Below are 71,785 nucleotides of genomic sequence, written 5' to 3'. Positions count from 1 at the left end.
AATTAATTTTCAGATTTCACATGGAAGTTAATTAGTTGTTTTCATGTTTATTTCATGTTTGTATTATTGTTTAGGTAAATATTTGTTAGTTTAATGTTTGTTAGATTCAAATTGAAATTTAATTGATTATTTCTTCAATTTGTTTCATGTTGTTATGTATTTTCCAGAAATTATTAATGTTGTTTGAGTCGTTTAATCCGTCATGTTTGTTGTTGTTTTTTTTTTTAAAAAAAAATAGGTTCATTCATGTTCATACTTTGTTTGTTTGATCTTGAATTCGAAATTTGTATAGTTTGATTTCTTGTTTATCATTTATAATTATTTCTTGAATTTGTCTCATAATTTTGTTTAAGTTTAATATAAGAAATTGTTGGTTGTAATGTTGTTAGAGTTGATTTTAAGTTCAATATGATTGAATTTAGAAATCTTCATACTTTGTTTGTTGTTGTTGTTGAATCCGAAAATAGGATTGTTTGTTGCTAAAATATTGTTCAATCAAATTTTAGTTATTCTTGGTTGTTCAATTTGTGTTCATATGATTTGTTGTTGAAATGTTGTTAAAATCATGTTCATGTGATATTGTTGTTATGATGTTCATCCGTGTTCATATTGTTGTTTGAACATTGTTAGAAATTGATCATATTGTCTATATTTTGGTTAAGTTTGATTAATTGATGTGTTATAGCTGATGGGTAGTTTGGTAAATTTGTAATACGTTCAGGGGTAGTTTGGTAATTTCAGTAAGGTCGGAAGGGGTAGTTTAGGAATTGTACATTTTGTAATTGTTTATTTGAAGCATGGGGGACAAAATGAAATGGGGTGGGTTGTGATATGATTATTTAATATAAAGGGGGGACAAGATTTAAATTAAAGGGGAATCTTGCATTATTTTAAATAAAGCATGGGGGACAAAATATAATGGGGTGGTGTGATATATTTATTTAATGTAATGGGGATGAGTGGGAAGATAATGGGTTTGGTAGAGAAAGGGATTGATTTTAATTGATTAAAGGGTGGAGATTATATATATAGAGGTCTGAAAAATCAGATAGAGAGGAGAGAAAAAAAAGAGAGATTAGAGAAAAAAAGGAGCTGAACATTTATTCCGAAAAAAAAACATTGAAACTCTGAAGAAAAGAAAAACATAAAAAGAAAAATAAATAAATAAAAAGTTGAAAATTAGAAGAGAAAGTAGTACACACCTGATAAATATTCTGGTATACAGGTGTAGAAATTAAGGGTTGAAGATTAACTAGCCTTTCAAAAATCTGAAAATTTCCCTTGGTTTCTGTCCGTTATTTTCGGCATTCCTGGATTTTATTTTGAATTTTTCAAAGCTGTCACTGGGATTTTCGTTGACTGGTTATTGCTGGTTATTGTTGCTGTTGCTGTGTTACGTATTACGTTGCTGACTTTCTTCTTCTTATATTGACAATATCAGGTACACAACTGTAATTTTGGCATTTTGTAAGCTGAAATGAAGAATGGAGTGTTAAATTTTTAATTTAGTTTAATTTAATTTTTTGTATTGTATTTAGGTTATTCATGTATTATTATTCTGTAAATCACTGTCATTTGGCATAACTAGGCATATTATAGCGACATATTAAATAACGCCTTAACCAGATTATTAGGAAATATATTTAAGCTTGATTATTAATTAAAACTGTTTAATAACAAAAAATAGAAGAAATAACGTAAAAATGGCGTTATTGAATCAGTTTGGCAAAAATTAACTAAGTTCCTTATTCATAAGGTTTTTCGTCAACGATAAGTTAATCAGAATCATGTAGTCAATTTCATTTATAACATGAATTAGTTTGCGAACAAGTATTAGGACATGATGTGAATTAAAACAAAGTTAGAAATATGGTTTAGTAATCAAGTTTTTATTTTACTTTCTTTCAATTTTCAGTATTTGTAAATAATTAGTTTCAATAAGCTTAAGTCTTACTAACAATTTAAATTTTAATTCAACTATGGGATAATTAGTTTTTATTTTATTTTTTTATTTTATTTTTCGATAATTCCATGTTGTATTTATGATTATAATTTTTATTACTTTCTGTTAATATTTGTTTTTCTCTTCTATTTAATATGTTATTTTCAAGAATGTAGATATTGATTTTATATTTATAGACAAACTTAGTAATAATAAAAAGGTAGTCATTAAAGGATATTCTTAAAATAAGGAAGGATTTCGCTAAAAATAAATAGATGTAAATAATACAAATTTACAGGATTCTCCAATCTCATTTATTTATTTAATTATTTTAAAAAAAATTACTTAGAATTTGGGATGGATTGTTTAGTGAATTTCACTTCCTTCCCCAAAGATAATGACGCGCTAGACTCTTTAGGCGCGATTTAATTAATTTTACCTTCTTAAACTCGGATGCGCATTTCATGCGACCCAAATCTAAATCCTAAAACATTGAATAAAATATGTTCCGGATTGCGGGTGCATTTCATGTGACGTAATCCAAAGACATGTTTTAAACGATGTTCACAATTTTTTATTTTTTTTAAAAATAATAATTATAATAATAAAGCGGTAAAAGATAAAATTTGCACATGGTTCATAATTGTATTAAAATCAGATAAATAAACCGAATATAACAGTTGAGCGACCGTGCTAGAACCACGGAATTCGGGAATGCCTAACACCTTCTCCCGGGTTAACAGAATTCCTTATCCGGATTTCTGGTACGCAGATTGTAATATGGAGTCATTCTTTTCCTCGATCCGGGATTAAAATTGGTGACTTGGGACACCCTAAATCTCCCAAGTGGCGACTCTGAAATAAATAAATAAATCCCGTTTTGATTGTCATTTAATTGGAAAAACTCCCTACGCCCTTCGCGGGGTTGGAAAAAGGAGGTGTGACAGCTCTGACGACTCTGCTGGGGACTTCTAGGACCCAGAATCTCTGGTTCAGGGTTTAGAATTCGAGCTTGGAATAATTGTTGTATTTGGCTTCGTTTGATTTTGTTACATGATCTGTGCTTAATGTGCTAATTAACTGCTTTTACCGCTTTGATCTTATGTGAACTGTATATAAGCTGTGCCGAAACCCATCTCCTCTCTGAGTCTTCTAAATCATGAAGAAGGGTGCACTTCGTGTGACTTCTTTTCTGTATAGTGTCTAAATTCCCAATTTAGAACGAGGTTGGATAAGTTGCAAAGCCGGTGAAACTTCTGTATTCCCGGTACGCTGCCTCCCCCTCGGCTCGAGCTGTCCGCTCGGGTAAGCCAGGTCTAGAACAAACACTCAAGTTCTGAACCTAGAATAACTCAGCTTCATGCCGGATCCCTAATAGGAACGCTTATTTGCATCATGTGCATTTTGACTTAGGGGACTCAACACAGGGGTTGAGTCCGTCTAGGGCTAGCAACCTGAAAAAAAACCATCCTGATGCATCTTATTTGTTTTATGTGCATTTATTTGCTCGGTCTTGCATGTTGACCGGCTTCTGAGTCTCGGGAGTGTAAATAATAATAATAATAATAATTTAAAATAAATTAAAATAAAAATAGCAAGTGGAAAGTTAGATGATTAATTTAGAAAAATCAGTGTCCAAGTACTGTCGAAATGCTGCCGAATTTTTTTTTAAAAGAAAAAACATATATATTTTTACTTTTAGAATTGTTTGTTTGCCTAGAAAGCAGAAAGTGTGTAGGAATAAGTCTTTTATTTTAATTTGCTTTATTTTCAAAAAAAAAATGAAAAAGGAAAACAGTTTTTTTGCTATAAAAGAAAAAGGAAAAAATTTGTTTGTTTTCAAAAATTAGTTAATTTATAGCCTGAACTACGCAGGTCTGATTCTCACCGGATGTGAGATCAGAGGCAAACCTCTTTGGTTTCGGCTCACCGTATTCAAAAAAAAATCCAAAAATATTTAACATTACTCACTTCTTTAGAAAGTTTTTCTTTTAGACCTCAATTTTTTTTAAAAAAAAAAGTATATTTCCTTTTAATCTCAAAATCCCAATTATTTATTTAAAAGATATTCAAAATAAAATTCAAAAATATTTTTTTCTGTAGTATTTCTTTCATAAATTTAGAATATTAGTTCAAAAATATTTCCTTTCTCCTTAAAAGTTTTTTCAAAAAAAAAAAAATTTAAAATCCAAAAAATATTTCTTTAGAATATAGATAGTTTTTAAGTCAAATAAAAGTTTTTCCTTCTTTAATCACTATAATAAATGTGCAGGATTAGCACAAGTCAAAATGAATCATTCTCAGTGTGTAGCGAGGTCCCTTTGCAACTCCACATGTGGTGGAATGATATGGGAAAGGATAGTATAAAGATAGTGGAAAGAGTTTTGGGAGGTTTTGTCGATCTGTTGAAAATCAAGCCAAGGACAGATATCATCGAGGCTCTAATACCATTCTGGGACCCAACCCGCAACGTGTTCCGTTTTGCTGACTTTGAACTTTCACCTACACTAGAGGAAGTCGCCGGATATGCGGGGTTGAATGGGAAACTAAGAGGGCAGTATTTACTTTCACCAAGACCAGTATCTCCGCACGCGTTCTTGGATTTGCTAAGCATTAGTCGGAAGGTGCAGAATGATGATTTGTCGAAGGGATGTTGTACTCTCCAATTCTTGTATCAACGGTACGGAATTCCTCAGGGTTTGGAAGAACCAAACCTCGGATTAATTCACACTGGGAACAGAATCAAGTGGGAAGCAAGACGTACTTTGGCATTTATCACAGCATTTCTGGGAGTTGTGGTCTGTCCCCGCAAAGATAAAAAAATAGAGATAGGCCTTGTAGGGATGGCCGATGTTGCAATCAAAAGAACCGACAGTACTGTGGTTCCTTTGATTTTGTCCAAAATCTACCGAGCTTTAACTATATGCCGAGAAGGAGGCAAGTTCTTTCAGGGATGCAATCTGTTACTCCAGCTGTGGATGCAAGAACACCTCCATCACCGAGTGGGATACATGAACCATGGGTTGACTGAGAGAAACTGCATTAGCGGCTTTGAGAAACGAATGACAGGCGTCATATTTCCCGAAGGCGTCGAAGCATGGCTTGCACAATTGAGGTCAACAACAGCCGACCAAGTTGAATGGGCATTTGGGTGGTTGAATGATACTGAGGTAATATACATGGCGGCCGAGGAATGTCATGTTCTTTTGATGGGACTTCGTAGCATCCAACCATATGCTCCTCATCGGGTACTGCGCCAACTAGGAAGATTTCAGGTAATTCCCACTGATGAGGATCTAAGCAAGCACGCCATTGAGTTGAGTCCAGGAGTCGTGTTCCCCGAAGGAAAAATTAGAAAGCTGTGGCACGAATGTAGATTCCTTGAACCCAAGACTATGGTTCGAGAGCTGGCTAAGGGTGAGGTAGACCCAAAATACGATGTTTGGTTCGGGAAAAGGTTCCAGATTCGTCAGAGGCCTGCCAAAAGAGCTCACGTCCAACAATTTACGGATGATTCGCAGGAACAGTGGGGCTGGTTAGTGAGAGAGGAAGGCTACCGGGTTGAAATCGGGAAGCTGAAACGACAAATTGAAAGGCTTATGTTTGAAAACAACGTTCAAGTAGCCTCAGAGCAGGGTGAGAAGAACAAATTAGCCAAAGAAAACCAGGCACTGAAAGCCCGAATTCGCCAAGTCGGTAAGAGTGATAGCTACCGACAGAAACGTCGCTCTGATGAAAGGTTGATAGCGGAATTGAGAAATCAAGTCAGCCAAAGCCGAGAAGACTTGGAGAGATCCCAGGCTTGTATAACAAGAATGCGGGTCAGGTGGGCCACAGTTACAACATCACGGAGAGAGCACCTATGGCAAGTAAAAAGGGACTACGAAATGAGTGTTGCGACATTGAGAGAGATAAACTCCATTCTCAATAATCGGGTCCTCAAACAAGCCCAGGATGCTAGAACAGATAGAGAACGCTGCTATGAGTCGATAGCCCGGATGGAAGAACAAATGGAGAGGTTCCAAGAGCAGCTCATTGACAATACTCGAATATTGGGACTAAAGAATCAACGGATAGAACAGCTGTGCATAGAGAGGGATAGAATCAGGGGTAGGATCAATGATATAGGGCGCTATATCACCACGAAGTGCCTAACATGTGAAGAGATGCCTCGTGATATCCTTTTTGCCTCAGTCATGGGTTATGTCCATCAGATCATGGAGGAACTAAAAAGCTTGCAAAGAAGCCTGGCCCCCAAGCCCGCGGAAAGGCCGAATGATGCCTCGCGGGCACCAAAATTCAAAGCTTTAATGTATCCCTAGTTCAATCTTGCACTTGTTTGTTTTTCGAGTCTGTTGTCTACCCATATGTTTTTTTTCTTCAAACATTCTCAAAATATATATATATATATATATATATATATATATATATATATATAAAGTCTGTATTTTTTTGTTTTTTTTGTGATGGCTTGTAATAGCATTATTTTGAGTAATAAAAAAAAATTGGTCTTATGGCACGAACTACGCTTGGTCTGATTCGTGCGGGGTCACGATACGTAGGCAATCTCTATAGGATTCGACCGTAATTATAAAAAAAAGAAGAAGAATATATATTTGTCAGAGCAAAAATAAGCCGGGATGATGCATGCGGTCAGAGCAAAAGCATGTTAGAAATGATTAACTGCCTAGGAGCATTGCATCCCCCTAACGTGCAATTACAATATCTGTTAAGACTCTAACACTGACAAGTTTGTTGTTTTTCCAATCAATATCAGTTAGTTGTTAGAGCGTACTGGCACCGTACCATTATCAAACAAGATCAAAAGGTCCTATACCAGAAAGCATGACTGGGTCAGACAACAGCGTTGAGTCAGAAAAAACGGCCAATCAGATGCTGAAGGAAGCCCTGGAGAAAATGGAAAAAATGAGGCTAGAAATGAATGAAATGCAGATAGCCTTAGCTAGAGCCCAGAAGGGGCAAGAACTACCCGTTACTCCTACCCTCCAACCAGTACACACGCCGGAATACCCCTCTCCCGGTCCTTCAACAAGTTTCCCAAGCCATCACTATTATCAGGGAAGAGAGGCTTATGATTCCCAAGCTCCACCACCCACTCAAAACCCTCCTCCACCAAATGTTCCCGTCTTTGTGGCACCTCCCCCAGCCCCATTGCACAGATCATCTAGTGAGCCACTGTTTCAGGCTCACGATACACAATATTACCCCCCTGAACTCACATTCAAAGCACCCGAGCCACATACCTATAATCCCCACTTTGAGGTCCCGGCGGAGATTGAAAAGCCGGCTAAGAGCCCAGAGCAGGACGAGGTGATGCGGAAATTTAAAAGCCTGGAGCAATCCTTCAGGAACATACACGGGTTAGGTAACCAGGTCAGCGTGGCTTACAAGGATCTATGCCCTTTCCCTGACGTTCAATTACCAGCAGGGTTCAAGATGCCCAAGTTCGATTTATACGAAGGGCATGGTGATCCTATGGCACATCTACGGGGTTTTTGTAGCAAAATGAGGGGAGCAGGGGGCAAAGATGAGCTATTAATAGCTTACTTTGGCCAGAGTTTGAGCGGGTCGGCATTAGAGTGGTATACAAGACAAGATCCGAGCAGGTGGTACACCTGGGATGACTTGGCACAGGCTTTCGCAGGACATTTCCAATACAACCTTGAGATAGTCCCAGACCGTCTCACATTGCTAAAGCTCGAGAAGAAACCCGGAGAGAGCTTCCGGGAATTTGGGTTCCGATGGAGAGAACAGGCAGCCAGAGTTGATCCCCCAATGAGAGAAGGAGAAATGGTGGATTACTTCTTACAAACTCTCGAGCCAACTTACTTTGGTCACTTGGTGACGTCAGTTGGCAAATCATTTAATGAAGTGGTGAAAATGGGAGGTATGATAGAAGAGGGACTTAAGTCCAATAAGATCCTGAGTTATTCGGCAATTAAGGCAACAACTCAGGCCATTCAGAGCGGCACGGGAGGTGCGCTAGGGAAGAAAAGGAGAGAGGAGGTCACGACATTAGAGGCCGACAATTGGTCCAGATCTAGAGGTCCTTCCCCTCATTACCAACCCAGACCCCATCGTCTAAACTACCCACACATTCCAAATTACCCTCCACAACCCTACTACCAACCACAAGAACAACATTTCACCGTCCATCAAGCCCAGACATACACCCAACCTCCGGTTCGCCCACAATGGCGCGCGCCGGTTCCCCACAATACATACCCACCTCCACATAACACATACCCACCACCACAAAACACCTATCCACCACCAAGAGCCTACAGGAACCCTCCAGGGATGGGTTTCAGGGGAAATCCGGCCGCCAGAAATGAAAGATTGCAGAGGCAAAGAACTTTTACTGAGTTGGGGGAAACTTATATTGCCTTGTTCCACAAATTGAGGCAGTTGGGTTTATTAAATCCTGTTGAGCCTAGATTACCAAATCCCTTACCCCAAAATATGGATCACTCGGTAAGATGTGAATATTGTTCGGGAGCTCCCGGACATGATACCGAGAAATGTTGGAGGCTGAAACATGCAATACAAGATCTTATTGATACCAACAAGATCGAGGTACAGGCACCGGAGGCACCCAACATTAACCAGAACCCATTGCCAAAGCACCCTGAAGCCCACATGATCGAGCTTGTGCACGAAGGAGGGGAGCCGAAGAAACCCTCACAGACAGTGATGATGATCCGTGCCACTCCGAAAGAAAAATCGATCAATGAGGAAGCAGGGGTACAAGTTGAAGGGGGAAGATGTCAAGCCAGTGGTGATATTGGGGAAGAATCCATCTGCCGCTACAAGGAAACCAGAACCAGCCAAGTTGGTAATAACGGGAGCATCATCTGCACCCGTGGTTGTTGTGAAGGGGGTCTGCAGGGAACCGGTCATCATAAAACCAGTAGTCCAAACACCAGTGATTGATAGCAAGGCTGTGCCTTGGAAGTATGAGAAGGCAGTGGTGATGTACAAGGGACAACAAGTGGAGGAGAATAGTTGTGAGGCGCAGGGACTGACTCGATCAGGACGGTGTTTTGCTCCGGCGGGAGTTGAGAAGACCCAATCCAGCTGCAACAAAGAAACCTGTGTCAGAAGAAGAAGCTGAGGATTTCTTAAAGAAGATGAAAGTGCAGGATTACTCCGTGGTCGAACAGTTGAAGAAAACACCGGCCCAGATCTCACTGCTATCATTATTAATCCATTCGGATGAACATCGTCGGGCCCTGATGAAGATACTGAATGAAGCTCATGTGCCCAATGAGATTTCTGTAAATCACCTGGAAACGATTGCCAACAAAATTTTCGAGGTGAACAGGGTAACATTTTCAGATGATGATCTGCCAGTGGAGGGCACGGAGCATAATAAAGCTCTCTACCTAACTGTCAAATGTGAAGATTCGGCAGTTACTCGGGCATTGGTGGATAACGGCTCAAGTGCCAATATTTGTCCATTATCCACCCTGAACCAATTGAAGATCGACCACGGAAGAATCCACAAGAATAGCATTTGCGTCCGAGGATTTGACGGAAATGGAACAGCCACCGTGGGGGATATTGTACTTGAGTTGACCATCGGTCCAGTCCAGTTTACCATGGAATTCCAGGTATTAGATGCTACGGTATCTTATAACCTTCTGTTGGGACGACCGTGGATCCATGCAGCCAAAGCAGTGCCATCCACCTTGCATCAGATGGTCAAGTTCGAGTGGGATAGACAAGAGGTCGTGTTGCACGGCGAGGACACTGCGTGCACCGTAGGAGGCGCCATTGTACCCTTCATAGAGACCAATGATGACAAAGGTCCCTGGGTCTACCAGATTTTTGATGCAGTGTCGGCAAACAAGATCCCCGAGGGTGAAATCATTCAGCATCCTAGGATAGCTTCCGCAACGGTTATGATGGTTTCAGAAATGCTGGGTAATGGGTTTATGCCAGGAAAAGGCTTGGGAGCTGAACTTCAGGGAATTGTTCAACCTGTTTCCTTGCCCAAGAATTTGGAGACCTTTGGGTTGGGGTTCAAACCGACTGCGGCAGATGTAAAACGAGCGCGGAAAATGAAGAAGAAAGTTTGGTTTCTTCCCAAACCTGTGCCACGTCTCTCAAGATCTTTTGTTAGAGCAAGCGCCAAGGGGTCACCGGTCCCGAAAGTTCTCGGGCCATTGATTGGGATTGACGGGGATCTGAATTAGAGCTTCGAAAGATTGTTCACTGATGTCAATATGGTAGAAGTCGGAGAGGGTTCCAGCGGAACAGACATACAGTTTATGGGGCCTGAGGCCAAAACCAACAATTGGACGGTTACTCCTCTTCCTACTCGGGGAGAGTCCTGGTAGTAGGCTTTGATTTTTGCTTTCTTATTTTTCGGATTATTCAGGGTGTAATCCAAATCTTATTTTGTCTTGTAAAAGTGTGAACCCTGTTACCCCGCATTTTAATAAAATTCTTTTCTTGTCTCATTTTAATTTTGTTTTATTCTTTTCTCTTTCTGAACAGTTCTCTTTTTACTGGTTCTAATGACATGGCATGCACGACGGATCTTCGACCTAGTCTAATAAATCAATCTGACTCTGATTTAATGATACAAGAGATCGATTATGACGATGAGTCTGAATATGATGAGGATAAAGCCTTCGAAGAAATAAACCGAGAACTATGCCAATTTGAAGAGAAACCCAAGCCTAATCTGAATGACACCGAGGCTGTAAATCTAGGGGATGCGGATAATGTCCGAGAAACCAAAATCAGCATCCACATTGAGCCTGGCATCAGGGAAGAATTAATCAAAGCACTCATTGAGTTTAAAGATATTTTTGCATGGTCGTATGACGACATGCCGGGTTTAAGCACCAAGCTAGTGGTTCACAAATTGCCCATTGACCCGGCATGCCTTCCCGTCAAGCAGAAACTGAGGAAGTTCAAGACAGATATGAGTGTGAAGATTAAAGAAGAAGTAACCAAGCAGCTGCAAGCAAAGGTTATTCGGGTCTCTCGATATCCTGATTGGTTGGCTAATGTGGTGCCAGTACCAAAGAAAGATGGGAAGATCAGGGTATGCGTCGACTACCGTAATCTGAACAGGGCAAGCCCAAAGGATAACTTTCCATTGCCCAATATCCATATCTTGATCGACAATTGCGCCGGGCGAGAAATCGGCTCCTTTGTGGATTGCTACGCTGGGTATCATCAGATTTTGATGGATGAAGAAGATGCAGAGAAAACAGCTTTCATTACGCCATGGGGGACTTATTGTTATCGGGTAATGCCATTCGGTTTGAAGAACGCTGGGGCAACGTACATGAGAGCAATGACTACTGTGTTCCATGATATGATACATAAAGAGATCGAAGTGTACGTAGATGATGTGATCATCAAATCCAAGCGTCAGGAAGACCACGTAGCAGACCTTAGGAAGTTTTTCCAAAGACTTCGAAGGTACGACATTAAGCTCAACCCAGCCAAATGTGCATTTGGTGTTCCATCTGGAAAGCTGTTAGGATTTATCGTCAGTCGGCGAGGCATTGAGTTGGATCCGTCAAAGATCAAATCCATCCAGGAATTGCCGCCACCGAGGAACAAAACAGAAGTAATGAGTCTGTTGGGAAGGTTGAACTATATCAGCAGATTCATCGCTCAGCTCACAACAACTTGTGAACCCATCTTTCGATTGCTGAGGAAAGATGTCGCGATAGAATGGACGGCAGAATGTCAGGAGGCATTTGACCAGATCAAAGGTTATTTATCCAATCCACCTGTATTGGTTCCACCTGAGTCGGGGAGACCATTAATCCTTTATCTAACGGTCCTGGATCATTCGTTTGGTTGCGTGTTGGGTCAACACGACATCACAGGAAGAAAAGAGCAAGCCATCTATTATCTCAGCAAGAAGTTTACAGTCTATGAGAATAAGTACACCCAACTTGAGAAGACATGTTGTGCTCTAACTTGGGTAGCACAGAAGTTTAAGCATTATCTGTCGTCACATACTACTTACCTTATTTCACGTCTGGATCCATTAAAGTATATTTTCCAGAAGCCTATGCCCACAGGAAGATTGGCAAAATGGCAGATATTACTCACAGAGTTCGACATTGTCTATGTGACGAGGACGGCCATGAAAGCTCAAGCATTGGCCGATCACTTGGCTGAGAATCCTATTGATGAAGAATACGAGCCTTTGAGGACGTATTTTCCTGATGAAGAAGTGATACATATAGAGGAGTTAGAACTGAATGAGGAACCAGGGTGGAAGCTTTTCTTTGACGGGGCTGCTAATGCAAAAGGAGTTGGAGTAGGAGCAGTACTTATTTCAGAAACAGGACATCACTATCCTGTTACAGCTCAGCTACGTTTCTATTGTACCAACAACATGGCTGAATATGAGGCATGTATTTTGGGCCTACGATTGGCTGCAGACATGGATGTTCAGGACGTCTTGGTCTTGGGAGACTCGGACCTCCTAGTACATCAGATCCAGGGTGAATGGGAAACACGGGATTTGAAGCTTATACCATATCGACAATGTTTGCACGATCTGAGCAAGCGATTTCGATCAGTGGAGTTCAGACACATCCCGAGAGTTCACAATGAGGTTGCCGATGCTTTGGCCACTTTAGCATCGATGTTGCACCATCCAGACAAAATCCATGTTGACCCATTGTATATTCAGGTTCGTGATCAGCATGCCTACTGCAACATAATAGAAGAAGAAATGGATGGCGAGCCATGGTTTTATGATATCAAGGAATACCTCAGGATGGGGATATACCCGGAGCAGGCAACCGGAGATCAAAAGAGAGCCATTCGACGACTGGCAAATGGATTTTTCCTCAGTGGAGGAATGTTGTACAAAAGAACCCCAGATCTGGGATTGCTGAGATGTATTGATGCAGGTCAAGCCACGATAGTGATGACAGAGGTACATGCTGGAGTCTGTGGGCCCCATATGAGCGGATATGTGTTGGCAAAGAAGATTCTGCGAGCGGGATATTATTGGCTCACTATGGAGCATGATTGTATCAGTTTCGTACGAAAATGCCATCAGTGTCAGATACACGGAGATCTGATTCATTCTCCACCAACGGAATTGCACACAATGTCCGCACCATGGCCATTTGTGGCATGGGGCATGGATGTCATTGGGCCTATCGAGCCGGCAGCTTCGAACGGTCACAGGTTCATTCTGGTAGCCATCGATTATTTCACTAAGTGGGTTGAAGCCAAAACTTTCAAGTCTGTAACCAAGAAGGCAGTGGTGGATTTCGTCCATTCCCATATCATTTGTAGATTTGGGATCCCAAAAATAATAATCACGGACAATGGTGCTAATCTTAACAGTAACTTGATGAGAGAAGTATGTGAACAGTTTAAGATTACACACCGTAATTCCACCCCGTATCGGCCCAAGGCGAATGGAGCAGTTGAGGCAGCCAACAAAAATATAAAGAAGATATTGAGGAAAATGATTGAAGGATCCAGACAATGGCATGAAAAGCTACCATTTGCGTTGTTAGGATACCGCACTACTGTTCGTACTTCAATAGGTGCGACTCCTTATTTGTTGGTATACGGAACTGAAGCAGTAATACCAGCAGAAGTTGAAATTCCTTCCCTTCGAATTATCGCTGAGGCCGGGATTGACGATGATGAATGGGTCAAAGCCCGACTAGAGCAGCTGAGTTTAATGGATGAAAAAAGATTGGCAGCAGTATGTCATGGCCAGTTATATCAGAAGAGAATGGCAAGAGCATACAATAAGAAGGTGCGCCCCAGGAAATTTGAAGTAGGGCAACAAGTATTGAAACGGATCCTCCCACATCAGATTGAGGCAAAAGGCAAGTTCGCCCCGAATTGGCAAGGGCCGTATATTGTGACCAGAGTATTATCCAACGGCGCTTTACGTCTGACAGATGTTGAAGGAAGATGCGTCGACATGGCTATCAATTCTGATGCAGTCAAAAGATATTATGTGTAATTTCTTTTGTTGTTTATTTGTTTGTTTGTACTTAGTGCTTATCGGATAATGAAATGACGGAGGCAATTCTTTCTTCTATCCAAACACTTTTAACCTTTGCTTTACCCCTTTGAGCCATACTTATCTTTTTATACCCCTCTCTTGGAATCATTAATGAAAAAATGTATGAAAAAAAAAACTTTTTGAAGGTCGCAAGAAAACAAAGGAGTCAGTGAACTACGTTCGACCTGATTCCTCAAAGAGGATACGTAGGCGCCTCACGGTTCGGTCATAAAAAAAAAAGGAAAAAAAAATCAAAAGAAAAATCCCCAAGTAAGAAAACTGGGGCAGAAATTATGTTTCTAAATTTTGAAAAAAAAAAGAGTTTGATTCCAAGAGTTGTAATACTTTACCCATCAAAGTTATTTTGAATTTTATATCCTTTTCTTCTAAAACCTATATTGATATCCAAAAAAGACCTCCCGATCAGTATCCGAGAGGTGTTAAGATAGGCAAATGAAAACCAAGAATAAAACGTCGGTCCCTGACTGAATGAGGATCATGAATTGAAAGAATTGATAGCCAAAAGAATTCCCGGCAGAGAAAAATCTTATCGGCAACACTCCAATCCCAAGCTGAGAAAATAAGATGAGAGAGTCTTATCGGCGAAAACCTTCACAGGCGCCATAAGGCGACGTAAGCTGAGAAATACAAAATGAGAGAGTCTTATCGGTGAAAACCTTCACAGGCACCATAAGGCGACGGGAGTTGTGAGAAATGAGAGAGCCTTGTTAGTGAAAACCCCGCGAAGGGCACTATAAGGCGACAAGATAGATTGACGGAAAAGATCCGTATTTTGCGAAGAATTGGGCACCTATTTATCCCCAGCAAGTGAAGACATCAGAAAGTTTGATCGACACAAATAGACTGGGTTGATTAATCCGGAATGCACAACATGATCATTGGAATCGGTTGTATCACCCAGATAAGTTCATTTTTTTTCCATCATTTGTTCAGAAAGATTTTCTCATTTTTCTATCTTTTCATTTCTTTGTTTAAAAGAATTTTTCTAGAAATTTATGTTTTAAGAAAGGTCTTTCAGAGCTTACTACCAGTTGCCAAAATGGTACAACATAAAATGTGAAAAGGGCAATCCAGAGACAAGGCAATAAGACAAAAGACGTTGATTGCCAGGCCGGATAATACTGTCTTAAAATGGCAAGGAAAGTACGGGGAAGAGCCGAAAAAAAAACATGTTGAGGAAATTGTAAGCCAAGTTCCAAGACGATCCCCAGAGTACTCCGACCGAATATCGACCAAGCTCCGAGGTGGTCGGACAACACAGAAGGGGAAGGGAAGAAAGGAAAATCCCTCTTCGGCAAAATAACCTCCAGAAATTTTTGAGATACAAAATGGTGAAGGGATAAATGGAAAAACCATCCCCAGCAGAATGTTATCCCCAGCAAATAACATCATCCCCAACAAGTTTTGAGAACGCCGAACAGGAATAAGGGAAAGGGAACAATCATCCCCATCAGGAGTGACATGACCACTCGCCATATTTCAAAAAAAAAAAAACTAACTAAATTTTCTTTGATTTGAACAGGAAAATAAAGTGTTGATGATGGCCTAAAGATACGCCATAAGAAAGATCGCCAGAATTGGGGCAGAAAATTTTCTGCCACAAGTGGAAATTTTCTCGGAGAATCGAGGAAACAAATTCAAATTATTCTTTACCAATTAGGCGCCCACCAGTATAATGCGGGAATACATTTTATGTTTTCATTTCATGTTCTAGGTCACCCACCAGTATAATGCGGGTATACATTTATGTTTTCATTTCATGTCCTAGGTCGCCCACCAGTATAATGCGGGTATGCATTTATCTTTTCATTTCATGCTCTAGGTCGCCCACCAGTATAATGCGGGTATGCATTTATCTTTTCATTTCATGTTCTAGGTCGCCCACCAGTATAATGCGGGTATACATTTATGTTTTCATTTCATGCTCTAGGTCACCCACCAGTATAATGCGGGTATACATTTATGTTTTCATTTCATGTCCTAGGTCGCCCACCAGTATAATGCGGGTATGCATTTATCTTTTCATTTCATGCTCTAGGTCGCCCACCAGTATAATGCGGGTATGCATTTATCTTTTCATTTCATGTTCTAGGTCGCCCACCAGTATAATGCGGGTATACATTTATGTTTTCATTTCATGTTCTAGGTCGCCCACCAGTATAATGCGGGTATGCATTTATGTTTTCATTTCATGTTCTAGGTCACCCACCAGTATAATGCGGGTATACATTTATGTTTTCATTTCATGTTCTAGGTCGCCCACCAGTATAATGCGGGTATGCATTTATGTTTTCATTTCATGCTCTAGGTCGCCCACCAGTATAATGCGGGTATGCATTTATGTTTTCATTTCATGTTCTAGGTCGCCCACCAGTATAATTCGGGTATGCATTTATGTTTTCATTTCATGCTCTAGGTCGCCCACCAGTATAATGCGGGTATGCATTTATGTTTTCATTTCATGTTCTAGGTCGCCCACCAGTATAATGAGGGAATACATTTCTATCTTTTCATTTCTGTTCTAGGTCGCCCACCAGTATAATGCGGGCCTACATTTCAGTTTTTCATTTCTAGGTCGCCCACCAGTATAATGCGGGTATGCATTTATCTTTTCATTTCATGTTCTATGTCGCCCACCAGTATAATGCGGGTATGCATTTATGTTTTCATTTCATGCTCTAGGTCGCCCACCAGTATAATGCGGGTATGCATTTATGTTTTCATTTCATGTTCTAGGTCGCCCACCAGTATAATGCGGGAATACATTTCTGTCTTTTCATTTCTGTTCTAGGTCGCCCACCAGTATAATGCGGGCATACATTTCAGTTTTTCATTTCCAGGTCGCCCACCAGTATAATGCGGGTATACATTTTCATTTCATGTCCAGGCGCCCACCTGTATAACGAGAGGAATACTTTTCAGTCTTATACTGCAGATTTTGAAGTCAGTAACCCCACCGGAAGGCAGAAGGTTACAACAAGAATCCCCAGCAGGAAACAATAAAAATCCCAACACCGGAAGGCAGAAGGTGGCAACAAGAAGTCCCAGCGCAAATTCAAGCGCATGAGTCAAAAGAAAGAAAAGACGCGTCTTGATGAATCTGATGAAGATAATCGTATCCTCAGAGGAACCGCCAAAAAGCTTAATGAAGAAAGGCATGTCCCCAGCGGACCGAACAAAATGACGAAAACTGGTATTAAAAAAAAAAAACCAAGGGCCAGAAGTCTTGGTAAAAAGGCACCAGAGGAAACACAAACCGACGAAAAACAAGGCAACCGGAGCAAGGGGGAAAACAGATAAGATTCTGTAATTTCTAGCTTAGTCTAGCTTCTTGTTTTTTTTAAGCACGGTGTAACAAGGAGATCGGTAAGCAGTAGTAATAGCATGCAACAACAGTAACATTGCAGTCCAACGGTAGTCCCAGCTACCAAAATTTCTCGAACTACATTGACCTGATTCCTGTTTAGCCCAGGATATGTAGGAAACCTTTGAAGCAAAGGTTCGGTCAAATCTTTTTCAAAAAATGCTTCAACGGAGTACTCGGATGGGCAAAAATCGCTCGCTTTATCTTTGCACGAAAACCCTTCGTGTCTCCGGGCAAAGAGGGGCAGCTGTAAGCACGTGATTTTTGCCCTATATGAGAATTACTCCCAAAAAATTCAAAAATAAAATGATTTTTCTTTGGTGTGCAATTTTTTGATATTTTGTGATATTTTGAACAATTATTTGTAGTTGTCTGTGCGTGTTTATTTGCTAAATTAATAAAAAATACAAAAATATGTCGCATTTTGCATGTAGGATTTAATTCTACAATTGATAATAATTAAATTTGTTTTACAAAAATAAAAAATTTACAAAAATAGGCATCGTTTGCATTTTTAGCATTTAATGTCCAAATATACAATTTTATGCTTAATTAATACTTAATTGTGCGTTAATTGTTATTGGGAGTTAATTTGCGCTTTTATAACTTAATTTAGTTCTTAATAATAGTTTAAGTATTTTTATAATTTAGTTTTAGAAAAATAAAAGAAGAAAAGAGAGCGAAAATATAAAGAAAGTCGGAATTGGGCCTCTTCTTCAATTTCAAGCCACAGGCCCAAAAAATGGCCCAATCTTCCCTACGACCCAGTCCATTTCGAACTGGGTCAACCCGGTCCATAACCCAACACCCTATTATCTTGCATTTCAAAAAAAAAAAAACAAAGAAAAACAAAAAAAAAATAGTAAGAAAACCCTAAAAAATGCCTAAGCATCCGCCCCCCCCCTATTCTCCTTCTTCTTCCTAAAAACTCCAAAGCACAACCATGGCTTCCCTCTCCCATTCCCCTCCATCTTCACTTCTTCATCTTTTCCGCCGACGTCGTCCATGGTTTCTCCGTTGCTTCATCTTCTTCGTCCGAACAAACATCGACGTCTTATGTCCAAGCTGCTCACTCTCGCCATGGCCAGTCGCCATTGTTGCTCACGCAGCTGCTACTGCGCTGCCTTCTTCTCCGACTGCCCTTACCCTCGTCGTCAACCCCCATTTCTGTCGATTACAGTCGACAACCAGGGATGACCCAAACAACCCACCTGCTGCTCACGCAGTTGTACTGCTGCCATTGCCTTCGTCGACCATTGCTTCCGAGCTGCTGCTGCCGAGTTACTGCGTCGACTTCCTCCCTGCCTGTTGCCTCGTCCAGTTTTCCCCCCCGTTGCTGCGTCTTCAGTCGATGGACAGAACCAGTCGACAGAACCAGTCGACCACTTGCTCTCATGACTGCTGCCCGCACCCCAGCTCCTTCACGTAACCAAACGAACCCCCAGACCACGCTTTTGCTTCTGTTTTGTCGACCCCGTTGTTTTCTTCACCACTGGAAAAAGAAAAGAAGAAAAGGGCTGCACAGGATAGCCTTCTCGTTCGTCGCCCGTTCGTGGTTGTCTTCGGCGTCAAGTTATCTTGGTGCGATACTCGTTTCCGAACAGATTGTTTCCATCCAAGTTCATCGCCATTTGTTTGATGCTTTGGTCGTCAAAACAGTCCGTACGGTGTCGTTCGATCCGGTTAGTAGATTTTGAATTTTATTTTTGTCCGTATCTTGTTTTGATATTTGTCGAATCTAAAATCGGTAGATATTTGATTTTTGGCTTTGTTCATGTTCATATGATTTGTTAAATTAATTTTCAGATTTCACATGGAAGTTAATTAGTTGTTTTCATGTTTATTTCATGTTTGTATTATTGTTTAGGTAAATATTTGTTAGTTTAATGTTTGTTAGATTCAAATTAAAATTTAATTGATTATTTCTTCAATTTGTTTCATGTTGTTATGTATTTTCCAGAAATTATTAATGTTGTTTGAGTCGTTTAATCCGTCATGTTTGTTGTTGTTTTTTTTTTTAAAAAAAAATAGGTTCATTCATGTTCATACTTTGTTTGTTTGATCTTGAATTCGAAATTTGTATAGTTTGATTTCTTGTTTATCATTTATAATTATTTCTTGAATTTGTCTCATAATTTTGTTTAAGTTTAATATAAGAATTGTTTGTTGTAATGTTGTTAGAATTGATTTTAAGTTCAATATTATTGAATTTAGGAATCTAAATATACTTGTTTGATTGTTGTTGTTGTTTAAATCCGAAAAATAGATTTGTTGTTGCTAAAAATATTGTTCAATCAAATTTTAGTTGTTCTTGGTTGTTCAATTTGTGTTCATGTGATTTGTTGTTGAAATGTTGTTAAAATCATGTTCATGTGATATTGTTGTTATGATGTTCATCCGTGTTCATATTGTTGTTTGAACATTGTTAGAAATTGATCATATTGTCTATATTTTGGTTAAGTTTGATTAATTGATGTGTTATAGCTGATGGGTAGTTTGGTAAATTTGTAATACGTTCAGGGGTAGTTTGGTAATTTCAGTAAGGTCGGAAGGGGTAGTTTAGGAATTGTACATTTTGTAATTGTTTATTTGAAGCATGGGGGACAAAATGAAATGGGGTGGGTTGTGATATGATTATTTAATATAAAGGGGGGACAAGATTTAAATTAAAGGGGAATCTTGCATTATTTTAAATAAAGCATGGGGGACAAAATATAATGGGGTGGTGTGATATATTTATTTAATGTAATGGGGATGAGTGGGAAGATAATGGGTTTGGTAGAGAAAGGGATTGATTTTAATTGATTAAAGGGTGGGGATTATATATATAGAGGTCTGAAAAATCAGATAGAGAGGAGAGAAAAAAAAGAGAGATTAGAGAAAAAAAGGAGCTGAACATTTATTCCGAAAAAAAAAACATTGAAACTCTGAAGAAAAGAAAAACATACAAAGAAAAATAAAAATAAAAAAAGTTGAAAATTAGAAGAGAAAGTAGTACACAACTGATAAATATTCTGGTATACAGGTGTAGAAATTAAGGGTTGAAGATTAACTAGCCTTTCAAAAATCTGAAAATTTCCCTTGGTTTCTGTCCGTTATTTTCGGCATTCCTGGATTTTATTTTGAATTTTTCAAAGCTGTCACTGGGATTTTCGTTGACTGGTTATTGCTGGTTATTGTTGCTGTTGCTGTGTTACGTATTACGTTGCTGACTTTCTTCTTCTTATATTGACAATATCAGGTACACAACTGTAATTTTGGCATTTTGTAAGCTGAAATGAAGAATGGAGTGTTAAATTTTTAATTTAGTTTAATTTAATTTTTTGTATTGTATTTAGGTTATTCATGTATTATTATTCTGTAAATCACTGTCATTTGGCATAACTAGGCATATTATAGCGACATATTAAATAACGCCTTAACCAGATTATTAGGAAATATATTTAAGCTTGATTATTAATTAAAACTGTTTAATAACAAAAAATAGAAGAAATAACGTAAAAATGGCGTTATTGAATCAGTTTGGCAAAAATTAACTAAGTTCCTTATTCATAAGGTTTTTCGTCAACGATAAGTTAATCAGAATCATGTAGTCAATTTCATTTATAACATGAATTAGTTTGCGAACAAGTATTAGGACATGATGTGAATTAAAACAAAGTTAGAAATATGGTTTAGTAATCAAGTTTTTATTTTACTTTCTTTCAATTTTCAGTATTTGTAAATAATTAGTTTCAATAAGCTTAAGTCTTACTAACAATTTAAATTTTAATTCAACTATGGGATAATTAGTTTTTATTTTATTTTTTTATTTTATTTTTCGATAATTCCATGTTGTATTTATGATTATAATTTTTATTACTTTCTGTTAATATTTGTTTTTCTCTTCTATTTAATATGTTATTTTCAAGAATGTAGATATTGATTTTATATTTATAGACAAACTTAGTAATAATAAAAAGGTAGTCATTAAAGGATATTCTTAAAATAAGGAAGGATTTCGCTAAAAATAAATAGATGTAAATAATACAAATTTACAGGATTCTCCAATCTCATTTATTTATTTAATTATTTTAAAAAAAATTACTTAGAATTTGGGATGGATTGTTTAGTGAATTTCACTTCCTTCCCCAAAGATAATGACGCGCTAGACTCTTTAGGCGCGATTTAATTAATTTTACCTTCTTAAACTCGGATGCGCATTTCATGCGACCCAAATCTAAATCCTAAAACATTGAATAAAATATGTTCCGGATTGCGGGTGCATTTCATGTGACGTAATCCAAAGATATGTTTTAAGCGATGTTCACATTCCTAAAAAATAATAATTATAATAATAAAGCGGTAAAAGATAAAATTTGCACATGGTTCATAATTGTATTAAAAATCAGATAAATAAGCCGAATATAACAGTTGAGCGACCGTGCTAGAACCACGGAACTCGGGAATGCCTAACACCTTCTCCCGGGTTAACAGAATTCCTTATCCGGATTTCTGGTACGCAGATTGTAATATGGAGTCATTCTTTTCCTCGATCCGGGATTAAAATTGGTGACTTGGGACACCCTAAATCTCCCAAGTGGCGACTCTGAAATAAATAAATAAATCCCGTTTTGATTGTCCTTTAATTGGAAAAACTCCCTACGCCCTTCGCGGGGTTGGAAAAAGGAGGTGTGACACCCGCCTACTTCCCTCGACTCATCGCTAAACTTGCACTCCAGGTACTCTGTCTTAGACCTGCTCAATTTGAAACCCTTAAACTCGAGAGTCTGTCTCCAAACCTCCAATATCTCGTTAACACCGACCCTCGTCTCGTTAATTAGAACTATGTCATCAGCAAATAACATACACCATGGCACCTCCCATTGAATATGGTGTGTCAAAGCATTCATCACCAAGGCAAATAAGAACGGGCTAAACGCAGAGCCTTGGTGTAATCCCATAACAACCGGAAAATGCTCTGAGTCGTCTCCCACAATCCTAATCTTAGTCTTAGCTCCATCATATATGTCCTTGATCGCTCTTATGTAGGCTACCGACACGCCTTTCGCCTCAAGACATCTCTAGAGTACCTCCTTAGGAACCTTATCATATGCTTTCTCCAAGTCAATAAACACCATGTGCAGATCCTTCTTCTTATTCATGTACTGTTCCACCAACCTCCTATAAGGTGGATAGCTTCCGTAGTGGAGCGGCCCGACATGAACCCAAACTGATTGTTAGATACAGACGTCGTCTTCCTCACCATCACCTCCACCACCTTCTCCCAGACTTTCATGGTATGGCTAAGTAACTTGATACCTTTATAATTATTATAACACTGGATATCACATTTGTTCTTGTATAACGGTACCACTATACTCGACCTCCATTCCTCCGGCATCCTTTTCGTCCTAAAAATTACATTGAACAACCCAGTCAGCCACTCCAATCCTGCTCTACCCACACACTTCCAATACTCAACCGGAATTTCATATAGCTCGGTCGCTCTACCCCTACTCATATTATGCAAAGCCCTCACGACCTCCTCCACCTTAATGCGCCTGCAATACCTAAAATCTCGAAGACTCTCCAAATGCCCCAAGTCCCCTAGCGCTATATCCCGGGCCCCCTCCTCATTTAGAAGACCATAAAAGTACATTTGTCATCTCTACTTAATCTGGGACTCTCCCATCAATACTCTACCATCATTGTCTTTGATGCACCTTACTTGGTCCAGATCTCGGGCCTTCCTCTCCCTTGCTTTAGCCAGCCAAAACAACTTCCTGTCCCTGCCTTCCTCGTATAGACGGCTAAACGTTGCATTCTTAGCCTCCGTGACCGCCAGTTTTGCCTCCTTCCTAGCCACTTTGTACCTCTCTCTATTCTCTCTCCTCTCCTCATCGCTTGTGCTCTCTGCCAACTTCGCGTACGCTACCTTCTTCGCCTCCACTTTACCTTGGACTATGTCATTCCACCACCAGTCGCCTTGGTGCCTGCCAGAAAAATCCTTCGATATACCTAGCACCTCTCTCGCCGCCTCCTTCACATAGTTCGCCGTCGTTGACCACATAGTGCTCGTGTCTCCACTACTCCTCCAAACTCCCATAGCGGATAACCTCCCCTCCAACTCCTGGGCTTTATCCTTGGTTAAAGCTCCCCATCTAATCCTCGGTCGGCCACGAGCATACCTCTTCTTCCTCTTCATCATAATGCCGATGTCCATCACTAAGAGCCTATGCTAAGTCGCAAGGGTCTCTCCCGGGATAACCTTGCAATCCTTGCACTACCCTCTATTACACCTTTTGAGGAGAAGGTAATCGATCTGAGTCTTCACCGCCAAACTTTGGAAAGTAACACACACACACACACACACACATATATATATATAAAATAAATTTTAAATAGCTACTTCTATAGTCGATTGGTTCGGTTTGATTTTTTTTTTGATTATTTTCTTATTAAAACCAAAATCAAACCAAATTTGATTGGTTTTTAAATTTCAAAATCAAAACTAAACCAAACCAAAAGAGTATCATTTTTTTTGATCGGTTTGGTTCGATTTTTCGAATTTTTATAAATACCCCTACTTTCTATATTTACAGTAAGGTCTACATACACACTACCCTCCCCAAACTCCACATGTGAGATTATACTGGATTTATTGTTGTTCTTGTAGTAGGTTATGCTGGTCAGCTACTGATGCAGGGCTTTATCTGCTGGATATTATTATACCTTCCATCTTTCTCGTATTTCCTATATTTCTTATATTGCTATTATTTTATGTTATTTTGTGCTATGTTATATTATTTTATGTTATTTTATTATGAGTCTATTGATAGTACTAATATATCGTCTCTTGTTGCTTTTTTGAGCCGAGGGTCTCCTGGAAACAACCTCTCTGCCCCTCGGGGTAGGGGTAAGGTCTGCGTACATATTACACTCCCCAGACCCCACTTGTGGGACTGGGTCGTCGTTGTTGTTGTTGTTGTTGTTGTTGTTGTTGTTGTTGTTGTTATTGTTGTAGTAGGTTATGCCTCGCCAAAAACTATTTACTCGCACCTCGTGTTTGTAAACAATGGCGAAGCCTTGAATTTCCTTAAAGGTATTCAAACTTGAAAGAAGTGAAAAATTTCTCCAACAAAGAGTGTTCAATATATGTTGCATACCTCTAAAACCTAATATTTTACCTATATATGTAATGTAATTTTTCGACGAAGGGTGGTCAGTTGACCGCCCCTTAACACACCCTGTTTGTAAACTAAAGTGAAAATATATTACTTAATCATAAATTTAATGAAAAAAACACACTTGACAATCATGATACAATTTCATAAATTCTAGCATAAATTGTAGTTTAATCCTTTCTCTTTTTCCTTTCTCAGTAATATTAAATAAGTTGATATGATACAATTATCTAGAGATTAATGAGGTGAACCTTTTGACATTTCTTAATTCACAATAGCGTTACATTTTTAGTACTTGCAGGAATTTTGTTGTCCCCAGATATTTAATTACAAACTTCTATTAGTACTTGACTTATTGAAATCAACCGTAAGCAAATATCCAGTTTCTTTGCTTTTAATATTCCATGTCCCAATGAAATATAATACAAAGATTACTGATGATTTCTTAAAATAGAAGGAAAAGATGAAGTGTGCACTCGATGATTATTCTATTCAAATACTCTAGTTGAATCTCATGTATTATTGTTGGGATCTCTGCAAAAAGAAGAAAAAAAGAACTGTCTTCTCCTACCTAACATTTTTAAAACATATATATCGTCATGGAATTATCAGTTGAATTGCAACCAAAAATTCACAATATGGCACGTCATGCACTGTTCAATAATTCCAATATAACGTCACTCTTTCCTTTTTTAAACCTAAACCGCCATAAAAATTTAGGCAATGAGCGTAGCAAAAAGTTCGTAATTATCAAATCCAATACTGCTTGATGCTGTCATGCCGTGGCATCTAGCAGAGATGGATGTAGCCTTTTTAGTTATTAGTTCATCTGATATCAATATATATATATACAGAGTTATCACAGAGAAATATATTCATCATGAACATATTGTTGGGAATAAACCCCTTACCAAAATAATATTCACGGTAATAAAGCGGAATAATAATGTAGCACCGAGATACGGTAATTAACAAGAATAAAAGAGTAACAATGACACCAAAATTTTTACGTGGAAAACCCTTCTGAATAAGGGAAAAAACCACGACCCCGAGAGGAGCAACTGATATCACTATAGTAAGGAATTTTACACTTTGTAGGTCGGAGGTAAATACTCCAAAGACCACTACAACACTCAAAAGAAATAACCCTCTTTTGATATTCTCACCTCACTACAATATCGCTCACTCTCTATTTTCCTCACAGACTATTTTCTTATACCTTGTCTGTGAAACCTCACTCTTTCTTTCTCTCTTTGTTGGTGTGAAGAAATGAGAGTTGAAGCTCTCCTTTTATAGCCAAAGCTTCACCCTCTAAAGCCTACAATATTTGACAATTTACACACACTTTTCACAATTCAACAAAGTTGGCTACCAAACCAAAGAAATTCAACAAGGTTGGCTACCAACCAAACCAAGTCAACAAGGTTGGCTACCAAACCAAAGAAAACTCTTATTAGGCACATGCCTAATACTTCTTCAATGAGATGGACATCATCAATCTCCCCCTCCAGTCTCATTCATCTAGAGGAGGTAGCACTGTCTTCTAGTTTGAGTGCATGCCGACAAGTTCTTTGCATAGCTCGAACTTGTTCCTTGGTACCACCTTGGTCAGCATATCTGCGGGATTCTCACTTGTAGAAATCTTCAAGACTTTTAGAGATTCATCATCTACCATTTCTCGAATCCAATGATATCTCACATCAATGTGTTTGGTCCTTGCATGGTACATAGAGTTCTTGCTAAGGTCTATTGCACTTTGACTGTCACAATAGACGACATACTCCTTCTGATGCAATCCAAGCTCTTGAAGGAATCGCTTGAGCCATATCATCTCCTTGCCAGTTTCTGTAGCGGCAATGTACTCTGCTTCAGTTGTTGAAAGTGCAACGCACTTCTGCAACTTAGACTGCCATGATATAGCTCCCCCTGAAAATGTAAATAAATATCCAGTAGTAGATTTTCTGTTGTCAATGTCACCTGCCATATCAGCATCTGTATAGCCCTTCAAGATTGGATCAGATCCTCCAAAGCACAAACAATCTCCCGTGGTACCTCTCAGGTACCTGAGTATCCACTTGACTGCTTCCCAATGTTCCTTTCCAGGATTTTCAAGAAACCTGCTGACAACACCAACTGCGTGAGCAATATCAGGTCTAGTACATACCATTGCATACATCAAGCTTCCGACTGCTGAAGAATAAGGAACTTTAGCCATGTTCCCTTTCTCCTCCACTGTTGTAGGACACATCTTCTTACTCAACTTTAGATGACCAGCAAGAGGTGTGCTGACTGGCTTAGCATTCTTCATGTTGAAGCGTTCTAGTACACGTTCAATGTACTTCTCCTGAGATAGCCACAACTTTCTACTTGTTCTCTCTCGAACTATCTTCATCCCTAGAATTTGTTGTGCTGGGCCCAAGTCCTTCATATCAAATGACTTGGACAGATCTCCTTTCAACTTTGCTATCAACCCCTTGTCTTTTCCTACAATTAACATGTCATCCACATACAACAACAATATAATAAAGTTATTCTCAGAAAATCTTTTGAAGTATACACATGGATCAGAATAGGTCTTTAGGTATGTTTGACTTTTCATGAATGAATCAAACTTCATGTACCACTGCCTTGGTGCCTGCTTCAATCCATAAAGACTCTTATTCAATTTGCACACCATGTGTTTCTTTCCAGCTACTTCAAATCCTTCTGGTTGCTCCATATAAATCTCCTCTTCCAAATCTCCATGAAGAAATGCAGTTTTCACATCCAACTGCTCCACTTCAAGATCTAGGCTAGCTGCTAAGCTCAAAATTGTTCGAATAGAAGTCATTTTAACAACGGGGGAGAAAATTTCGTCAAAATCAATACCTTTCTTCTGTTCGAAGCCTTTAACCACCAATCGAGCTTTGTATCTGACCAGCTTGCCATCTCCATCTTTCTTGAGTTTAAAGACCCATTTGCATTTGAGTGGTCTTTTACCCTTTGGAAGTTCAACCAGCTTGTATGTGCCATTTTTCTGTAGAGATTCCATCTCTTCTTGCATAGCTTTCATCCACTGGTTCTTTTCTGGATGGGACAACACCTCCTTAAGACTTTCTGGCTCCCCCTCATCACTGATGAGGACATACTCTGTGGAAGGGTACCTGCGTGACTCTACCCTTGGCCTCTCTGATCTCCTCAGAGGTTGAGGTTGTTCTTCTCCCTGAGTGGGGTGCTCCACTTCCTCGACACCTTCATCAAGTTGCTCCCCCTGCTCAATAACCTCACCAGGTTGCTCCCCCTGCTCGGCAACCTCGTCGGTCGTACTTTCTGCACTTGTGGGATTGTTAGAAGTAGAAGGAATAGTAACAAAGTTAGGAATTATACCATTCTTCGCCTTTTCTGACATATCAGCAGCAGTTCCAACTTCACTTTCTCGGAAGACTACATCTCTGCTTCTGATGACCTTCTTCTTTACAGGATCCCACAGTCTGTACCCGAACTCTTCATCTCCATATCCGATAAATATGCAGGGAACAGATTTATCATCCAGCTTTGTTCTCTGCTCTTTTGGTACATGTGCAAAAGCTCTGCAACCGAACACCTTCAGATGCGAGTAGGACACCTCCTTGTTGGTCCAGACTCTCTCTGGGATTTCAAACGCCAACGGAACTGATGGACTCCTATTGATCAGGTAACAGGCTGTCTGAACTGCTTCACCCCAGAATGACTTAGGCAGTTTAGCCATTCTGAGCATGCTTCTCACCTTCTCCACAATGGTGCGGTTCATCCTCTCGGCTACGCCATTGTGCTGTGGGGTTCCAGGAACTGTCTTTTCATGTCTGATCCCATGACTTGAACAATACTCTTCAAATTCCCTTGAAGTGTACTCACCTCCATTGTCACTTCGGAGACGCTTTAGCTTTCGACCCGTCTCCCTTTCTACTAGAGCATGAAACTTCTGGAAAACTTGAAACACCTGATCTTTGGTTTTCAAAATATAAACCCATAATTTTCGTGAAGCATCATCAATAAAAGTAACAAAATATTTGTTACCGCCCATTGATTCAATTTCCATTGGGCCGCAAACATCAGAATATACTAAATCAAGTATATTCAATTTTCTTTCAGACGATGTCTGAAATGAGACTCTATGCTGCTTACCAAATAAACAGTAGTCACAAGGTTTTACCGTTGTACCTTTGGCATAAGAAATGAGTGATTTCTTGGCAAGAATCTGCAATCCCTTCTCGCTCATATGACCCATTCTTTTGTGCCACAAATCTACAGAAATCTCATCTTGTGCCGCGTTCAATTCACCTTGGCATATTTCTGCATTTGTCCTGTACAACGTGCCACGAGCAACTCCCTTTGCAATCACCAATGATCCCTTAGTGAGTCTCCACTTTTGATTTGCAAAATAGCTCTCGTATCCATCTCGGTCTAAAGCAATTCCCGAGATCAAGTTCATCCGTAAATCAGGTACATGCCGCACATCCTTTAGAACCAATGTGCATCCGACATTTGTCTTGATACAAATGTCACCAATCCCCGCAATCTTTGAGTAACTTGTGTTACCCATTTTCACTGTGCCGAAATCACCTGCTACATATCTGCAAAAAAGATCTCTTACCGGTGTGGCATGGTGAGATGCCGCTGTGTCAACCACCCATTCCGACTCTGAACCTGACAGGTGCATGCATTCCTCTTCCTCATTTATAAAGAGGACAACATTATCATTATTTTGCACCATGGCGGCTGTGTTGTCGTCATTCTTCTGGCCACTGGTTTCACCTTTGCCCTTCCTTGGATTTGGGCAATCTCTTTTGAAGTGACCTGGTTGATTACAGTTGTAGCAATTTCTGACTCTTGATTTGGATCGGTTCTTTGACTTCCCACGAGCTCCGGATCTACCATAGTTGTTCGAACTCCTTTGATAACTCCTGCCTCTACCTTCTGTGATGAGAGCCTGTCCTTGATTTTCAGGCTTCTTTCTCATCTTCTCATTGAGTAGAAGAGCCGATGTGACATCTTTCAACTCAATAGTAGTCTTACCATGCAGGATGGTTGTTGCCAAATTATCGTACGAAGATGGCAACGAGTTCAATAGCAAGATGGCTTTATCTTCTTCCTCGATTTTCACTCCGAGGTTGGCAAGCTGTGTGATTAGTCCGTTAAACACATTTAAATGTGACAAAAAATTCGTACCTTCACTCATGTGTAGGGCGTATAACTGCTTCTTCAGGTACAATTTATTTGTCAGCGTTTTGGACATGTATAGGCTTTCCAACCTTGTCCAAATTCCTCGTGCAGTGTCTTCATCAATGATGTTATTTACCACATCATCTGATAAGTGCAACCTAATTGCACTAGCAGCTCTTTCATCCAAGTCAGCCCAATCCTCAGCTTTCATGGTATCAGGCTTTTTGGAATCAACATCTAGAACCTTGTGTAATCCTTGTTGGATGAGCAGATCTCTCATCCTTCTTTGCCATGTTGAGAAACCGTTATCTCCGTTGAATTTTGCTACCTCGTACTTTACTCCGGACATTTTTATTTTTCACCAAGTATAGTACTACCGACAGTGAATAGTATTTCAGTGAACGAGCAGAACCTGTGCTCTGATACCAGTTGTTGGGAATAAACCCCTTACCAAAATAATATTCACGGTAATAAAGCGGAATAATAATGTAGCACCGAGATACGGTAATTAACAAGAATAAAAGAGTAACAATGACACCAAAATTTTTACGTGGAAAACCCTTCTGAATAAGGGAAAAAACCACGACCCCGAGAGGAGCAACTGATATCACTATAGTAAGGAATTTTACACTTTGTAGGTCGGAGGTAAATACTCCAAAGACCACTACAACACTCAAAAGAAATAACCCTCTTTTGATATTCCCACCTCACTACAATATCGCTCACTCTCTATTTTCTTCACAGACTATTTTCTTATACCTTGTCTGTGAAACCTCACTCTTTCTTTCTCTCTTTGTTGGTGTGAAGAAATGAGAGTTGAAGCTCTCCTTTTATAGCCAAAGCTTCACCCTCTAAAGCCTACAATATTTGACAATTTACACACACTTTTCACAATTCAACAAAGTTGGCTACCAAACCAAACTAATTCAACAAGGTTGGCTACCAACCAAACCAAGTCAACAAGGTTGGCTACCAAACCAAAGAAAACTCTTATTAGGCACATGCCTAATACTTCTTCAATGAGATGGACATCATCATGTATATATATATATATAACAAATATTACTATATTTTATCTTATTTAATATTGAGAATCTTAAAAATTGAAGTAATCGCAATTAGATTTTGGATCGCCGGCATCTAGTGTCACTTGCAAGCAAATCAACAGCGCAGGTTCTGTGGTGTGGTCACAATTCCCCTAGTTGTGTCAACTTTCTTGTCCACCTTTCTATCATAGAAACAATTGGTGTCCACAAGTTCCTTAAAATCCTCTAAGCATGACAGGAAACACAAACCCCCAACTAACCTTTTATCAAAAAAAAAAAATTGTGTTCGATCTATGAAAAAGAATGACAAGAGGCCACAAAATATACAAAAGCACATTATAGTAGCAGAGTAAGCTTTTGAACGAGGTAGTTACATTGAACGACTATTGGCGGCCCCTAAATGCTATATGGAGCCTGGGCTTTGAGACCTTGACTCACGGGGAGAAATTTAAAAATAGCCAGATTTACAAGTGGTCATTCAAAAATAATCACAGTTTCAAAAGTAATCGAAACTTAGCCATTTTTCATGTAAAGATAAATCTGAACGAAAACGTAATTCAAAATCTGAAAAATAATCCAGCATAATATACTGGAGTTCCAGCATAAGTATATAGGAACTCTAGTATATTATAATGGAGTTCCAACATAAGTATACCGGAACTCCAGCATAATATACTGGAGTTCCAGTATAATATACCGGTCCAGTATAATATGCTGGAAGTTCATACACATGTGCTCCAATTTTCAATATATTATGCTGGAACTTTCTGCGTGTTAGAGTTCTAGCATAATATGCTAGAAGTTCATACACATGTGCACGGATCTCCAGTATATTATACTGGATCGGTCCCTGTTGCAGCAAAAATAGTGGCTATTTTTAATGACTTTGTAATCGCTGACTATTTTTGAATGACCAATTCGAAAACTGGCTAGCCCCTGCTATTTTTACTGACTCATTTATACTCTTGGATGTCCCATCTTGTTGGAGCGAAGTTCCGACATAGCATTGCCAGTCTTTGTATCTGTTCTAATGATGCATAATCTCAAAAGGTGTTAACCTCTTTTTATATTTGGATTTAACATATATATATATATATATATATATATATATATATATATATATATATATATATAATTATTAATATTTTTACACCTACATATATTTTAATTTATTGTAATAGGGTTTACTTACCTCATTTTTAGATATATTTATCTTTTAAGTGACCTTCTCGTATAGTATAAAAATTTCATACACGGTTAATGTATGGAAGTTGAAATATTTATATATATCCCAACAACAACCTCTCTCCCTTTCTATTGATGCCATCCTTGTTGTATTTAACTTCTCATTAGGAATACATAGGCTCACTTGTTGACACTTTAGGGGTCGTTTGGTACATGAGATAATAATAATAATTCCGAGATAAAATTTTGTTTGGTTTGGGGTATTAGCTAATTCCATAATAACTTACTCTAAAATGGTGGAATTAGCTAGAAGGTGGGATAACTAATCTCATAGAATATCCCACCATTTTACCAAACGACCCCTTATATCGTTAGTTCCTTTCCATTGTTTCCTTGTGCGACTCCCATCTATAGTCAAATCGGAACTAGTCAAAAGATTGTGCAACTACTTTGCCTACTGCCTGGCTACATAATCTCTTAGTTTTGCACCTACTTTATACTTTCATTAACAAATTCTGGCAGCATCATATGACGATTAAAACATGATCAATATGTTTTCATGCTTCATACTGGTAAATCTCAATCCTTAAGTCAAATTCTAATTATGCATACCAATAAACCACATAGACTGACCAAATAAGGAATCTGAGATAGAACAAGAAGGTATACTATACCAAATTTATCATTGATATTCTGTAATCACTAAAAGGGAGAGTACCGTATAGGTTGAACTTGAAGTTTCAAGAGAAACTAAGAAAAGTTGGGGGAGGAGAGAGGGGATGAGACTAAATAGGAAATAAGAGAGAACTACCTATGAAACAAGAAGAGCAATTTTTTGTTTGTTCAATTTTTGTAAATATCAAGACAAGTTAAAATATCTGTTTGTGCTATTTCTACTTACATTCACCATTATCACGCATCTTCACCATCCTTAACAGCTCCTGAATGATGACATGATCCTTGAATTATAAATTATCTCAGCAAATCCAAATCTCTCGGTCCTGTGATAGCTCATGCATAATGCAGCCATTTATCAATCCACCTCACCAGATCATTTCTTGATAAAGTATTCATTTCATGAAGAAGCAACTGATAAGGCTAAAGGCATCTCAATTTCCTTTGCAGAGTTGATGGATGATGCATCTCCTCCATCTTGTTGGATATGGCCACTTTCTTGTTTGCCATTGTTAATGCTATTGTTATTAGAGGCCGCAGCATTTGCCTTGGAATCAGTCCTGGCCATCCCAGGGTTTGCCATTGTGGCAGCCCTTGAGGTGCGCCTTGAAATCTGGCGGTTGTCCATGCTGCTGTCGCCAAAACAGCACCATTTCATGCTGGTGTAAAAGTAAGTCAGGAGCCAAAATATGTACGGAGAACCAATCAAGATCAATCCTGCAGCTGGAAACCATGGCTGGGAGTGATCTGGCACGAAAAGGTAGAGAACAAGGAGGACACCACCCGTTAGTACACAAAGACAGAACAAGGAAGAGATCAGAGGAACCCTCAAATCCCCCTCCCTCTCCTCCATTGTCCCTCTTCAAATATTTTCCTTTTTATATCCCTACAGAGGATCTGTTTCTTTTCTTTCCGTTGATTTCTTTTCTTCTATTCTTTGTTTTCCTCTTCCCTTCTCCCTCCCTTACTCTAGTATGTTTGTTTTTCTTTCATTGTCGTCATTTTTCTCTCTTCCAGATTCTTCCTCCTCCTCCCCTCTAATGGAGATCATGCAATCAAGATCTCTCTTTTTCCTATTTTCTTTTTTCGGGTACCTGCTTTTCCTGAGATGCAAAAAAGAAACAACAGGAAGGACAATTTCAGACAGGAAAGAAGAAAAGCGTTTAAAGCGGAAGGTTGTTTATAAAATATGAAATGGTAATGTCGTTAATTTTAACCTTATTAATACAAAAGACAGAGAAAAAATTGTCATGAAGTTGGACAAAACTTAGGTTTTTCGGTTCTTTAAAGCAATTTTATGAGTGAAAATCATTTTGTCCCTCCTATTGTCTTCAAAATCAAATTCTCTCTCCGATTTTACACTATAGACATTTTCTCCCCCTATCCCAAGCAGTATATTTTACCCGTACATTCTCAATCCCCACTATACGGTTTTTAAATTATAATACTTTAATTCTTTATTTCAAGTTAAGTGCTCTATCTATAATTTAGATTGTAACCTATCTTATTTTAGATTATGATTTTATAGGACAGAGTTGACTGGTGATTTTATAAATCCATGTCTATTTTTTATTCGCTATGTGCATATTCTTAATGTTGTATTTATTTATACTTAATTTACTAAGTTCATAAGTCAAAAGATATATAAGTATCCTACCCTACATCTCCTACCTTGTATGCGAAAACTTACTAGTATTCAGTTTAAAAGTTCCTCTAAAGCATTGCATAAACGTTTCTGTTTTCTCATTGATGAATATATAGAGGCTATGCAAGGCATTTGAAAATTTTATCCTAATAGTCTGCAGGAGCTTAATTCGATTTTCACTTTTGTCAAGCACAACTATATTCAAGATTTTCATCTAGCTCTCATAAATAAAATGTAAAACTGCTTAATTTTGAACTTACCTTCCAAAACTCACAGCTTTCACCAGTAATTGCACCCAACTCTGACTAACATCGAGAGTACTTTCGTCAAGCATAAGGTTTCAGGTCTTCATACAATCACATACTGGACTAGCATCTGTAACAGATATCAAGCAACATCTGCGAAGAAAGAGAAGCTTTAAGTTGATGCATGTGCACAAGATTCACATGCGTAGCTCTTCAATTTAGAGATGTTTGAAGAACCAACCTCTTAATGAGATTTGAAGGCTATTGGGTAATGTTCCAATACTAGATGAATTCATCAAGAAGGAACCAGAAATTCTACTCAGGAACTTTTATAGATAGGAATACAGGGAAAAAACATGTTAAGAAACATTAATTTCTTCAGAAGAACTGAATTTTGAATAGCATCCCTGATACATTACTGTGCCACTATCCTCAATCAGTGCAGAAAGACTTTTTAGTTCTTTGTATATGTCCTTTGCTCTGGGATTACACCTTTCATTTGAAACAAACTGAGATATACAACCATTTATCTCAATCCAACTACATGCCAATTCTTTCTTCAAATCATACTTTTTAAGTAGTGCTCTCACACGAGCTGCATCTTTCCACATTCCTCTTGCAGAATACATATTTGATAAAAGGACACACATTCCAATATTAGAAGGCTGAAGGCTTAGAAGTTTCTTCGCTACAAGATCACCTAAATCAAAATTTTCGTGGACTCTACAACAACTAAATAATGTCTCCCAAGCACGTGCAGGGAGATCTACAGGAATTTGTTTGACAAGGTCGAAGGCTTCAGCTAGCATACCTGATCTCCCAAGGAGATCAACCATGCAATTATAGTGCTCAGCCTTTGGAATTATACTCCACCTTTTCTCCATTGATATAAAGTAGCTCCAACCCATGTCCACTAATCCAGAATGAGCACATGCAGTTAGGACACCAAGAAAAGTTACATGGTCTGGTTCATATCCAGCTTGAATCATACAAGGAAAAAGATCAAGGGCCTCTTTAGCCGAACCATGACATGCTTGTGATACAATCATGGCATTCCATGCTATTGTGTCGGGTCTTTTCATATTTCTGAAAAGCGAGGAAGCATCATTTATAAATCCACACCTAGAATACATGGATATGAACGCACTCGTTATCATTGTGTCATTTTGAAAGCCACTCTTGGTTACACAGGCATGCAAAGCTCTTCCCCAAGCATGCAAAGCAAGAACACCACACAATGAGACCACATTGGAAAATGTGCTCTGATCCGGCTTGTAATTATTTCGCAACATCTGGACATATAAAAGCAAAGCTTCCTCATTTTGATATCCCGAAACCATAGTGTTCCACGAGGTTTCATCTTTTCTAGGCATCTGCTCAAACAACTCTCGAGCATTAGTTATATCATCTTGCTGAACATAACCCCATAACATCAAATTCCATGATACTGTATTCCGCCAAGGCATCTTATGAAACAGGTGAAGAGCATCTTGCAGTCTTCCGTTCTGCAGATAACCACTTAGCATTGAATTCCAAGCAATAATATCCCTGTGAGGCATTGCAGCAAAAAGTTTTTCTGCCTCCTCTATGTTATTATTTTCACAGTACCCTTGAATCATGGCAGTCCAAGCGACTACATCCTTCTCAGGCATATCATCAAATAAACTTCTAGCTTTCTCCACCTCCCTCGCTCTTGATAAGCACGTGATCATACTAGTCCAAGAAGCCACATCATGTGTATCCATTCTCATAAATAACTTATCTGCATCCTCAGTCCTCCGCATTTCAGCATAACCTGCTAACATAGCATTACAAAGTGGCACACTTTTCACTGGTGCTTCACTAAACAACCTCTCAGCTTCACTCACATCCCCATATCTGAAATAGCCTTCAATTATAATCGCCCATGACACATCATTCTTAATCTGCATCAGATCAAACAATTCTCTACCTTCCTCTACTCTCCCATTGCTCACATACCCCGAGATCATCGAATTCCAGCAAACCACATTCTTATCATCCATTCCATCAAACATACGCCGTGCCACCTCTAAATTCCCATTTTTGGCATACCCGCTTAACATGGCTGTCCAAGAAACAACATTTCTGCTAGGCATTGCATCAAACACTTTTTGAGCAGGATTAATCATCCCATTTCTGATATACCCAGATATCATACAGTTCCAAGTTACTACATTCTTTTGGGGCATTTCATCAAACAGCTTGCATGCCGCCTCAACATCACCTTTCTTAAAATAGCAAGTAATTCTTGAGTTCCAATTGTACAACGAGTTTGCATTGGAACTCACATAACGAATCCAAGAATAAGACTTTACGCTCCTAAAGCAAATGTGCGAAGCCCATTTGAGCCGTCTATGCATAATAATAAAATTTTCTTCTTTTTTTGATATTTTTGGTTTTAATATTCAATTATCATCCATGATGAATATTCTAATCAAATTATGGTACTAGCAATGAGATCAGTAATTTCGTTCCAAGTGTAGAAATCAAATTTGCTACTAGTAGATTTTGAAATTTGTGATGAATTTCTTTCCCTGAAAATTTGTGAGATCACTTGAATAAGACTACGAGCACAAGGAAGTGTTCCCGCGGAAATTATTCGCACAGGGTGACCACTTTTGAGGCCTTGTATTTGGAAGTTGATCGCTTTTTAAAAATTAGATCCATGGTCTGAAGAGTTAGTTTTAGATTTTAAATTTCAGATCAGGTGACTTCAGGGTAGTGGCTATTTGTATAAAAAGGCCAATTATAGCATTGGGCTAGTAGAAGGCTTCTGTTAGGTAGATGGGCTATATAAGCCCAAAAATAAGTGAGAAATTCAAAAATAGTCAGATTTACAGGTGGTCATTCAAAAATAGCCATAGTTTCAAAAGTAATCGAAATTTAGTCACTTTTCATGTAAAGATAAATTTGAACGAAAACACTATTCAAAATCTGGAAAAATAATCCAGTATAATATACTAAAATTCCAGCATAAGTAGACTGGAACTCCAGTATATTATACTGGAACTCCAATATAATATACTGGAGTTCCAGTATTATATACCGGTCTAGCATAATATACTGAAACTTTCCGCGTGTTGGAGTTCCAGCATAATATGTTAGAAGTTCATACACAAATGCATCGATCTCCAATATATTATGCTGGAACTTTCCGTATTGCAGCAAAATAGTGGCTATTTTTTAATGACTTTGCAAACGTGGCTATTTTTGAATAACCAGTCCGAAAACTGGCTAGCCCGTGCTATTTTTACCAAAAATAAACATTTCACATTTTTAACAGAAAAAATAAAAAATAGCCAGATATACAACTAGTAATTGAAAAATAGTCACAGTTTCAAAAGTAATCGAAATTTAGCCACTTTTTCATGTAAAGATAAAATCTGAACAAAAACACCCTTAAAAATCAGGAAATATTCCAGCATAATATATTGGAGTTCGAATGAGTTTCCAGCATAATATGTCGGAATTTCATAATGCGCTGGAGTTCAAACATAATATGCTGGAAGTTTATGCACAAGAGCTCCATAATCCTGCATATTATGCTGGAACTTTCCATGTTTCATCAAAACAATGACTATTTTCCAATGACTTTGCAAACGCTGGCTATTTTTTAATTACTAGTCCGAAAACTGGCTAGCCCGTGCTATTTTCATATTTTTAACCATTGATAATTCCATCTATTTCAGTTCGTAACGCTTTTGATAACGGAAAGAAATAAGAAAATATGAATCAAATGATGTTACCTTCCGCTCTTTGGGTACTAGAAAAATTCTGAGAACACTAGTAGAAAATATAATTAGGGGTGCTAAAGTGTTGAAACTAATGAAAATGTGGAATCGACTTGAATACTTATTAAAATTCTTGAGATTTTTGAGGTACAAAGCTTCTATCACCATGTACTACCAGACGAACGCGAATGTCCCTCTCAGGACAAGACAAAGAACAAGTCAACACAAAAGACCAAGTGAAACAAATCATTGGAGTTGTCATCTCTGGTAACAAAGTTGTGATAAGGCAAGTCCAAATCATTCTTTAGCTTAATGTAAGAAATTCGTGATCCTTTCCAAAGATTCCAAACAAAGAAGATTAGTCCATATTTGACTAGTAGCAATTGAGAAAATTCCACGCTTTGCAACGCAATGGCTGAGATCAAAGTTTGGTTCAGAATTATGCTAAGGAAGAAAATTCCAAGCACATGAATATCTAGACATATACTCCATTATACATCATTTTTGTCAAATAAAAGAACAACCTGAGTGTATAAATAGACTTAACTTTCAGATATCACTTGCAAAGCAACATGGCAGAAGAACTCAAGCTTCACAGAACATGGTCGAGCCCATTTGGTTTGAGGGCTGTTTGGGCACTACACATCAAAGGGATCCAATATGACACTATTTATGAAGATTTAAGTCAGAAGAGCCCTGAACTCCTGCAGCATAATCCCGTTCACAAAAAAATTCCTGTGCTTGTACACAAAGGCAAACCAATCTGTGAATCACTGGTAATTCTCGAGTATATTGACGAGACTTGGAAGGAAGCTCCTTTGTTACCTCAGGACCCTTACGAGAAAGCCACAGTGCGTTTTTGGGCAAAATTTGGGGAGGAGAAGGTAAGAAACCATTGATCTGTTAATTTCAGCACAAAATAAATAAGAATTTCTGCCACTGCATCATCTACGGATGCACCAGTCCGTCAGTATGAAACTATGGTGAGTGAAGGTGTTAAAAGAAGACATGGTAAACCTAAAATGAGTTGTTTTGAAAGACCTACAAATCATTAAAATCAATATAGACTTAGCTAAAGATAGGGCTCAATGAACGAAAAAGATTCATATAGGTGATATACATACATACATACAGATATATATATATATACACATATATAAAAACTTATTTTATGCTTTCACTTTTATTTTATTTTTGTATGATGATGATATGAGTTGAGCTTAAAAGAAGTGAAGATTTCATATAACCGACCACAACTTGTTTGAGACTGATGTGCAGTTGTTATTGTTGTCTTATTGTGTCTATATTAATATGTGAAGAGAGTGACAAGATAATAGTGAGTATTACTCAGACAGTAGACATTTTCCAGTTATAACAAGAAGCTTACTTTTCAAGAATGAATTGAATTTTTGTTGATATGTTTCTTTTGTCTGCAGCTTCTGCCATCAATATGGAGTGTATTCACAGGACAAGGAAACGAGAAAAACGAAGCTCTTGGTCCAGCAGTACAAAATCTAGAACTCTTTGAAGAGCAACTGAAAGAGAAGAAATTTTTTGGTGGAGAGGAAATAGGATACCTGGACCTTTCACTTGGTTGGTTGGCATATCTTCTTGATGTATTTGAAGAGGTAATCGACCTGAAGTTGTTCGATGCAGCCAAATTACCTCTCTTGTCAGCATGGATGAATAACTTTTATGATGCTCCAGTAATCAAAGAACACTGGCCACCTCGAGACAAATTAGTGACCAAATTCCAGCTGCTTCATGAAAATTACCAGAAAGCATTTGCTGCTAAATGAACTAGTTTGTGAAAGTTGCTGCTGTATTATAGTTCATGGAAATAACAACAAACTCCATCAGCTGATGGCTGAACTGCTTGTATCAAGTTTTGGATGTTTTCTGAACTATCAGGAATAAAAGTTATGAAATTCTTACTTGGCTATCTTTACTTGCTACCTGAAGTAACACTGCAGATGAAATTTTCAAGTGTCCATTAAGTAATAAATTGTACAGTAATTTTATTTCAAAAGATCAAATTGTTACTGTTAGAGTACTGAAAAATTATTCATTTTAAAGTGAAGATATCCTAGATATTCTTTTCTAATACCCACAGAAATAGCTATGTGCTCAGCTTGCAGCAGTAGAATATCTTAGCAAAAACAGTGAGGAAGTAGCTAGCACAAAGTTTTTTTCTTTTGGGGGTGAATAAAAAATTTTAATTACCAAGTAAACAATTATGTACAGTACAAAAAAGAGCTGAAAGTGGAATTTCATCCCAATTTCAGCCAGCTCCAGTTCAACCTACTACACAGTCTAGTCAAAAGAAAATTATCTAATACATGCTATGGATAGTAATTGAGTTGCTCCAGTCTTCTTGTCAAACTGCATTTCATAGTTCCTCTGCAGAATGTCTTTTGTACAAGCAGCTTTGTAACCACTTCAGCATTTCTTTGTTTACCCTGAAAAACTCTCATATTTCTTTCTCGCCATATAAAGTAAATTGCACCTGCAAGCACAATTCCAAAACTGCAGCACCAGCAGTTTTCCCCTGCATAAGACTTGCTGTCAAGGCCATTTCATCCTCCCAGCCTAGGGGTGGCAAAATGGTTCAAAGAAAACAGTTAACCACCCATATTATCCATTAAAAAATGGGTTGGATAATGAACTATTTAAAAACGGGTCAAATATGGATAAGAACCATATTATCCATTTAGAAAATGGATAACCAATGGGTAACCAATGGATAACCAATGGGTCTAACTTTTACACTTGTAAAGCCTCAAATTGGGGGTTCCTCAAATTTGGGAGACTAAGAATTCTCCCAAAAGTGATCATATGCAAGAAGTCATGAATAATATGGTTACCCATATTATCCGCCAATTAACCCGTTTTTTATCCGTATTAAATATGGGCCGGGTCGGATAATTTACCCCGCTCTTCATTATCCGTTTTCGACCCGAACCATATCTGACCCGACCCGCCCATTTGCCACTCCTATCCCAGCCCATGACTGGCTCTACATATACCTTGCCACTGTAACAACTTCAACCACTTTCTGGCAGACCATTCAGTCACACCTGAAGAACAAATGCTCTACACTTTCATTCTCTACAGAACAAAGAGGGCATACTTGATCAGCAGTTACACCCCATCTAGCCAGCCTATCTCTGGTAGTCAATCTGCCATGACCAGCTAAAGTAAGCATAAAAATCCACCTAGGACACCCTTGATTGTTACATACAAGTTTCCTCCATGCACCTAGCACAAAGTTGAACTCAAAGTAGCTCACGTTCTGTGTTCATTCCCTTTAGGAGTATTTTGCTGGTTCCTGCTATTCCACATTCTTCATACGGGCAAGAAAGATATTCAATGAATGAATTAGTAACACGAGTTCCCATGAAATATCTAGCTTATAATTATAGACAACTTTCATTTTTCTTCTGCCACTTATATCTCGAACCCCGGTGGGCTATGATCAAGCTTTTGATTGCTCGGATAATAGTCCCAGAACCTAGTGAGGTCATTAACAATAATGGTGTTTAATTTGTCATGTAAACTTTATTTTCTGGAATTATGATCCGACTGATAGAAGCAACAAAAAGATATTATGGACGAATGAAAAGATCAATCGAAAAGAAGCTCACGGATCTACCAGGTATATTCTTTTTCTTGATGTATGTATAAACCCATTCATGATAAAGAGGACAAAACTACTGACTTATGAGATTTAAATGGTTGGACTATTGAATTAAACGTCCAATACCAGGTGTATAACAGCAAGAAATTTAATGTACTTTTAACCTACCAGAAAAGAAATATAGTAGTATACCTTTGTATGTATCTCTATCTTTTGACCTCCGAATGAGAAAGTAGGCACGCTATTCCACTAGAAAGAAGCAGGCCCTTCAATGACAATGGCCAAAATTAAAACAAAATAAGGAATGAAGATAAAAGTACAACCATTTTATCTGAAATTTTGTCACAGCATAAAGGAGTTTCTAATGAAATACCCTCATAATGAGTTAACAGGAATACACAGAAGTAAAAAAGCACGCTGGAGATGGCTCACAAACTCTATAACAGCAATTTTATATTTAAAAAGTGAAGACTTTACCAGATACGAAGATCCTTAATACTTTTGCATCTCTTTTTGAAGTCAAATAGTGCACCAGTCCTGCAACTTAAGGTAGAAACGTAATAGTACAGGAGATATAGCTTGAAACCTCACAAATCTAACAATCAGAGATATTTCACCACCAGATTGTTTCCAAATGATAAATCATTAATTTCTTCAATTGTAGTAATCTTTTTATCTGCTAAGTATGAGGAAGTACGACAGACTTTAATCACCAGTAGTCTCTGCAGCTACATGTCCCATCCTTAAACAAGTGAAAGCGATTTGCATCTCTAACTAGTATTTCCCTCTGCACAATTTTTGACACATACTTGGTCCAAGTGTGGCAATCCCCACAAACCCGGAGATTCTTCATTACTTGCAAAGGTGAACCTTCTTTTGTGTTCAACAATCCAAATGCTATAGCAAGTCTTTCACTATGCCCACAAAGAAAATTTATCTTCTCATCTTCACCAACATCATGCAAAACAAATTTTAAGTCAGCAACATAACCTTCCATATCCATTGCATTGTTGAGGTCCCGTATGAGCTCATTGACTTGTTTGTATTGTTGAAAGGACCTATCCCCAGTGCCAAAAATAAAAACTCTGTTGCGAATTTCAATCCAACTACATCCTGGGCCTTTTTTGAGTCCTCTAGCTTTCAAGGATTTTCGTATTGTTCTCACTTGGTCCCACTTCCCCAAATTGGCATATACGTTGGAAGCTAAAACATTATACCCCGGATCGTCAGAGTTTAATTTAACAAGACGTTCTACAACACGTTCAGCAGTCTTGGTATCTCCACTAGCTCGACAAGCACTAAGTAGAGCTCCCCACATACTTGCATCAGGCTGCAGCGGCATAGAAAGGATAAAGTCCTCTGCTTCAGCTAGTAGCCCAGAACGTGATAAAAGATCAACCATGCAAGCATAATGTTCAATCCTAGGCTCAATGTTGTATTCTTTTCTCATTTGGTTAAAGAAAGAACGACCTTCTTGCACTAAACAAGAATGGCTACATGCATATATAACGGCAACAAAAACAATATGATCTGGAATAGTACCCTTCTCCTTCATCTCTTGAAAAGATCTGAGAGCTTTCATTCCTTCGCCATACATTCCATATGCAGATATCATTGTTGTCCACGTCACCACGTCTTTGATCCTCATGTGCTCAAAGACCGATATTGCATTCTTTAAACTCCCAGTTTTGGAGTACATTTCGATCAGTGCATTTCCAACAGGGACATGTGACTCAAAACTAAGCCTGATAATGGAGCCATGCAGCTCTTTCCCCTGTCTTTTGGCAGCAAGCAAGGAACACAAAGGCAGCGAACCTAAAATGGTAGCAACATCAGGCATGATACCTTCCATTCTCATCCTACTGAGCATCTTTAAACCTACGTAACTTTCCTCATTATGACCACATGCAGCAATAATAGTATTCCACGTTACAATATCTCTAGTATTCATGATTTCAAATTGCCACAAAGAATGCTCCATTTTACCACATTTGGCATACACATCTAGAAGAGCATTGCCCACAATAAGAGTGGAATCATATCCTCTCTTAATTATATCAGAGTGGAGCTCTCTTGCGAAATTCATGTCCATCAACTTTGTACAGGTTGACAGAAGTGTCACAAAGGTGACAGAATCCGGTTGCAAGTCTATCCTCATTATCTTAAACAGATCTACTGCTTCCTTATTAAACCCATTTTCAACATAACCACTAATCATTGAGTTCCATGAGACCAAATCCCAATTTTTCATGTTGTCAAATACTTGCCTTGCAGCTGCTAAATCACCACATTTTGCATACATGTTAATAATGATATTGCTAGCAGTAGTATCACATTCATATCTGTGTTTAAAAATAAAGTCATGAACATATCTTCCAAATCTCAAATCCCCCAAATGTCCACAAGCTTGTAAAACAGAAGTAATTGTAAGCAGATCCGGCTGATACTCGCAAACCATTTCTCGAAACAAGTTGATGGACTCCTGATGCAACCCGGAGCGAGAAAACCCATAAATAATGATATTCCAAGTGACAGTATCTCTAACTATCATCTCATCAAAGATTCTCTGACAGTCCAACAACCTCTCAAACTTAAAGTACATCGAAAGAAGTCCATTACTCACAGTCATATCTCCCTTAATTCCATTCTTCTCCACCAACCCATGAACTATCTGACCCTGTTCAACCTCCATCAACCCCCCACATGCAGGTAAAACACTAGACACAGTAAAAGTATCAGCAACAACACCCAATAACCTTCCCTCCCGAAAAGCTTCCACCGCCTCTTCCCAATACCCATTCGCACTATACCCCGAAATCAAACTATTCCAAGAAACCACATCTCTATGAGGCATTTTATCAAACACCTCACGCGCACTCCCTAATTTCTTCATCCGCGCGTACATATTAATCAAAGCATTACATATATACAAATCTGATCCAAAACCCATTCCCAAAACATCATCATGAACAATTTCAGCCATTTTAAGATCCAATAAATTGCCACACGAACTAATAATCGAAGGAAAAGTATAATTATCCGGCTTAACATTTAATTTTCTCATTTGGGTATAAAAGTCTAATGCTTTAGAGAATAACCCATTATGGGTCATGGCTCTAATGATAGTATTCCATAAGTAAACATTATAGGTAGGTGAATTTATGCGGAAAATGGATAGTGAAGAAACAGGGTCTTTGAACTCGGAGTACTCTGAAATGAGTTTTCCACAGAAGAATGTTGATTGGTGCTGACCCGATATTACTATGAGAGAATGAACTTTGTGGAGAATAGTTCGGTTTTTAACAGAAGATAATGCTCTTGAGAGCAAAAAATGAAAGCAATCGTCGGTTTTTTGGCCTGCACTGCCAAGCTTTATGAGCTTCATGGATGAAAAAATAACATCTTTGGAATATTTGACACTAACAGCTTTTATAGTATTCCAAGTGAGTTCCCAACGTATCTCCAGGCACGTAAATTTTACTAAAATTAAATTCATTAAATAATTTGGACTATATTTTAAATTCAAAATATATTAGTTCAATAAATGTATTGACTAATATAATTGAATTAATTATATAAGTTCAATATATATGGATTAAATAAATAAGTCTTAATCCATTGGGCTAGCCCATTTAATTGAGCTAAAGTGATGAGCCCACTTAATTAAGCTCAAGATGTTATCTTCCTAGATGCCCAGTTTGGTGCCACATGTCAAATGACGTGGCGCGCCAAGTCAAACGAAAGAGCCAATAGGATCGTGCCATGTGTCAAAATGACAAGGCATGCCCAGACACACTAAAAGGCCAATGAAATTGCGCCACGTGTACAAGTGACATGTTCTCGCCAATCAAATGTGGTCATGTCACACTTCAATTTGATTGGTCGGAAAAAGTTTGTTCTTATCACAACTCTTCCTTTCCACAACTATAAATAGGGGTCTTCATAACTCAGAAAAGGGACCAGAAGTTATAACAAGAAGCAAGAGAGAACTCGCGGATCAAACACCGCAAATTTCTCTACAAATTTCAAGCTTCAAGCAATCAAGTTTAAAAAATCAAGTTCAAGCTCAAGAACGAAGAACAAATCAAGTTCAAGTTCAAGAACGGCGAACAAATCAAGGTCAAGTTCAAGCGATCAAACTAAAGCTCAAGAACAAGATCATCGTTCATGGCAACAAATACATATTCAAGATCAAGCTCAAAGGCCCTTGAATTTATTTACTATTGAAAAGAAGAATCAGAGGATTCATAGAGATTGTACACTCAAATATTCGAAATCAAATACTACGATTGTTGCGATATTTTTCGCTCTTGATTTTATTTTCTCGAACCAAATTTATTGTCTACAAATTCTGGCACGCCCGGTGGGACAATCTCTACCTCTCATCTCAACTTTTCAATCACCAAAGTTCAAGAACATTGAAATGGCTTCGAAGAAAATCAACTCTAGATCAACATCCACCAAGGCTGTTAACTCCAGGTTCTATGCTGATGTGGAAAGCATCCTCGATGTCACCTTTGGAAGCTTCGGACCAGTTACGAGGAGCAAAGCAAGCTCTTTAGGACAACAAGCACCCCAAGTGTCGTCCGCATCAATCCCTGTTTTCGAATCTTCATCCTCAAAAGGAGCAAGATCTTCCACAAACGTATCTGAAGGAGGAAGCGATGTTGCTGAAAAGATCAAGAAAACTCTTGCTCTGCTTGACCTCTCCGGCTCCAAGCACTCTGCTGTGAAGGAAGATGATGATGCTTCAAGCGATGGATCCTCCCCACTTACACCACATAGCGTGAGCCAGTCAAAGATCAATCTGTGTGAAAATTCATGCTACTCTCCGTCATCCACGACACTCATGCAAGCCATGGTGACAAACACTTTATCTATGGAGGAGCAGTTGGCAAACTTGACGGAAGCAATCACTGGCTTGACCAAATGCATGCAAAATCAAGAGGCTAGAATTTACAAGCTAACAAACATGGTGGGAATCTTGATGGAAGAAGAATCTACCCATGCACCCGACAAGCTCCCAGAAGTTCTAGAGAGTGACTCCCCCTCAAGACAAGCATCATCCACTAAGGCTATCCCTATCTCATCTAAAGGGATGATTCCAATCGATCAACTGAAGGAGTTCATCGAAGGAACCATTAAGAACAAATATGAAGTTGCTGCCAAATCCTCCCTTACATATGCAAAGTCGTACACTGTAAGGGTCGATATGTTGAAGATGCCTGCTGGCTATCAACCTCCGAAGTTTCAACAGTTTGATGGTAAAGGTAACACAAAGCAACATATTGCGCACTTCGTGGAGACGTGCAACAATGCTGGGACTTATGGAGATTACCTCATCAAGTAGTTTGTCCGCTCGCTAAAAGGAAATACTTTCGATTGGTACACGGACCTCGAGGCTGGATCTATCGACAGTTGGGATCAACTAGAGCAAGAGTTCCTCAATCGCTTTTATAGCACAAGACGCACGGTGAGTATGATAGAACTTACAAATACTCGTCAACGAAAGGGGGAACCAGTTATCGACTTTATCAATCGTTGGAGGAATGCAAGCCTCAACTGCAAAGACAGGCTTAGTGAAGCTTCAGGCATAGAGATGTGCATCCAAGGCATGCATTGGGGATTGCACTACATCTTGCAAGGTATCAAGCCTAGCACATTTTAAGAACTTGCAACTCGTGCCCATGACATAGAATTGAGCATGGCCTCCGCTAGAAATGAAAGGCTACCCATCTATGAACCTCGCAAAGTGAATGACAAGCAAGAAGTCAGGAAGTGGGGCAAGTTCGTACCCAAGTCTGAAAGCAAAGAAGCTATGAATGTTAATACGTAACCTATGAAGTTCACGACGAAGGTGAGCAATGAGCAGATTATGGAATCCACTTCTTTTCAAGACAAGCCAAGTGGAAAGTTGACTCTAAAAGAAATGCAGGAAAAAGAGTACCCATTCCTGGATTCTGATGTGCCAGCCATTTTCAAAGAACTCCCCGAGTTAAATCTCATTGAGCTTTCGGAGATGAAGCGACCAAATGAAGCTGGGAAAACAAATGACTCGAACTACTGCAAATATCACCGACTTGTAAGCCACCCTCTGGAGAAGTGCTTTGTCTTCAAGGATAAAGTCATGGATTTGGCTCGCGAAAAAAAGATCGTGCTTGAAGATGAGAAAGCAAGCGCAAACCAAGTCTCTATCACCTTTGGCTCATTCAGTCCGGATGACTTATGTGGTTTTAAAGAAAGTAAAGATGAAGAATTACTGGAGAGCGACAAAGTTGAAGTCAATCAACCTGATGACGATGAAGGTTGGACATTGGTTACTCGTCGTAGGCACCACAAAAGGAGCCCACAAAAAGAATCAGTAGAACAACCAACAAGGAAGATGATGGTAAAAAGACCAATAAAAAAGAATCCAGTTAGGCATTTGAAGAAAGCAAAAGTGGAGATGCACCACCCTCAAAAGCCATGAAATCCAGTGACCTTGGAGGAGTTTTTACCAAGTTGGTTCCGCACGAAGATTTCCCATGAGGGCATTGATGCCTCTTGTTGCCATGCTGACAAAGGGGAAGAAAAGAGTGATGACCTACCGTTGGCACCATCTTCGGAAAAGCCCATCGAGTCCACTCCTCAAGAAGTTAATGCTTGTGAGGAAAAGGTCACGTTCACAAATGACGATCTTTTGCTAGGTGACACTCCTCATAACCGTCCATTGTACCTGGTTGGCTATATGCGCGATGAAAGGGTAAATCGGATTTTGGTTGATGGAGGATACTCAGTGAACATTTTGCCAATCCATACTATGAAAGAACTTGGTATTCCCATGAACTAACTCTCAGAAAGTTGTGTGATGATCCAAGGATTCAACCAAGAGGGGCAAAGAGCCATAGGCGCGATCAGGCTGGGAATAACTATTGAAGATATGCAATCAAGTGCATGGTTGCATGTGATCAACGCGAAGACTTCATACAATGTTTTGCTTGGGAGGCCTTGGATGCATGAGAATAGATTAGTTCCATCTACCTACCATCAATGTTTAAAATACTACAAGGGTGAAGTCGAGAAGACGGTAGTTGCTGATGATGAGCCATTCACCGAGGCTGAGTCACACTTCGCTGATGCAAAGTTCTACTTGAAGAACCGCGTTATGAAGGAGCTGAAAGCTGATGATGGCATGAAAAACAAGAATAAAGAGCCCTCAACTAAAAGAGAAGAGGTGACTATTGGTGAAGCCAAAGCTGTTAGTAAGGAGGTACAACCCAATGTGAGTAAATCTTATAGAGGGAATATTACGTCTTATGGCAAGAAAGTAAGTTCGGCGCTCCAATATGTCCCTAAAAGGAAGAAAGATGAAGGTGAACCATCTAATCGCCAAGCTAACATTCTAAAGGAGTTAACTCTTCTGGTTAAACGGATTGAGGCAGTAAAGTCTTCCTCAATGCTGTTTGTAGGGTTTGTAGCCCAAAATCATATACAGAATGTGGCACTCCCTATAAAGCGAACAGATAAGGGTTTTGACCCTAACACTTACAAGCTATTTGCAAAAGCTGGATACAATCCCAATGAGCCATCAAAGTTAGGGAAACTCCCATCAGAAGCTGCAACGAGGCAACCACGTGAAGGTTTGGGATACAAGCAACTTTCACCAGTGCGCATCTCAATAAGGAGGGCAAGCAACAATTATATCACTGTAGAAGATGAATCAACCGCTTCTAACAAGCCTTCTGTCTTTGATCGACTTGGAAAATCACCCGTGAAGACCTCCGTGTTTGAAAGATTGGGTCCACTAAAGAAGGGGAACAAGTTCCGGAGAAATTCTCAAAGCATAAGGACACCCGTTTCACCTAAAATCCATGAGATCTCTAAGGATTTCCAAAGTTTAGTTCCTTCTAGAATGAGGCGACAAACAAAACTTGTGGTTTCATGTAAAGAAGTACTAAAGGTAAAGCCATATACTGTGGTCTATACTAAGGAATGTGATGAAGATGAAGAAAGTGTGGGTTCTTCGTATCATGTTATTGTACAAGTCGAGAATGGCATTCCATCTTCAATGGAAGATAATGCGGAATTGGAGGATGTTTCACCGTGTTATCACATATCCTTTAGTGATGGGGACCCTCAAGAAGATGAAGATGTGAAAGATGCTCCACCTGAACTTGAAGAACGAGTGAAAACGACAGTTGATGCCTTAAAAAAAGTTAACCTTGGCACCGATGAAGAACCAAGACCCACCTACCTAAGTGCTTTACTAGAAGCTGATGAAGAGAGAACTTATATTGAGTTACTCAAGGAGTTCAGGGATGTCTTTGCTTGGAGTTACAAAGAGATGCCTGGCTTGGACCCGAAAGTAGCAGTCCATCACCTTGTAGTCAAAAATGGTGCTCGTCCTGTTAAACAAGCTCAAAGGTGTTTTAGGCCAGACTTGGTTCCCTTTATTGAAACCGAAGTTAACAAACTCATCCAAGCTGGCTTTATTCGCGAAGTTAAATACCCAACATGGGTTTTAAGTATAGTCCTTGTAAGGAAGAAAAATGGCTAGATTCGAGTGTGCGTTGACTTTAGAGATCTCAACAATGCATGTCTGAAAGATAAATTTCCGCTTCCTATTCCAGAGCTGATGATCGATGCTACTACTGGTTACGAGGAAATGTCTTTCATGGACGGTTCATCGGGCTATAACCAAATACGCATGGCACCAAAAGATGAAGAGCTTACTGCATTCCACACCCGAAAGGGTATTTATTGCTACAAGGTAATGCCTTTTGGCTTGAAGAACGCTGGTGCTACTTACCAAAGGGCTATGCAGAATATTTTCGATGATCTTTTCCACAAGAATGTTGAATGCTATGTTGACGACTTGGTGGTGAAATCAAGAGAGAAGGGCGACCACATGAAAGACTTGAGGATGGTATTTGAATTGCTCCGGAGATACCAACTTAGGATGAACCCATTGAAATGTGCCTTTGGAGTTACTTCTGGAAAGTTCCTTGGTTTCATTGTCCGATATCGAGGGATCGAAATTGATCAAGCCAAAATGGATGCCATTTTGAAAATGCCTGAGCCTCGAGATATCCATGAATTGAAAAGACTGTAAGGAAAGCTAGCATAACTTAGAAGATTCATATCAAACCTGGCTGGGAGGTGCCAACCATTTAGACGCCTCATGAAGAAAGACGTTCCCTTCAAGTGGGACCAGACTTGTAGCAATGCCTTCGAAAGTATCAAAACCTACTTGATGAAGCCTCCAGTTTTAGCAGCTCCCATACCTAGAAAGCCATTGATATTATATATTGCGGCGCAGGAAAGGTCTGTTGGAGCACTGTTGGCCCAAGAAAATAGTAAGGGGAAAGAAAACTCTCTTTACTACTTGAGCAGGATGATGACACCTAACGAGTTGAATTATTCGCCAATTGAAAAGTTGTGTTTGGCGCTAATCTTCTCAATTCAAAAGCTGAAGCACTACTTCCAAGCTCATGTTGTCCGTCTTATTTCTAAAGCAAATCCCATCAAGTTCGTGATGTCAAAACCTGTTCTTAGTGATCAACTAGCGAGATGGTACCTCCAATTTCAACAATTAGAGATTTTGTACATCCCTCAAAAGGCTGTAAAAGGACAAACATTGGCAAACTTCTTGGTAGATCATCCGATACCTGATGATTGGGAGCTAACTGATGAACTACCTGATGGGGATGCAATGGTCGTTGAAGTTCAACCTCCATGGAAGATGTACTTTGATGGTGCTGCGCATCGTGGGGGAGCCGGGGCAGGCGTAGTATTTGTCACTCTCAAGGTGAAGTCTTGCCCTACTCCTTCACCTTGACACAACTCTGTTCTAACAATGTTGCTGAATATCAAGCATTAATACTTCGGCTTGAAATGGTCATTGATATGAAGCAATTGCAATTGCAAGTCTTTGGCGACTCCCAGTTAGTGGTCAATCAGCTTTTGGGTAGTTATGAGGTCAAAAAGCCTGAACTACGCCCATATCATGATTACGCAAAAAGGTTGATGGGGTAGCTTGGCGATGTTACTATTCAGTATGTACCAAGGAAAGAAAATAAGAAGACTGATGCTTTAGCTGCTCTAGCTTCATCATTAGCCCTGCCTGACCAAGCGCAAGTTACCGTCTGCCAAAAATGGGTAGTACCGCCGCCAAATGAGGTCGAAGGTGAAGATAATGAACTCAAGCATCTTGTTGTTGTTTCTGAAGTTGAGAAAGAAGAATGGCGACAACCCATTATCGACTACTTATGATATAGGATACTTCCAGAAAATCCGAAGAGAAGGACTAAAATCCATCGTTGTGCACCTCGCTTCCTTTACTATAAGGATACTCTATACAGAAGGTCGTTCGAGGGAGTACTTTTGCAATGCCTAGAAGAAGAAGAAGTTCTCCAAGCTTTGCAAGAGGCACATTCTGGGGTATGTGGGTCACATCAGTCCGGACCAAAACTCCACTTCCATATAAAAAGGATGGGATATTATTGGCCAACGATGGTAAAAGATTGCTTGGACTACGCTCGAAGATGCAAGGTTTGTCAACTCCATGTGAATTTTTATTCATCAACCTCCTGAAGTGTTGCACCCGACTGTTGCATCCTGGCCATGTGACGCTTGGGGATTGGATATTGTTGGACCATCAAAGTCCTCTGGTGGGCACCTATACATCTTGGCTGCAACTGACTACTTCTCAAAATGGGCTGAAGTTGTTGCTCTTAAGGAAGTAAAAAAGGAAAATGTTGCAAGTTTCATCCGATAATAGGTTGATGAACAGGATTTGTGATCTTTTTGGCTTCAAGCAACGTAACTCTTCGATGTACAATGCTTCTGCAAATGGTCTAGCTGAGGCATTCAACAAGACTATATGCAACTTGTTAAAGAAAGTTGTCTCCAAATCCAAACGAGATTGGAATAACCGTATGGAAGAAGCTCTATGGGCATATAGAACAACTCATCGCACGCCAACACAAGCGACTCCTTATTCACTCGTTTATGGAGTCGAAACCGCCTTGCCACTTGAGCGTCAAATACCTTCGTTACGACTGGATATTCAAGAAGGGATCACTGATGAAGAAAATGCTCGAGTTCGATTAGTAGAGTTGGAAGCTTTTGATGAAAAGAGATTGGAAGCTCAACAGAGTCTTGAATGTTATCAAGCTCGATTGTCTCGCGCCTTCAATAAAAGAGTTCTTCCGAGATCCTTTCAAGTAGGAGATCAAGTCCTTGTCGTACGAAGACCCATAATTACTTCCCATAAACCTGTAGGGAAGTTCACTTCAAAATGGGATGGGCCATATGTCGTACAAGAAGCTTATTCAAGTGGGGATAACAAGCTGGTTGATGCAGATGGTATGGGAATCGGCCCTATCAACGGCAAGTTTTTGAAGAAGTATTATCCATGAAGTTGCAAGTCATAATGCTCCTCGACGTACGAGCCTAAACTGCAAGTCATGATACTCCTCGACGTATGAGCCTAAACTACAAGTCATGACGCTCCTTGACGCACGAGCCTAAACTGCATGTTGCTACACTCCTGGCCCACAAGAGTATAAATTGTGTACGGCCCAAAAAAAGTCCGTTAGGTTGAAAATCTCGAAAGAGGTGGCCTAGGCAAAAGTTAGGACGTAAAAAAAAATCTACCCAGTCTGAACTACGGTATGACTTGATCCTCTTCACCGAGGTACGTAGGCAGCTTAGAGTTTCATTCTAAGTTCAGTCGCATAAGTTCAAAAGATACATATTGCCCCAATTGTTGTCCGAGTGAAGTGTGGAGGAATACAAAATCAAGCTGAAATGCCATCCTCTTATTGAACTTTGATCTCATTTGATTTAAAAGGAGCAACCCTCCATGGTAAATTGATATCTTCAAGTCCATTGGTATTCAAGTTGAAGTCCCCAAGTTGAAATCTTCAACTCTGTCGGTCTTCAAGTTGAAGTCTTCAAATTCGCCGATCTTCGAGTTGAAATATTTAGGCCCTCTAAGTCTCAAAGTTGAAGTCTTCAAGTCCGTCGGTCTACAAGTTGAAGTCTTCAAATTCGCCGATCTTCAAGTTGAAATATTTAGGCCTTCCAAGTCTCAAAGTTGAAGTCTTCAAGTCCGTCGGTCTTCAAGTTGAAGTCTTCAAATTCGCCGATCTTCAAGTTGAAATATTTAGTCCCTCCAAGTCTCAAAGTTGAAGTCTTCAAGTTCGTTGGTCTTCAAGTTTCAGTCTTCAAATTCGTCGGTCTTAAAGTTGAAATATTTAAGCCCCCAAGTTGAAATCTTCAAGTTCGTCGGTCTTCAAGTTTCAGTCTTCAAATTCGCCTATCTTAAAGCTGAATTGTTTAAGCCCTCCGAATCTTCGAGTTGAAGTCTGCAAAGTCCGCCAAATCTTCAACGTTTTCCAACTGTTCAATTCGATGTCGTCTTCAAGTTGAAGCTTTGTAACTTTCCAATCTTAAGGTGGACATAAAAGTCCCTTTGCACCTTAAGTTGGCCTCTTCATGGGTTTGTCCTTAAAAGGAACTATAACTTTCCAATCTTAAGGTGGACATATAAGTCCCTTTGCACCTTAAGTTGGCCTCTTTGTGAGTTTGTCCTTAAAAGGAACTATAACTTTCCAATCTTAAGGTGGACATATAAGTCCCTTCGCACCTTAAGTTGGCCTCTTCGTGGGTTTGCCCTTAAAAGGAACTATAACTTTCCAATCTTAAGATGGACATATGAGTCCCTTTGCACCTTAAGTTGTCCTCGCCGATAGTCGAGCCATTTTGAGAGTAATCTCTCCAAGAATCGGGCCATTTTGAGAGTAATCTCTCCAAGAATCGGGCCATTTTGAGAGTAATCTCTCCAAGAATTGGGCCACATTGAGAGTAATTTCTCCAAGAATCGGGCCATTTTGAGAGTAATCTCTCCAAGAATTGGGCCACATTGAGAGTAATCTCTCCAAGAATGAGGCCATTTTGAGAGTAATATCTCCAAGAATTGGGCCACATTGAGAGTAATCTCTCCAAGAATCGGGCCATTTTGAGAGTAATCTCTCCGGTAGTCGAGCGATGAGAGTAATCTCTCCGATATTCGGGCAAGGATGAGTACTCATCCCCTCACACCCCAAGATCGTCTTCTTCATGCATGGATCATCTCGTTAAATAAGAACATATCCTTCTTGTTTGACCTACAAAAAAGAAAAAAGGACAACAAAGGAAGAAAACCACAAGAAACGAAGAAGAAATTACCTTCGCGTTGATGCTCCCGAGTCCACAAAACTAGACTCAATTGTCTTGCAGATTCTGCGAATCGATGATCAATGAACCTACGATCATGAGTTTATATAGCTATCAAAATATGGTATTAAATATTTTTTTGCGAAGTGGGATCAATTGTTTAGGCAGCTCCAAAGTTTTGGTTCCGGACACGAACTAGGATACGGTAGCTTGATCCAAGTAGAAATCTAATTAAGCAGGTGAAGGAAGCTTGATTTCGGAGGAGACACGTACATTACACTGCACTATTATCTGGAAAAATATCAAGACCCACGTAACTTGGTCTTGGATTTGCCATGCAAATTCTTATCTAAACATAAGTCCATACAAGTCAAGGCCTATTCTTACGTGGAGATTTCTTAAGGAAAACTACCTGGCACTTGTGTATTGAAAAAAAAAATATACATCCTACAAGGTTATAACCTGGATTCAAGATTGTCTCTCTTAATCATGAAAGGTGCATATTGAAAAGGAAAAGAAAACGTGATTTTCCTTGAAAAAGTGGCGATTGGGTATTAGTCTCATAATACTTCAATCCTTGTCTTTCAAGTTCGAGATATTTACTCGACAAGTCTTGAAGTAGGGGGCATTTGTAGCCATGTAAATTTTATTAAAATTAAATTCATGAAATAATTTGGACTATATTTTAAATTTAAAATATATTAGTTCAAATAAATATATGGGTTAATATAATTGAATAAGTCCAATATATATGGATTAAATAAATAAATCTTAATCCATTGGGCTAGCCCATTTAATTGAGATAAAGTGATGAACCCACTTAATTAAGCCCAAGATGTTATCTTCCTAGAGGCATAGTTTGGTGCCACAAGTCAAATGACATGACGCGCCAAGTCAAACGAAAGAGCCAATAGGATCGTGCCATGTGTCAAAATGACAAGGCATGCCCAGTCACACTAAAAGGCCAATGAAATCGCGCCACATGTGCAAGTGACATGTTTTGGCCAATCAAATACAGTCATGTCACACTTCAATTTGATTGGTCGGAAAGAGTTTGTTCTTATCACAATACTTTCCTTCCACAACTATAAATAGGGGTCTTCATAACTCAGAAAAGGGACCAGAAATTATAACAAGAAGCAAGAGAGAGCTTGTGGATCAAACACCGCAAATTTCTCTGCAAATTTTAATCTTCAAGCAATCAAGTTTAAGAAATCAAGTTCAAGCTCAAGAACGAAGAACAAATCAAGTCCAAGTTCAAGAACGACGAACAAATCAAGGTCAAGTTCAAGCGATCAAGCTAAAGCTCAAGAACAAGATCATCATTCGTGGTAACAAATACATATTCAAGATCAAGCTCAAAGACCCTTGAATTTATTTACTATTGAAAAGAAGAATCAGAGGATTCATAGAGATTGTACAGTCAAATATTCGAAATCAAATACTACGATTGTTGTGATATTTTTCGGTCTTGATTTTATTTTCTCGAACCAAATTTATTGTCTAAAGTATCCCCTCTCCGGCAAACATGATAAACATATTTACATGTGTTAAATGAAAAATAGCCCCGTTTATAAAGTAATTGAAATTTAATCACTTTTTGGTAAAACCTGAACAAAGACATCATTACAATCTCGGAATAATTCCAGCATAATCTGTTGGAGTTCAAATTTTGTACATATGAGATTCCAGTATAATGTCCTAGAATTCCAACATAATATGTTGCAAGCTTATACACAAGAGCTCATAATCCAGCATATTATGCTGGAACTTTTCGTGTTTCAGCTAAAATAATGTATGTGCTGGAGTTCTAACATAATATGCTGGAAATTTATACACAAGAGTTCCATAATCCAGCATATTATGCTGGAACTTTTCGTGTTTTAGCTAAAATAATGGCTATTCTTCAATGACTTTATAAAAACTGACTATTTTTCGATTATCGGACCAAAAACTGGCTAGTCCATGCTATTTCTATCCTCTTTCCACATCCGCTTGTACAATTATGGTTGTCCAACGGGACGGGTCATCCCGTCGCGTCCCGGTCCTATCCCGCGTCACGTCCCGTTCTGACCCACTTCAATTTAAATGGGATGGACCAATGCTAAACGGGACACGGGATGGGACGGGACGACCATTTCGTCCTGTTTGTCCCATCCCGTTTCGTCCCGTCCCGCCTGTCTTGCTGGATTTTATTTTTTGGAATTCTAGTCGTTGGTCAATGGATTTAATTGCAAAAATAGTCGTCCCCAACGGCCAAAAAGGTAAAAAATGACCTCCACCCCCAAAACACCCCTACCCCCTCCCCTCAAACTTTTAATATAATCCCTAAGTTCATTAAATTATACTTTGGCCCTTTTTTCTACTATAAATACCCCCATCCTTCTTCATTTTTTCCCACAAAAAATCAATCTTCCTCTCTCAAATATCTTACATTCTATCTATATTATTCTCTCAATTTTGTTACTATCAACTATCAAGTGATAACTTTCAAGTATTTGGGCAAATGTTTGGAGCATATCAAGCTTCAAATTAGTTTGTCAAGTATTTGGAGTAATATTTTGGGCAATTTCTTCAAGTTTCAATATTTAATCACGGTGCACTCATTCCATCTCCTAATTTTGATATATAATTTTTGTGTATCATTTTAGTGCTTAATTTGTGTGTTTACTTTACGTGTTCTATTTTCGTATTCCATTTGTGTGTTTAATTTTTGTGTTAACTTTTTAAATTTAACTTCACATTTAAATTATGGAACCTAAAAATGTATTTAGCGTCTTTAAAAAAAGTAGTAAAAAAGATTGTAAAGATGAAAGTAGTAATAATCCTATTCCTAGTCCTAATCCTAACCCTTCTCCTAGAATTAGAAAATATAGATGAAATGACTCATGTTGATGAAACTTCATTTTTCTAACCCTCTGCATGTTATAATGTTAATTTCGGAGAACAACTAGATCATGAAACTTTACAAAGATAATTTGACAATGATTTTTTTTGAGGACGAAGAAAATGAGGATCAAGAAAATGAGGAAGAAGAATTAGATGTAATACCCACTAGTCCCGCAACACAAGCTCCAACTCAGAGTCAATCTCGGTCTGGAGCTTTACCCCATGTATCCCCTGTAAGGGGTAAGCCTAAGGCTGAACGTCCCAAAATATCACTTGTATGGAAATTTTTTAAACATGATAAAGTCAATCATCATGCTATATGTGAAAAATGTAAGCAACAATTTGTACACACAAAAAGTGGTGGGACGGGGGGGTTTAACTAGACACTTACTTAAGGATCACAAATCTTTGTGGATACAAGCTAACATAAAAGCCGAAAAAAATTATAGATCCTACCACCGGTACAGGCACTCCTAGTGGATCTGGTTCTAATTTTGTACAACAACAGCTTGACCCTACTTTTGGTACTGTTTTACGCCCCTATAACAAAGATAGAGATCGTGAGAACTTATCAAAAATGGTGGCTTACCTTTTGCTTTTTCTTCTCACCCTGCTTTTGTGCATTATATACAAGAAACTTACAACCCTGCTTTTCAAGGTTTTCCTAAGACCACTGTTAGAAATGATGTTTTTAAATTTCAAACCAAATATCTTCAATATATTCGTTGTGTATTTTTCACTTAGATTGTAAAGTGTCTATCACATCTGATATAGTGTGATGACCCAAAATGTCATCTTTAAATTAAATAATCATCTCAGTATTTTAAGACCTTGAAAAGCGGTATCAATAATTTCTCGACTTGCGTGCACAGTCTGTATAATTTTTCGGAAGGTTTTTATGTGAAAAATGGATTAAATTGTGAACTAGAGCTTTAAAACTCAATTGAGTTGACTTCGGTCAACATTTTGATCAAACGAACCCGGATAAAAGTTTTGACCATTCCAATAGTTCCGTATCGTGATTTGGGACTTGGTCATATACCCGAAATCAAATTCGGAGGTCCCTAGATCAAATTATCGTCATTTAACGGAATCTAGAAATCTAAGGCTAAAGATGTCTTAAGTTTAACCAGAGATTTGACTTTTGAGAAAAAGACCCCGGAATGGAATTTTGATGATTCCAATAGTTTTGTATGGTAATTTTGGACTTAGGCACATGTTCGGATTTGGATTTGGAAGTCTGCAGGATAATTCGGCGCATTTTGGCGAAAGTTGGAAAATAGAAAATTTTTAAAAAATTTGACCGAGGGTTGACTTTTTGATATCGGGGTCGGAATCCAGTTCTGAAAATTTCATAGCTTCGTTATGTCATTTATGACTTGTATGCAAAATTTAAAGTCATTCGGACTTGATTTGATAGGTTTTTACATCGAATATAGAAGTTGGACGTTCTTAGATTCATTAGGCTTGAATTGGGGTGTGATGCACGGTTTTAGTATTTTTTGACGTGATTTGAGGTTTCGACTAAGTTCGTATGATGTTTTAGGACTTGTTGGTGTATTTTGTTGAGGTCCCGAAGACCTCGGGTGGATTTCGGAAGGTTAACGGATCAATTCGAACTTGTATTTATCTGCTAAAATTTTCTGGGCAGTTTTTGCATTTTTCGCACGTGTGAACAGTGACCGCACCTGCGTGAACAGTATCCGCGTACAACAGCCGTGCACAGTAGCATGTACAGTATTTGTGTACAGTATCTGTAAACAGTATCCATGAACAGTAACACGTGTGAACAGTACGCCCGAAAATTCTGGACAGTGTAAAGGATGAGCAGTCCTGTTTTCCTCATTTTTTTGGACTTCTAAGCTCAGAATTTGGGCAATTTTGAGCGAGAAGTTACGAAAATTCTTGGGGTAAGTGTTCTTGACTCTCTTGTAATTATATTCCATAAATAAATCTTCATTTTTGGCTTTAGATTATTGATATTTGAAGAGAAATGGAGGAATTTTCTAAAATTCTATAAAAATGAATTTTCAAGATTTGAACATCGATTCAGATTCGGATTTGAGTAAAATTAGTATGGTTGGACTCGTAATTGAATGAGTTGTCGTATTTTGTGACTTTTGTCATATTCCGAGATGCAGGCCCCACGTGCAATATTTGGGTTAATTTCGGATTTTGTTGAAAAATTAGTATTTTTTATATGGAATTAATTCCTAAAATGAGTTAATTGTGACTAGATTCAGGACATTTGGAGGCCGATTTGAGTGGAAAAGGCATTGCAGAGTAAGATTTTGCTCGGATTGAGGTAAGTAACGGTTATAAATCTGGTCCTGAGGGTATGAAACCCCGGACATTGTGTCGTATGACTATTTTGGAGGTGACGCACATGCTAGGTAACGGGCGTGTGGGCGTGCACCATAGGGATTGTGACTTGGTCCGTCCCGCGAGACTGTGGAATTAATTGGCCTACTATTTAATACATGTTCCCGCTATTTTCATAGAAATTGACTGTACTTCATGTTAGAAATCATGGTTAGGCCTTATGTGATCACTGTTGAGACCTGCGAGGTCGTGTACTTACTGAATTAGCTGCTAATTGCTGTTTTGTACTTAGTCATAGCTTTTCTTGCTTATTATGCCTCCGTCTCTTGCTATTTATTGTTGATACATGACATTACATCTGTTTGGGTTGTTTATATGATTTTTCAGAGCCCGAGAGACTAGAGAGTTTGATGACTGAGTGAGGTCGAGGGCCTGATCTGTGAGGATATTTATGGGATCGGGTTGCATGCCGCAGCATGTTGTTAATGATTTATGATTGAGTGAGGCCGAGGGCCTGAGTGATTTATGCCACGGGGTGGCTTGTTATAGCGTTTGGGCTGAAGGAGCCCCTCCGGAGTCTGTACACACCCCCAGTGAGCGCAGGTACCTACTGAGTGCGAGTGTCGAGTGCCGAGTGCTGAGCGACTGGGAGGAATGAGTGAATGTGAGGTTGGAGTGAACAGGAGGACAGAGTGACTATTATTTTGAGAAAATACATTTACTTCATTACTGTTACATCACAGAGGTCATATCACTATTTTGAAAATTATTGAAAGATATTATTTACTACTCAGTCAGATTTGATATCTGGTTTATTGAGTACATACTGATGTGACTTAAACTGTTAAATTGAAAGTAGGACTACTCTTATTTGAAAGTTTTTGAGATAACTGTATTTTCATAGCTCGTCACTATTTCTCAGTTCCTTATTTATTTCTGTTACTTACTGAGTTGGTGTACTCACGTTACCCCATGTACCTCGTGTATAGATCTAGACACTTCTGGTCATGGCGGTTGCTGATTGAAGAGTCAGACTCATGAGACTATTGAGGTAGTTGCATGGCGTTCGCTGACCTTGACTCCCCTTTCCTTTCATGTTGTACTGTTCTATATTTCCAGATAGTGGTTTATCAGTCGGATGTTATTATCATTTGAATGCTCATGCACTTAGTGACACCGGGTTTTGGGGATGGATTGTTTAGTACTTTTGGAGTTATATTCTGTTCTAAAAGGTTTTATTTAATATTAACTGCTTCCGCCTTTATTTAAAAGTTCTACTGTGTTGAGATGCTGAGTTGAGGCTTGCCTTGTACCACGATAGGCACCATCACGACGGGTGAGATTTTGGGTCGTGACATATAGGTCATAGTCCTAATAGTTGTGATTATTTAACTGTTAAATGTCATTGGGTTGATCATCACTGGAACATGCAAAAACGTGTTATTGGTTATAAAATTGTTGATTCAAAATACACTGGAGCATATATTGCAACTACTGTTCTTCAAATACTTGATTTTTATGGACTCGTTGATAAATTTTTAACTATCACCTTAGATAATGCTTCTGCTAACACAACCACATCAACTAGCTTAAAAACTAGACTTTTTCCAATTAATCTAGTAATTTTTCATGTTAGATGTGCATGCCATATTTTTAACTTGGTTGTAAAAGATGGTCTTAATTTATTTTCTGATGCTTGTAGTAAAATACAACATACTTGCGCCTAGGATGGATAAGATTAGGAATGATGATATTCGGGAGAAGGTGCATGTGGCTCCCATTGATGACAAGATGCGGGAAGCGAGACTCAGATGGTTCGGACATGTTCAGAGGAGAAGCCCAGATGCGCCGGTAAGGAGATGTGAGCAGCTGGTTATGGAGGGCACGAGAAGAAGTAGAGGGCGGCCTAAGAAGTATTGGGGAAAGATGATCAGGCAGGATATGGCGAGGCTTCAGATTTCCGAGGACATGACACTGGATAGAGATATGTGGAGGTCGAGTATTAGGGTTGTAGGTTAGGAGGTAGTTTGAGTCTTTCCTTACTTTGTACTATTGCGAGACCAGTCTGGTAAGGTTTTTGTCTAAGATAGTTAGTGGCAATGTTGTGTCTTACTATTTCACTTTTCAGCGCAGGAACTATCTACTAGCTATCGCGTTTGCTTTGCATCTTTCTTCTAAATTTCATGTTGTTCCTGTTTTTCATATGATTTCTTTGCTGAAACTAATATTGTCTCCTTTTGTCGATTTTGAGCCGAGGGTCTTTCGAAAACAACCTCTCTACTCCTTCGGGGTAGCGTTAAGGTCTGCGTACACACTACCCTCCCCAGACCCCAGTAGTGAGATTTTACTGGGTTGTTGTTGTTGTTGTTGCTTGCGCATATATTTTTCGTGCTAATAAAGCGAGTAGAATTCATGAATTTGCTCAACAATGTGCTTGTGCTAACCTTCCAGTTAGAAAAGTTCCAAAAGATATTTGTACTAGGTGGAATTCTACTTATGAAATGCTTAAAGTTGCTTATGATTATCAGGTGCCTATCCAAAAAGTATTTAATATGCATAATGGAATCAAAGAGCTTACTAAATTTTTAGAAAATTTTTATAATGCTACAAAATAATTTTCTGGTATATATTATCCTACTGTTACAGAAATATTATGGTATATTTGTGAAATTTCTGTTGTATTTGGTAAGAATAAAACAAATCCAATTTATGCACCGGCCATTAATGAAATGATTTCAAAATTTAAAAAATATTTTTTTTCTATTTCTGAAGTTTATTTAATTTATACTCTACTTAACCCATCTTTAAAACTAAGAGCTGTAAAGGGACTTGTTCGTAAAATTTATGAGAATTTAGCAATTCAAAAAAATGAACAACTATCTCTCGAAGACTGCCAAGCTAGCATATATTCTTATGCTAGATCAATATTTGATTATATAAATCTATGGAAACAACAGATTGTGAAACTACTCCTTCTACTTCTAAGTCTAGAGCAGACGTTTTATGGGAAGATATGGATGATATAACAGGTTTTGATTCCTCTATGGATGATGAACTTGATTCTTATCTTAATTAAGGATTGAAAAGTATTAAAGACGAAGAAGACAACGAACCACTTTTGGCATGGTGGAGGGAGCACGACAAGGCTTTTCCAACACTTTCAATAATGGCTCAGGATATCATGGTTATTCAAGCATCATCAGTAGCATTGGTAAGTTCTTTTAGCGTGGCAAGATTTCAAATTGGAGATCATAGACATGCATTAGTGGAGGACAGTCTAGAATTTCCGTATTATTCAGAGATTAGATTAATTCAGAAAGAAGAAATTTTAGTTTTGAAAAATTAACCACTAGGGGAAAAGAAGAATACAATGAGATACTTAACACTGGTGCGATGACGGCATGGAGCTCATAGAACATCAATCAACATTGCCCATTCCCGAACAATGTCCGAGAGATATTATTGATAAGTTATAATGAAACTATATATGAGCTTACAAATATTACTATGATCATTTGTAATTGGCTACTAAGAGGCTCGGTTCAAACAGAACCCTTCCTAGAAGGTGGCTGTATAGATTAGGTGCTCTTCAAAAGAATTATATTTGTATGTGAGATCTGAAAGTTCTATTAATAAAATAAAAGGCTCTAAGCGTTGAATTTTTTATGAATTGTCTTAGTTATTTAATACTTTGAAATTATATTAAATAAATTATAACTCTATTATAAATTTATAATTACTAGAATATTACATTACAAGTCTTTTGTTTTAATATTTTACAATTCTTTACTTAGTTTCTAATTTTCGTTTTAACATTTAAGTTTATTAAATAAGTCAAAAAACTAGTTGTTGCAAACTTTAAAAACTTAGTCATTTTCAAAAAATTAGATGTTTTTTTAAAACTACACTTAAGGCCGCGAAATCGTCCCTTCACGTTCCATCCCGTCACATCCCGTTTGTTAGCGGGACAGGATGGGCTGACCGTTTCGTCCCGTTTGTCCCATCCTGTTTCGTCCCGTCCTGCCACCGTCCCGCTTAAATGTCGTCTCGTCCCGTCCTGTCCCGTTGAACAGTCATAGGTAAAATGCTACAAATAGTCTAATTTTATACTCCTATTAACAAGGTGTGATTGGTTATACGGGGTTTTTTTTAAAAAGGAATAAACTTTTGATATAGACATTTATATATAAGCACGTCATTAAGAATAACATGAAAATTTTAAAATTTTGTTTTTAAATAAAGAAATATGGAATACTAATTCTTTTTGGAATAGAGTGAAAAAGAAAAGTATATCACATAAGAGAATTACATTCTCTATATAGGTTGCGATATATACGTGCTCTTACCGAGAAGATTCTATTTAACAAAATGGAAGCAAAAGATTCGTATATCGATAGCAATTAGTTGAAATTATGAAGGTGTCCGGAAGACTTCATCTTGTCTTCGGCATATTGTTTACCCTAAAAAACGAATAACAATTGAATTTATATGTGTTTTAAGGATATGCTGATTAATTCAATACAAATGATTAATAGCGTTAGACTAAACAAATAAAAGATGTAATATCCAAACCAATAGTAGGAGTGATCCCGGACTCGGTAATAGCTCAATGAAGTGCCTACTTTCGGTCTCGGGCTCACAGAGAAAAATAATAGTATATTGCCTTGATATGCATATTACAATATCTCATGAATAATAAGCTTTCCCCTTTATATAGTAAGAGAGTTTTACCCTAAGTACAATTCTAAAAAGGTAAAAATCTTCCGTTTTGCTAATCACTGATTTTCTACCGACACGGGCCGAGATTCACGCTGTGATATCCGGTCAAGCACGGACATCACGGCTCTTTGTTAGTCGTGCGCAGGTAGGTGGTTTGCTCGAGCCCTGATACGAGGGGCTCTTTGCTTTGACTCAGATACATTACGGTCACATTCCTGCTCCGGTTGGCTCACCGAGAAGTTGAGTCATGCAGTGGGCTCGGTTTTACCCGTATATAGATAGTCCTCTTGTTTCTCAGAGAGTAGGCTTGCCGAAACGATGGGAAACGACAGATGACTCAAGTTCCTTCCTTCATACGTTACGATGGGGAGCCAAAACATCGTGTCGTTCTAACTTCGGACATATGTGTCTCTCACCGGGAGGTTGCTTCCGAATGCGATGTGTTGGCTGCTTCCCTATAAAATCCTCCTTCATTTGTCCTTTTTCTACTTTCTTATCAAACCGCTATCTTCGAGCCTTCCAACCATTATCAAAGCCTTCTTCAAATCTTCATATATTATTCCTTGTTCTTCAATATTCGTAACAATTTCCATATTTCTGCCCAAAACTTCTTCAAATCTTCATACCCTGTTCTTCATCTTAAAACCCCGTTTTCCAAACCTTCATGTTTATTTTTCAAATTTTCAAACACTCCCTCGGATGATAATGGCAAAAACACCAAAAATCGTTCCTTAACAAGTTGCCTCTTCATCTTCTCAATCGGTCGCTGGTACTGAAGCGATCACCCCCGAGGTGGTGGCCCTCGAAATCTCTCCCCCTCGTTGTGGTTCCTAATGAACCGGCCGTCGATCCTCCCTTGTCGGTGTTCATTCCTAGGGGTTGTTCAATCGCAGATGACTTTAAAGTCCAGAAGCCTTCGTGCAAATAGGATCGGGGCGAAGGAGTCCCAAGATATATATGTTCTGTGACCGAGGATGTTCTTCCCATGGTTCGTAAGGACTGCAATTGGGAAGGCAAGAACATAATAGTCCCCAAGCCCAAGGACGTCGTTACTACCCATGTGGAGGGGTACTTAAGTATTTGCGCTTATCCTTTCACATTGAGCCCGGGGGATCCGATCATTCAAGATTTTGGCAAGTGGTGCGAGGTGTGCCTCGGGAAAATCCACCCATCATTGTGGAGGATCGTGACCCTCCTCTGTTACTCCGTGAACAAGACCGAGTCTCCTCGGTTTACGATCGACCACCTTCATCGATTATATAGGATGTTTCGAGGGGGACTAATCAAGCTCACACGTCAGGCCAGCAAGGCTCCCTTTTACAATATCGACGAATATCGAGATCGGGGCCGGCAGGGATACTTTGTCCGAGTGAAGATCGAGGATTTGATCCCCTAGGAATACATGACATTTCTTTAGAAATGGAATGCGTCTCGTAAGTTCAACTCTTTCTTTCAACATCAAAATTTCTCCTTCTTTCCTTTCTTTCCTCTCATCTATATGAGTGGTTGTGCAGCTATCGCCCGGGTTCTGAATGCGGTCCCCCGTTAAAGGAGTGGATAGTGCATATGTGCTCAGATGTCCTACTTCGAGTACACATGGCCTGGACTCTCGAAGGGCCGATGGGAGGCACGTTCTCATGGTAAGGCCTCTTTTCGTGTAGCCAACACTATGTCTTCACCTTCTATTATACTAATTCCTTTTCCTTTTTTGTTATTGCAGATTTTCCTAAGACCACCGAACTTAAACTTTCGAAATGGGATGAGGATGTGCCCCCGCCTTTTGATCCCTTTGTTGCTTCCACGGAGCGAAAAAAGAAGAAGAAAATAAAACCCTAGGGCTCACCGAGATCCGAGGCAAAGAAAACAAAGAAGTGGGTGCTCCGCAAGCCCAGGATAGGCTCTAGTTCTTGGGTGCGAACCTTCGACTCCCTCCCCTGGCTCAGGGATGAGCCGGAGGATGAATCTATTTCCGTTACCCATGGGATGACCTATCCCGGGGATTGGGATTCCTCCGAAGGGGAAACTCGTGAGATCGACCCCTTTCTAACTCAAAAGGCTGACATGGACACCCGGGGTGAAACTTCCTAGGATGTCGGTTATGCACCAAAGGAAGTTCACGGAGTAATTGTGATCTCGGGGATGCCCTCCTACACCAAGTTTATGCTCAAGTAGTCCCAAGCAAGGAAGGATAAATCCAACGAAGGGGCCCAGCGTGCAGAAGATCCCCTTCATTCCTTTTTTGATAGAGTGGATTCGTCCACTTTGGAAGACTTCTCCGGTATGGGTAACCTAGAGGTTCGGAATAAAGACACTTCCTCGAAGGCAGGTGGGCCGAGCTCGAGCCCAAAATTAGTTAGTCATTTCCCTGCTCCGAGTGTGGATCTCGGCAATAAGAGGTCGATTGCACTGACCATCCTGGAAGATGCCTGGGTTATGTCCTCCAGAGTGTGGTGACCGAGGAGGACCAGACGAATATGAATGTGGTGAATGTGTCATGACTTTTCAATGAGGCACAGCAGGCTGAACCTAGTAAGGCATTGTTCCCTTCTATCTACCTATAGTTATTTGTGTTTGACGTTCCTCACATTTTCTTTGTCCTTTTGCAGGACTGGGTCCTCCACTAGGAAAGTTTCCTCCAATATCGGGCTGAAGTCAATCAACTCGAGCTCGAGATTAAGGAGCTTGCTCAGAAAAAGGACATGTACAAGCTTCTTAGCGAGCAGTAGGAGGGGGTTGCCAAGAACCTCCAGGCTGAGTTGGATGTGGCTCAAAAGGAGTATGTCGAATTGGTGGAAAAGATAAAGGTTTTTGAAATTAGAAATGAAGGTTTGGTCGCAGAAGCTAATAACAATACTTTGCAGGTCCAGCAGAAGATCAACTAGATCGACCAAGTCTGCAAGGAGATGGATGAGATCCAAGTGATGGCCGATGGATGGAAAAACAAAATGGACCTACTGGACTCAGAAAAGGAGACTGCCTAGACCAAACTGTCTTCGATGGAAGTTTAGCTTCGAGTGGAAAAAGAGAAAGTCGATAAGCGATCCCAGCTAAACGATGAACTTTGAGCTCAACTGAACTCAGCCCTGGCAGAGCGGGATGCCCTCGGCAGTAAATGTGAAGCTATAAAGGCTCAGATGCGCACAACATCCGTCGATGCTAAAGAGATGGTTTCCCAGTATAGGGCCGATGTCGAGGCAACCGAGGCCCCCCTAAAAACCACTATCAAGTACGTGAAGCGGTTATCTCAAAGGAAGACCCTCTTAGAGATCCATGCCCGAGGCTTCGACCTATCTGCCGAGATCGTGGATGCAAAAATACTTGAGGTCGAGGACAAGAAGCTAATTGATCCCAAAGGTGAAGAGGGCTCCGAGGGCTCTGAAGAATCCAAAGGCCCTAATGATGCTGGTGATGGGTCGGGTTTCAGTGAAGATCAGGCATAGGCCTTAGGTTTATTTTTTGTTTTTTTGTTCTTGCATATTTATTTCGTTGAGATCGCTTTTATTGACCTTTGTAATTATATTATGGAATGTATATAAAGTCTTTTTCTCTTTTGGTAATTTTCAAGTCTATTGTCTTTAGCATCCTTTCATAATTGCAAAGATTTCAAATGCCTTAGCACCGAATGAGACGTGGTAATATGTCATTTTTTGGAAGTCCGAATAAGACCTATCCTCGGTGCAATCTTTTCTCGAAACTTATGGGGGCTTGGGGTGACCGGAAGTTTTCCCCAAGATGCTTGTTTAAATGTTTTAAGACTATATCTTTGCCAAGGGTAACCTTTGAACAGGTTTGGAATTTTGTTTGAAGGCCTTATGTTTCGATAACGGGCTTCGGACGTCTTTGAACTATTTTTAGGGTAGCATAGCCTTTTAAGTTTAGGCACTGCCTAATAGGCTTTGTACCTTCAGGTTTCAATAACCCGAGCCATCCGACTTTGTCTAGGACGATAGTCCCCGAGTAGGGAACAAAAATGTGTATCACCAAGGTAGAAACTTTCTTTTATTTTTGTGCGTGACATACAAGATTGTTAGCCTGTAAAAGCTTCATATTATGGCTTAGGCGGCCTATGAGGTAACGGTTCATTTGACCGTTTGGCCTTTACAATAAATCCTAACAACCATGCTGAGGTTGTTCAAGCATAAAGTTTCCTCCCTTGCTAAAAATCTTGACCTGAGGGTGATGGCCCCCAATATTCAGGATCGTTCTTGGAGAGGGCTCGAATACTGTTGATGTGACCATCGACTTCGATTTAAAACCAGTATTTGACTCTAAGTTTGGACGATCCACTATTGCCTTGTTAAAAACCTTGTCGGAAAACCCATTTGGGACAAAACCAGTTCAAGGAAAAAAGAGTGTAACGCGTGCTTTCAGACCTAACAGCTGCATCCTCATTTGGTTGTTGCGTGTAAGCGTTAGTCCAATTCTCAATATATAAAAAAATTTAATGAGGTCGTACCTTAGCAGTAGTATTATTTTAAGTGGGTCATGTTCCAGTTGCTCAGAAGCTGTGCATCGTTACCTGCTCCGAGTTTGTACGAACCTTTACCGATAATCCCAATGACTCAATATGGACCTTCCCAATTCGGTCCCAACTTCCCTTCATTCGGGTTCCGGGAGTTTTGTGTCACTTTTCTTAACACCATGTCTCCGATATTGAACTGTCGGAGGTTGACTCTTCGGATGTAATATCTTTCTATCTGTTGTTTTTGGGCGGCCAACCGAACAAGGACGGCCTCACGCCTCACATCTAATGGTTCTAGGCTCGTACTCATAGCCTCACCGTTTGACTCTTCGATCACATATCGGAAGCTGACTCAGTTCTCCTACCTAGACTGATATTAGTGCTTTGGCACTGTAGACCAATGAAAACGGAGTGGCCCTGGTACTAGATTTTGAGGTCGTACGGTATGCCCACAAGACTTGGGGAAAAATTTCCTTCCATTTACTTCGGCGTCGGTCAACCTTTTTATTAAGCTTTTGGAGTATAGTCTTGTTTGTAGACTCTCCCTGCCCGTTCCCACTAGGGTGATAGGGTGTTGACAAGATCCTTTTAATCTTATGATCCTCGAAAAATCTGCTTACCTTGCTGTCGATGAACTGATTCACGTTATCAAACACGATCTCAACCGGTATCTTGAACCGACATATTATGTGGTCCCAAATAAAATAAATAATTTCTTTTTCTCAGACTTTCTCGAACGTCTGAGCTTCAACCCATTTAGAAAAATCGTCAATCATGAATAGTATAAATTGTGCCTTACCAGGTGCCCATGGCAGGGGACCGAATATGTCCATTCCCTATTTCATGAATGGCAAGGTGACAAGATCGAGTATAGTATCTCCCGGGTTGATGGATCATCGGTGCATGTCTTTGAAAACTGTCACATCTTCGTACAAAGTCCCATGTATCTTTCTCCATGTCAGTCCAGTAATAGCCGGCCCTAATTATTTTTCGAACCGAAGACTCTGCCCCCAAATGGTTTCCGCAGGTACCCTGGTAAACCTCTCTCAAAACGTATTCACTGTCTCTAATCTTGGCCAAACTCACACCACAATTACAGGTAGTGAGGCGATCGATGCAATAATAAAAACCCAACGTAAGTCGAGGTCGAATCCACAGGGAGTTAGAATTTGGGATTAGGTATATATTTAGTATAATTGTATGATGTGCCTTAAATTGCACTTCCACATTATTGTTTGTTGTTTCTATTTCTACTTTAAGTTTATAGATTGCAATTATAAAACTAGGAGACAATATTTTTGGTTTTGCTTGTTTTTCAAATGATAAAGGATCTAGGGTCGTGACTTCCACCTAGGTGGTTATCTAACGAGTCATAAACTCAAGGGCAAGTTTGATTAGTCAAGTTCGTAATATAGCAATCATTCGCAATTACCCACTCTATACTTCTCGGTAGTTTGAGTGATTTTTTCCAATTTAGATTTCTCAAGACCAAAATGGTATTGCACAAAACAAGTGATATATGCTCAAGTCGGGTCTTACTATCTCTAGATTTGACCCTTTAATTGGGGCTATCAATTTCTTGAGTTCACCCCAATTTCTTGTTAGCCAAGTTTTCCTAGACTTAGTCTCTCTTTCTCAAGTAGATACTAAATCAATAATGCATAAATCAGTGTTTGCAACTATTAATTCTTGAATTCAAGCAAGAACTAGGCTAAATATCACTAACCCAATCACAAACAAGCCCTAAATCAAACACTCATTAAGTACCCACACTAGGATTGGGCCACAACCCTAGCAAGAAATTTAGCTACTCATGAATATGCAGAAATTAAAGAAGAAATTAAGATAAAATGCATAATAATTGATTAGGGAAAGAAAATCTAATGTTTAGAAGCTAATCTAATACCAAATTACTCAAAACAGTAAAGAAAACGGCTCAGGTGCTCTTCCCAAAACTAAACTTAACCTAAAAATGACAAAAGTTCTATTTATACTAAGCTGAAAATATCTAAAAATGCCCTTGCGGAGGTTGTGCGGACCGCACATTTTTGAGTGCGGCCACACTCTTGCTTCTATGGCCGCACAATTATAGTGCGGTCCGCACTCCTTGAACTTGAGCTCTGGCTTTTGCAGGACTTCTGGGGACCGCACAATTCTGAGTGTGACTGCACTCTCGATTATGCGGCAACACAAAAATGGTGCGGTTCGCACTCCTTCTTGATTCTAAATCCTATCTCTCTAATCCTTGCCTTCTGCGGACCTCATAATTGTGAATGCGGTCGCACATGTCA

The 71,785-nt window shown here is 39.1% G+C and overlaps 7 protein-coding genes across 7 annotated transcripts; 3 read left to right on the top strand and 4 right to left on the bottom strand.

Annotated features, from left to right (window-relative positions):
- Nucleotides 1–23,020: 23,020 nt before the first annotated feature.
- LOC138872469 (uncharacterized) lies at nt 23,021–23,575 on the bottom strand. The gene has a single exon (XM_070150523.1). It carries the CDS (start codon nt 23,573–23,575, stop codon nt 23,021–23,023), a length of 555 nt encoding a protein of 184 aa, XP_070006624.1.
- A 9,019-nt stretch (nt 23,576–32,594) lies between these two features.
- On the bottom strand, nt 32,595–37,166 carry LOC104238099 (pentatricopeptide repeat-containing protein At4g02750-like). The gene is made up of 3 exons (XM_009792377.2): nt 34,755–37,166; nt 34,529–34,666; nt 32,595–33,726 (listed from the first exon to the last, which is right to left on the bottom strand). The coding sequence occupies exon 1, from the start codon at nt 36,892–36,894 to the stop codon at nt 34,873–34,875; it is 2,022 nt and encodes a 673-aa protein (XP_009790679.1). The 5' UTR covers nt 36,895–37,166; the 3' UTR covers nt 32,595–33,726; nt 34,529–34,666; nt 34,755–34,872.
- LOC104238100 (uncharacterized) lies at nt 33,024–33,476 on the bottom strand. Its single transcript, XM_009792378.1, has one exon. It carries the CDS (start codon nt 33,474–33,476, stop codon nt 33,024–33,026), a length of 453 nt encoding a protein of 150 aa, XP_009790680.1.
- Nucleotides 37,167–38,553: 1,387 nt separating the features above from the next.
- Nucleotides 38,554–40,207, top strand: LOC104238098 (glutathione transferase GST 23-like). The gene is made up of 2 exons (XM_009792376.2): nt 38,554–39,149; nt 39,702–40,207. Exons 1-2 carry the CDS (start codon nt 38,838–38,840, stop codon nt 40,062–40,064), a joined length of 675 nt encoding a protein of 224 aa, XP_009790678.1. The 5' UTR covers nt 38,554–38,837; the 3' UTR covers nt 40,065–40,207.
- A 2,194-nt stretch (nt 40,208–42,401) lies between these two features.
- LOC104238097 (pentatricopeptide repeat-containing protein At3g03580) lies at nt 42,402–46,685 on the bottom strand. Its single transcript, XM_070150515.1, has 3 exons — nt 46,679–46,685; nt 46,418–46,572; nt 42,402–45,281 (listed from the first exon to the last, which is right to left on the bottom strand). The coding sequence occupies exons 1-3, from the start codon at nt 46,683–46,685 to the stop codon at nt 42,612–42,614; spliced, it is 2,832 nt and encodes a 943-aa protein (XP_070006616.1). The 3' UTR covers nt 42,402–42,611.
- Nucleotides 46,686–48,749: 2,064 nt separating this feature from the next.
- On the top strand, nt 48,750–52,153 carry LOC138872465 (uncharacterized). Its single transcript, XM_070150509.1, has 4 exons — nt 48,750–50,139; nt 50,512–50,807; nt 51,351–51,625; nt 51,949–52,153. The coding sequence occupies exons 1-4, from the start codon at nt 48,750–48,752 to the stop codon at nt 52,151–52,153; spliced, it is 2,166 nt and encodes a 721-aa protein (XP_070006610.1).
- A 482-nt stretch (nt 52,154–52,635) lies between these two features.
- On the top strand, nt 52,636–66,868 carry LOC138872462 (uncharacterized). Its single transcript, XM_070150506.1, has 2 exons — nt 52,636–53,047; nt 66,753–66,868. The coding sequence occupies exons 1-2, from the start codon at nt 52,636–52,638 to the stop codon at nt 66,866–66,868; spliced, it is 528 nt and encodes a 175-aa protein (XP_070006607.1).
- Nucleotides 66,869–71,785: the final 4,917 nt, after the last annotated feature.

The sequence above is a fragment of the Nicotiana sylvestris genome, chromosome 1 (assembly GCF_000393655.2).
Source record: "Nicotiana sylvestris chromosome 1, ASM39365v2, whole genome shotgun sequence".
Taxonomy (NCBI): Eukaryota; Viridiplantae; Streptophyta; class Magnoliopsida; order Solanales; family Solanaceae; genus Nicotiana; species Nicotiana sylvestris.
Note: the sequence above shows the minus strand (reverse complement) of the source record. Positions and strands in the feature narration are given on the sequence as shown.

Excerpts from the sequence above, each read along its gene's own strand:
- LOC138872469 (XM_070150523.1), bottom strand. The coding sequence starts at position 23,575 with ATGGACATCGGCATTATGATGAAGAGGAAGAAGAGGTATGCTCGTGGC.
- LOC104238100 (XM_009792378.1), bottom strand. The coding sequence starts at position 33,476 with ATGGAGGAGAGGGAGGGGGATTTGAGGGTTCCTCTGATCTCTTCCTTG.
- LOC104238099 (XM_009792377.2), bottom strand. The coding sequence starts at position 36,894 with ATGCATAGACGGCTCAAATGGGCTTCGCACATTTGCTTTAGGAGCGTA.
- LOC104238098 (XM_009792376.2), top strand. The coding sequence starts at position 38,838 with ATGGCAGAAGAACTCAAGCTTCACAGAACATGGTCGAGCCCATTTGGT. Across the intron at positions 39,150-39,701 it reads CAAAATTTGGGGAGGAGAAG|CTTCTGCCATCAATATGGAG; the intron begins GTAAGAAACCAT and ends TTTTGTCTGCAG.
- LOC104238097 (XM_070150515.1), bottom strand. Across the intron at positions 45,282-46,417 it reads CTGGTCCGAAGCTTCCAAAG|CTCATAAAGCTTGGCAGTGC; the intron begins GTGACATCGAGG and ends TCATCCATGAAG.
- LOC138872465 (XM_070150509.1), top strand. The coding sequence starts at position 48,750 with ATGATCCAAGGATTCAACCAAGAGGGGCAAAGAGCCATAGGCGCGATC. Across the intron at positions 50,140-50,511 it reads ACCAAGACCCACCTACCTAA|AGCTGATGATCGATGCTACT; the intron begins GTGCTTTACTAG and ends TTCCTATTCCAG. Across the intron at positions 51,626-51,948 it reads GTTCAACCTCCATGGAAGAT|GAAAGAAAATAAGAAGACTG; the intron begins GTACTTTGATGG and ends GTATGTACCAAG.
- LOC138872462 (XM_070150506.1), top strand. The coding sequence starts at position 52,636 with ATGTTGCAAGTTTCATCCGATAATAGGTTGATGAACAGGATTTGTGAT. Across the intron at positions 53,048-66,752 it reads AGCTCAACAGAGTCTTGAAT|ATTTTCCTAAGACCACCGAA; the intron begins GTTATCAAGCTC and ends TTGTTATTGCAG.